The 71,663-nt window shown below is 44.5% G+C and overlaps 2 protein-coding genes across 2 annotated transcripts; one reads left to right on the plus strand and one right to left on the minus strand.

The window, feature by feature from the left end:
* Positions 1 to 23,942: 23,942 nt before the first annotated feature.
* Positions 23,943 to 29,509, minus strand: BHLHE40 (basic helix-loop-helix family member e40). Its single transcript, XM_079122199.1, has 5 exons — positions 29,092 to 29,509; positions 28,862 to 28,931; positions 28,485 to 28,592; positions 27,410 to 27,533; positions 23,943 to 26,030 (listed from the first exon to the last, which is right to left on the minus strand). The coding sequence occupies exons 1-5, from the start codon at positions 29,166 to 29,168 to the stop codon at positions 25,177 to 25,179; spliced, it is 1,233 nt and encodes a 410-aa protein (XP_078978325.1). The 5' UTR covers positions 29,169 to 29,509; the 3' UTR covers positions 23,943 to 25,176.
* Positions 29,510 to 29,957: 448 nt separating this feature from the next.
* On the plus strand, positions 29,958 to 53,730 carry LOC306650314 (uncharacterized protein). Its single transcript, XM_079122216.1, has 2 exons — positions 29,958 to 33,993; positions 53,078 to 53,730. The coding sequence occupies exon 1, from the start codon at positions 30,179 to 30,181 to the stop codon at positions 30,740 to 30,742; it is 564 nt and encodes a 187-aa protein (XP_078978342.1). The 5' UTR covers positions 29,958 to 30,178; the 3' UTR covers positions 30,743 to 33,993; positions 53,078 to 53,730.
* Positions 53,731 to 71,663: the final 17,933 nt, after the last annotated feature.

The following is a 71,663-nucleotide window of genomic DNA, read 5'->3' on the forward strand; positions in this document are numbered from 1 at the left end:
CAGACCTCTGCTTTCCACCTGAGGACTTGGTGTCCAGGAGTGGCCCTCTGGTGCAGGCTCCTGGGACCCAGTGCGAGCTGCTCTTGGCCTCGCCCAGGATTCCCCAGGGTTCTGCCTGTCTTCCCAGACTCCCCAGAGTCAGGAGGCCTCCCTGCTTACAGCCTTCTCTGTCTGCACCCTCTCTTCCTCCAGCAAATGGCATCATCTCTCACTGGCCTTTGTCGTATCAAGTCAGGGTCATTCATTTATTTAGCACCAACTATATACAGTGGGGTTACCAGTACATAGCAGCTAAGTAGATGGATGAATGGATTGATGGGTAGACAGAAGCTTATCTAGCATCCGCAGCATGAAACACCTAATCTCCATGCTCCGGGACCTGCTGATTTCCTGGGGGAGGAAGGAAATCATAAATGATTTGGACTCTTCATCACTTAATGATCATTCTGACAAATCTTTAGAAAAGTCCAGGCACCACGGGAGCGTCTAAGCAGGAGTGTGATCTGATTTGGCCGAGGGGGCTCGTGGAGGATTCAAAGAAGATTTCTTGGAGAAAATGTCTAAACTGGGATCTGAATGTCTGTGGTATTAGCTGGCCGGACAGTGGAGACGGCTGTGCAGAGACCAGATGCAGCATGGCTGGCTCACTCCAGGAAGGGAAGTGAGGCGGTGTAGACTGCAGCTATGCTGCGTAGACCGTGTACTTTGAGGAATACGAAGGGGAAAGGAAGGAGATGGTGGGGACGTAGAGAAGGAGCAGGGAGAATCTTGCAAAGGAGTCTGAAGGCCAAGTCACAGATGCCAGTGCTCACAGGTGTGTGTGGTGACATTACTTTTGTGTCCCTAAAATGACACTGATTGCTTGGGGTGGGTATTGAGAGGATCAGAGCAAGGCCATAGCGGTTCTACTGGATCTGGACTAGTCCACGTAGCACATGTGTGAGAATTAGAGGGGTCCCCATAGGCCCTAAGAATTCTCACTGAGGTAGCACCCTTGTGCAGTGAACGGTTTATACAACCGTGCACAGCAGACTCCGTACTGGGGAATAATCTGAAGGCTGCGGTAACCTTGGTTGAAGACTCTGCCTTCTCTTCTGTAAGCACCTTGAATCTGGGTTCTTGAGTTCTGGATTCTTGTTTGTAGCCCCCATGCCAATAGGTGATACTCCTAGTTTATTGGATGGATGGTTCTTTGGCAACCTTTTTTTTTTTTTTTCTTTAAAGTTTCTGTCTATTTCTTCCACATTCATGTAAGCTTCCTCTTAAAACACTCCTACTGTTAGGCACGGTGGTTCATGCCTGTAATCCCAGCAATTCAGGACTCCGAGACAGGAGGATTGTTAAGTTCAAGGCCAGCCTCAGCAACTAGTGAGGTCCTAAGCAACTTAGAGAGACCCTGTCTCAAAATAAGATATAAAAAGAGCTGGGGATGTGGCTTAGTGTTTAAGAACCCCTGGGTTCAATTCCTGATACCAAAGATAGCCCCCCCCCACAACACACTCCTATTGGGTGCTAGTTAGCACTGTTAAGTACTTTGACTTTTTGATTCTCCAAACATCTTCTCCTCTGTCAATTAATAGAAACTTGGATCTGGACATACAGCTGGGAAAGCAGAAAGTGCCTTCTAAATTCTGGACTGGCAGATGGTGCCTGCAAGTCCTGGAGATGGGGCCCAGGCCAGCCCCCATATCTTCTAGTAGAGATTCTTGTGGCTGAATCTTGCAATTTGAATCCTAGAATATTGGAGCGGAAGAGGACCCTGCGGGGGGGCTCATTTTACAGATGGGGCAATGGAGCCCAGAGAAGAGGTGGAAGTTGCTTCAAGTCACTGAGCCAATCAGAGCCCCAGCAAGACAGAAGCCAGGTCCCCTGTTAGGTTTAGAAGAAGCTGGTAGATATCATCACGAGTAGAAATTACAAGAGAAGTAACTCTCTAGGGCCAGTATCTGACCGTGATGGTTATCAGTGGGGCTCAGAGGATCACAGCCGACATGCACGGGAGAGTCATTGGTCCCTGTTAGAAGAGACGGGAGAGAAAAAAAAAAAAAACTTCCAAGAGGAGCAGGCCAGTCTCTAAACTGGGATCTCTTTGGGCCCAGGGTCATCAAAGGTTTTATAATTTTTTTTTTTTTTTTTCCTTTTGGTACTGGGGATTGAACCCGGGAATATCTTACCACTGAGCCACATCCCCCATCCTTTTTATTTTTTTACTTTTTTTTTTTTTTTACATTTTAATATAATATTTATTTATTTTAATTTATTTTTATTGTAAACAAATGGCATACATGTTGTTTCTGTTTGTACATGGAGTAACAGCATGCCATTTGCGTAATCATACTATTTTTTTTTTTATTTTGAGAAAGGGTCTCACTGAGTTGCTTAGGGTCTCACTAAATTGCCAAGGTTGGCCTCAAATTTGCCATCCTCTTGCCTTGGCCTCCCTAGTCTCTGGGGTTACAGGTGTGCACCACCACCGTACCTGTCCAGTCAGATTTTCGAGATGCTCAGAGGAGTGTCTCCTTGTGGCCTTTGCCCACGTATCACCAGGGCAGTCCTGACTGACAGCAAGCCACCCTGCTGGGTGGCTCTGAAGGCCCCTGGTGAGATCCAGCGGCTTCCCAGGGGCCTCCGCCCCAGGTACCCTTTGAGGGGCCCTACTCCAGTTCTCTGTCAGCACCTGCTTGGGGTTTTCCTGGTTCTGGGTTTAACATCACAGGTCTTCTTCGGAGACAGTGACTCGGGTCCCACCAGCACTGCTCTGAGCTGGAAAATCCCTCAGAGCCCAAGCCGCCTGTGACCCTAGAGACAGGAAGCTGTGACACGGGAGGGAGGCAGGCAGGGCGTGGGGTTTATTCTTGGTGTGTGGTTGGGAAGGGCGGGGCTGGCTGGGGGAGGGGCGGGAAGGGAGAGCGGAGGGATCCACAAAGAAGGAACCTCTGAGAATGTCAGCAGGTCCCCCAAGCCCAGCCCCTGGCAGCCTCTCTTTCCTTGGCTGTAGCCTCGGGGGGCTGCACAGATGCACCTAGGGCCGCAGCAGCCCCTCCCTCAATCAGGATCCCAGCCCGTGCACCTCAGCAGTTCGAGCAATGGCGGTCATCGAAGGGGTAGTCCTCATTAACCACACACCTCTAGAGGCCCGCTTGAGGTCTCTAGTACAGGGCCTGGCATGCAGTGAGCCCTCCGTCAATGGTAGCTCTCTTTGCATTCCTCTCCATCCCTCCCCACTCTGCTAGCAATCCCATTTTGCAGATAAGAAAACTGAGCCTCGGCGAGCAGTGTCAACAGCTATCGACTGGTCCATGGATTCAAGGAGTGTTTGTTCTAGAAAGGCTGAGAGGAGGATGGCAAGTTTCAAGACCCTGTCTCAAAATAAAATAGAAAGAGCTGTTGGCCAGGCTTGGTGGTGCACACCTGTAATCCCAGCAGCTTGGGAGGCTGAGGCAGGAGGATTGGAAGTGCAAGGCCAGCCTCAGCAAGATAGGGAGACCCTGCCTCAAAAATAAATAAATAAATAAATGCAAAGGATTGGGGATGGAGCTATCTGGTAAAGAACCCCTGGGTTCAATCCCCAGTACCAAAAAAATAAAAGGAGCTGGGTATGTAACTCAGGAATAGAGTGCTTGCCTAGCATGCATGAGGCCATGGGTTCCAGTTTGGAGGGAAAAAAATTGTTGAGTCCCCGCCATGCAGCAGCCACTTTAGGTGAGAGCGCCAGAGCCCGGAAGATGGTCCTTTTCTTCCAGCATATGTGCATGTTCCAGGGAAGCAGGTCAAACGGTTAAGCAAATCAATGAGGAAGGAAATTGATTGCAGAGCCGGGTAGGAGGCAGGACGGGGAGGCCATATGGAGTGAGCATGGTGTATTCTGGAAAGGGTGACAGGGAAGGCTTTTTAAGGAGGTAACATTGGCGTAAGTGCAAAGGAGCTTGGGAAAGGTGGTTCCAGGAGGGGCCACAGCAAGAGCAAAGGCCCTGGGGTGGGAGAGAACCTAGTGGGTTTGTAGGAGGCCAGTGGAGCTGTGGTGAGCAGGAGGAGCATGGGAGGTGGGGAGGTAGGGAAACAGGTGGGACGGGAACAAGAGCCGGGGTTCTTAGTCATTGCCAGAGACGGAGCTGACCATTAAGATCCTTCCAGGCCTCAGGGCTGGTGGGGCTCTGCGCCTGCGACCCAGGCCCGCCGGGTGCTGACTGTGAGCTGGCCTGGTACAGGTGTGAGTCCCCGCATCCCTGGCTGCGTCCCTGTCCACGCCCTTCACTCTCAGTGTGTCACAGGACTGGCTGGGCCACTCCCGTTTCCAGCTCAGGAGCCTGTCTGGGCCTGCAGATGCCCACTGAGTGACAGGAACAAACCCCAGGAGGTCTGACAGTCAGCCCTCAGCCCAGGACTCCTCCCGCTCAGCCGCCACAGAGGCCTCTGCTTTCTCCCTCTCCATGTGGTGCCAGGGTCCATCCCACTGGGTTCAAATCCCGCAGCAACCTCTCACAAGCCGAGGGATGTGGGGCAGGTCATTCAGTCGTCTCTCTGGGTCTTCCTTCCCTTACCTGTGAAACGGAATCACGCAGATCTGCTCTCCTGGAGCTCAGGGTGGGCACTGAGCAAGGAGCTGGCCTCGAGAACACAGTTCCCTGCATTACCACATGTCCGTCCTGCGGCCCAGGTGTCCTTATACCAGCATGGGCACTGGCCTGGGCACTTGCAGAAGACCACCCCACCTTTAGAAGGGCCCCACACTGGACTTAGTGCACTATTGTTGCTGTCTTGAATTTTTTTTATTTTTTTTTCTTTTTGCAGTTGTTACTGCCTTGAAATTATTATTATTTTTTCCCTTTGTGCAATGCTGGAGACGGCACTCACACATGCTAGGCATGCTCTCAATCACTGATCTACACGCCCAACCCTTTTAGCTTTTTATTTTGAAACAGGGTCTCATTGAGTTGCCCAGGCTGGCCTCGAACTTGTGATCCTCCTGCCTCAGCCTCCCCTTGACCCGTTCCCATCACTGGGATTACAGGTGTGTACCACTGTGCCCAGCCCCAGCCCTTGAAATTCTTAATGATTTTTAAAGCAAGGGTTCTGAATCTTCCTTTTTCACTGAGTTTCCTTAAGTATGTAACCAGTTCTGATTGTGATATAACCATTCAAATATCCATTTGAATATTTGAGAAATATTTATTGTAGCTGGGCACAGTGGTGCACACCTGTAATCCCACTGACTCAGGAGGCTGAGGCAGGAAGAAGGGAAGCTAGAGGCCAGCCTGAGCAACTTAGCAAGACCTTGTATCAAAATAAAAAATTATAGGGACTGGAGACATATCTCAATGGCAGAGCACTCCTGGTAGAGTACTACAAAAAAGAAAAGAAACGCACACATATTTATTGAGCACCCAACAGAGTCAGACACTATTCAAAGAGATAGGAGTGAATAAAACAGAATTTCCCACCTTCATGGAGTTTATTTTGCCTATTTCCCAGATGAGAAAACAGGTTCAGAGAAGTTCAGTTACCTCCTTTAGGTCACACAGTAGGTGGGGTGTCCAAGTTCCAACTCAGAACTTTTTTACCATGATCCTCCCTGCTTCAGTATGAGGCCAAGTGAAGAAATTACAAATACCATTAAGGGCATTAAATGCCTTAATTCATTTAAAACCCCATTGTAGAGACTAGGAAATGGAGTCTGAGAGAAGTTAGGGTTAGGTTCAGAGCTACCGGGCCAGCTGGAGCTGAGCTGAGAACCTGAGGTGTCTAGCTCGGAGGCTGGTTGCTGCTAGCCGCCCCAGATGTCGCCTTTTGAAGTAATCATTCAGAAAATGGTGACTTTTTATAATGTGTTTCAATTTCCATGGTTTTTATTTTTGCCCTTTTTGGCCTTGTGTCTGGAGCCCCCGTGCACAAACCGTGACCCACATCCATGGGGTGGCATAAAACAACTGAGAAATCAATAAGCAGATGCGTTCAACCCATGTGGCAGCGTGGACTGCCCCCACCCCTCCACAGCCCCCCCAAATCCGACATGACTTATCTATCGCCAGGGCCCGACACCCAGCCTTCTCCGCCTTGCCTTGAGCCAGTGATGAAATCTCTCAGCATGCAGGATGTAGAAAACAGGGTCGCCTCTTCCAGTAAGCAGGCCGGGGCTTGAAGGAGGGGGTGTGGGGGGAGCAGCTCACAGTGATGTTATCAATGAGCACAAGCTTCCCTCTTCCTCCCGGGCTGGTGAGCTCAGAGAAGTCTGCCTCCCGCAGAGGCTGCCCCTGCCTGGAGGGTCCCACCTCCCTGTGTCAGACAGGCCTGGGGCACTGGGTGATTTCCAGGGCTCCAGAAGATACCCCTCCCCAGAACAGCACTTCCTGTTGCCCTGGCTCCTGTCTGGCACCTTCTGCTATTCACTAGGGATTCAGCAAATAGTTACCAAGTGCCTACGGGTGTCAGTGGCTACTCATGGACTGGGATACAGAGGAGAATAAAATGAGCAAGTGCCCTTCTCCTCAGGAAGCTTATATCTGTACTCCCACTTACTTCCAGTGGGAATTATTTTGATCGACGGGCAGATATTGGGAGATTTACCTGGTTGGGCTCTGGATATTTCACATGCTTATCAATATGATTGAACTTTGTCTGGAATACAGTTAATGTTTAAGTGCTTGGGGTGGCGGGTAGAGCTGGGCTTTGTTGTTTCGTTGGACTAGAATCAGAAGTTCTGCTGGCACGGTGGTGCACTCCCATAATCTCAGTGACTCAGGAGGCTGCGGAGGGAGGATTGCTAAATTGGAGGCCAGTCTCAGTAATTTAGAGAGACCCTCTGCAATTTAGCAAGAACCTGTCTCAAAACTGAAAGGACTGAGGATATAGCTCAGTGGTAGAGCACCCTGAGTCCAGTGCCCAATACAAACAAACAAACAAAGTTCCTTTCCACTGATTTCTCCTGATGAGAAACCTCCAGGTCTGGGAGAAGTCAGAACTGAAACATCATCGGTTATTTATACCTCTGTTTGAATGAGTTTATAAGATCCTTTCTGAGGCATTGTGGTCGTAGGAGGCGAAGAACGCAGACAGTAAGGAGAACGCAGGACTTAGGAGAAGAATCCAAAAATGTTCTCATAGCCCTTATGTTGCCTGAATTCATCATATTCTTGGAAATCTTCCAGCAAGGCCAGGGCTTCTGGTTCCATTAGGGTGTGGAAAATGAAAACGGGAGCAGGCTCAGGTCGTCACATGGCTAGTTAAGACTCAGAGCTGCTGGTTTCTACCCTGAGCCCCCAACATCCCCAGTCCCCCACACTTTTTTTTGGTACCAGGGATTGAACTCAGGAGTGCTCTACCACTGAGCTAACACCCCCAGCCCTATTTTGTACTTTATTTAGAACCCAGGTCTCACTGAATTGCTTAGCTCCTCGCAGTTGCCGAGGCTGGCTTTGAACTCGCGATCCTCCTGCCTCAGCCTCCCAAGCCGTTGGGATGACAGGCGGGCACCACCATGTCCAGCTTCAGCCCTTTACATGTTCTATTTTGAGACAAGGTCTGGCCAACTTGCCCAGGCTGGACTTGACCTTGAGTTCCTCCTGCCTCAGACCCCCGAGTCCCTGGGTGCCAGGCTGAGAGCTCCTTCTACCACTCCTCAGGTCAGGGATGACCATCAGGAAGGGCACCTACTGTGCCCAGTGTTTGTGCTGATGTTCACGTTCCCAGACTGCTGGCTGTGCCTCCTCTTCTTGGGGCTTGTCGGAGCACAGCTTCATCTTCCTAGGGACACGAACTAGTGCAGGTCCTTCACGTTCCGCGAGCGGCAGCCTCAGGTTAGGAAGGCATAGAACATTCCCAAGAGAATGCAGGTTTCACCAGGGCAAAAAAATGCATCTGTTTAGCCCACTGCCTGATCCCTGGTTTTCAGGACTGTCCTCTCAACATCAACAAACGGGTGGATTTGGGGTCTGAGCAGACTCAGAACCACCGCCTACCTTAGTGACTTCTTTTTTTTTGGTACCAGGAATTGAACTCAGGGTCGCTCAACCCCTGAGCCACATCCCCAGCCCTTTTTTTGTTTTATTTAGGGACAGGGTCTCACTGAGTTGCTTAGGGCCTCACTAAATTACTGAGGCTGGCTTTGAACTCTTGATCCTCCTGCCCAAACCTCCCAAGTCACTGAAATTATAGGCATGTGCCACCATGCCTGGCCTAGTGGCCTCATTTATAAAAAGCAAAAAATTATCACCCCTCTCTTTTTTTTTTTATTTTGAGTCTGACTACATTGCCCAGGTTGGCCTCAAATTCCTGGGCTCAGGGCTGGGGATGTGGCTTAGTGGTAAAGGGCTTGCCTAGCATGCATAAAGCCCTGGGTTCAGCCATCACTGCCAAAACCAGTAACTGCAAACTCTTGAGCTAGTGGAAGTCCCTTGCCTCAGTGTCCCAAGAGCTGGGACTCTGTGCACCACTGTGCCTGGCTAATCCCAGCTTTTGCATATTTTTTTGATTTCACTGATAGCATAGAAATTCCATGAGGGCAGAGGTTTTTGTCCATTTTGTTTATTCCCTGCTGTATACCTAGCATCTAAAACAAATACTGGTCACATAAAAGATGCTTAATAAATAGGACTGTATGAACAGATGAGAGTAAACCATCCAGGTTTCTGGGACTGTGTTCCTAAATAGGACCCAGCACAGCACTACAATTAAGTGAGGAATTTGAAGTCAGGCCAGGGGTTTGACTCCCAGCTCTGCTGCTTTTTAGCTTGAAGGTCTCTGAGCTTGAAAGTGACCTTGAAAGTCTCTGAGCTTCAGTTTCCCCAGAGCCTAAGAGGAGGAGAATCAGCATCTCCACATCAGTGTCTGGAGGATTAAACGGGGTCATGCATCTGAAGTACTTAGCAGAGTTCCAGGAACAACAGAAATGTTCCTGAGCTTCCTTTAAGTGTGTCTAGCAGGGATGGTGCTTTTTTTAAGGGCCCTTTTTCTCTCAAAGGACTTTTATCCTCAGGACTCCCCCTAAGCCCCAGAGGGTTGTTTCCCTGGAAGATAAGGCTGCATGGAAAAGAAATTCCTACCAAATCTCCCTTGGGCAACTTAGATGCCCCCGGAGCCTGCCAGCACATCCCATCCAGACCTGCACCTGCCCGATCCCCACGCGGATGGATCGACTGCAGGCCAGGAGGCCACTTGCAGCCTTTCAAGTTGCGGGGTGCTTTCTCTTGTCTTGCGGTTGGCCCGGCCTCAAAGCTAACAAGCAGCCGTCTCTGCACCAGGGTGAAGAGGGTGCTCTCCAGATCTGTAGGGCAGATAGCGAGTGAAATCTAGTCCTCCCGCAAAGGCAGCCCACAGATAAAGGGACGGCCCTGGCGGACTCCACCGTCCCCGCCGAGGCCCGTCCACCCTGCCCAGTGGATCTGTTCCAGGTTGGGTCTTGGCCAACTCGCAGGCTGCTGAGCTGGTCCTTCTGGTCCCAGCTCTTTAGGGCCTTTGGACACCAAGAGGACATGCACGATTTTCCCCTTAGAACGTGGTCATTGTGGTGGGAAGATGCTGAGGCTTTGCAAGGAAGGACTCCGGAGGCTGACGTCCTGAGGCCTCTGGTTCCAGAACAGCTGGGGAGAATGAGTAGAGGCTTCTGGTGCCCCAGCTGGAGGCGGAGGTTCTGGGCAGAGGGGGCCGGCCAGGGGCCCTGGGGATGCTCCCAGTTCACGAGAACTCCTTTCTTTTCTTTTTTCTCTCTCTCTTTCTTTCTTTCACTCTTTTCCTTTCCCTTCCTCCCTCCCGTCCTTCCTTCCTCCCTCTCTCTCTCTCTTTCTCTCTTTCTTTCTTTCTGTTCCCTCCCTCCCCGCTCTTCCTCCCTCCCTCCCTCCTTCCTTTCTTCCTTTTCAGTAGTGGAAGGGATTGAATGTGGCAGTTCTCTACCACTCAGCCCTTTTTTTCTTTTTTTTGTGACAGGGTCTCCATAAGTTGCTCAGGCTGACCTTGAACTTGCCACCCTCCTGCCTCAGCTTCCCAGGTCTGTCTCCTGGATCACATACAAACATCACCACACCCACTCATGGAAACACTTATTATGTTCATTTGCGCATAAGGAGATTCCAGACTAATATGTCCAGGTCTTTCCTTTTGCATTCAAAAGTCCTACCTAGCCAGGCACAGGGGCACCTGCCTGTAATCACAGTGGCTCAGGAGGCTGAGGTAGGAGGATCACAATTTCAAGGCCAGGCTCAGCCACTTAGTGAGGCTCTGTCTCAAAATAAAGAGGACTGGGGATGTGTCTCAGTGGTTAAGAGCCCCTGAGTTCAATCCCCAATACCAAAAAAAAAAAAACCTACCTAGTTAAGGCTCATTACATCTCATTTCCTTGGAGAATTTTCTGGAATTTAGGTCTCTCCAGGCTTCTATCTCATATGTTTTCATGCACTCACTTGTACATTCATTTGAAGATAGGCAGTATAACTCAATGGTTAGGAATATACACAGGAGCAGACCAGCTTGAGATCTCTGCCATGGACTATGTGTAGCTCAAGGAAGTCACTACCCTGGGCCCCAACCCTCTCATCTCCAAAATGGCCGAAATTGAACCAGCCTTAAAGGCTGGGTGAGAGTCTGCTCAATGAGCTTTATGGAAAGCCCTCCTAACTGTGATTGGCACATAGTAAGCATCCAGTAAATACAATGGCGCTCATAGTCTCTGTTCATCACCGATTTTAAACCCAGTGCTGTGTGTCTAAGAATTACTGGGCTCACCAAGGTCAAAGATGGCGCCTGGCTTCCTGGACTGTCCACATCAGACTTGGATAATTTCCTTTATTTATCTGTAGGGAAATGTCTCTTGATAAACTCCCGAAAGGAGGACGATTATTCCTTCCTCAGTCAGGGCTGGAACTGTGGGGGGTGACTCCTGCTGTGGGTGCCATCTTAAGTATCAGAGGGCCTGGGAAAGACCCCACTGTGCATGCCCGAAGAGAGCCTCAGTCTCCTCATCTGTATGATGGGCGATGGGTTGGCAGGATTTTGAGAGCAAAACGAACGAGGCCCGGGCATCACTGGAGGCTCAAGTGCCTTGTGCAGTCTCTTCAGAGTGAGAACAGCCTCCCTCAGCTCTGGGGGGAGTTTCCCAGGAGGGCAGGGACGGCTTCTGGGGCCCTGCCGCAGCACACACCAGGGCCAAGTGCAGGGTCTCAGGCAGCTGAGGTTGCAAGGCGAAACCTCTGAGTCGAATCACGGTCACAGGCGACAGAAATTCCTCCTGCCTCGGCCAGAGAAATGCAGGCTGGAGAATCGCCTAAGCCCTGGAAAAGCAGGGGCACCACTGTCTTCCCTAGATCCGCACCTGAAAAAAATCCCAGGGAAGGAGTCCTGATTGGCTCAGCTTGACCCAGTGTCAGCCTCCTGGATCCATCAGGGCGCCGAGTCTAGAAGCTCAGACCTCCCTCCGGGGGTCCCACGCAGGCATCAGGAGCCCTGGGAGGCACGCTGCTCCCTCAGCCCCTGAGACAGCCACACGGTCCTCCTGCCACTTAGCTCTCCTCTTCCTCGAGCCCTGCCCGGTATCCTTTCCCCAGACTGCAAGCTCGGAAAGCGCAGAACTGCCGGATCCCAGCTCCTTCCTCTCTCTTCCCTCCCACCCTGCCCACTGCCCCCCGCCCCCGGGATGGCCCCGTGGGGCACGCGCTCCTCACGTTGTCACTGAATGTCCCAGATTAAGGAAGAGATGGACGCTGAAGGCCCAGAGACAGAAACCAGTTTACCTGTGGTCACACAGTCTGTCCTGTGTCCCCTGCTGGCTTCCCCTCTCTCTCAGGGGTAAATCCTCCAATCCCCACCCTTACAGGGAAGCTCCTGCAGAGCTCGGTCACCTCCTGCTTCCCCTTCCCTGATGTGCATTGGGTGCATCTTCAACAGGGTGATCCTTTTTTTTTTTTAACATTGTTTTTTAGTTCTTGATGGATTTGTATTTTATTTATTTTTATGCAGTGCTGAGAATCGAACCCAGCGCCTCACACGTGCTAGGCGAGCGCTCTGCCACTGAGCCACAGCCTCACCCCACAGGGTATTCTTACTGTCCTTTTTTGCCTGAGGCGCCCACACGATCCACTTCCCTTCATTGGAGATAAAGGAGCTATGGACTCTGCCTTCCAGCCGGCTCTGAGTGTGTCTGGCAGGGGCTCCGTAACCAGGGGCCCCAGGTAGAAGTGGTCCTGACCACACCTGGCCTCGCTTTCTAGAAATCCAAACTCAAGGTCTGGGCAGGCCTGGTTCCCCGCACAGCTGTGAGGCACCGTGTCCCTGCGTCACCCTAGCCGCCGGGCAGTGCTTGGCCTCGGTCATGCAGTAGAAGCGTCACCCCGATCTCTGCCTTTGGTTTCACATGACATCCTCCCTCTGTGCCTGTCTGCCTCAGTCCAGATTTCCCCTTTTTATAAAGCCACCACTCGGATCCGGGTCCACCCTAGTGACCTCATGTTAACTCGATGACCTCTGTAAAGACCCTGTTTCCAGATAAGTTCACCTTCTGAGGTTCTGGGGGAAAGACTTCAATATCATGTTTGGAAGAAGGGAACCCAATGGAACCCACAGCAGACTGTTTTCTCACTCCTTTCTCCACCCCAACCAGACAGCTCCTACAAACCCAGTCCATCTCAGGTAGAACTTTCCAAAACTCCCCAGACCACCCCCGTGGTCTGCTCTGCTTTTGTGCAGTCGTGAATGGCTTGTGCAATCATCACGTTGGCATCCGCATCGCCCTCTGATTGTCAGCCATATGAGGACAGAACATGACCCCTCAGTGCACCCTGGTAGCCCCAAAGCCCAGTGCCTGGCACCTAAAGGGTCACAGTAACTATCTGTGACCTGGGTGAAGGAATCAGGGATGAACCTTTGCTACTCACAAAGATGAAGATGAGGTCAGGGCTTTGACTAATGGTGGTGGCCTTTCCCCTGCCCCTGTTCCAAGGGGAGAATCCATCGGGGCCTGGTGGTGTGGGGAAAGCCTCGGGAAGCCCTGGGAGGCCAGAGGGGAGTTAGATGGTAAGGCGAACGGTTCTGAAACTGGACTCCCGGCAGAGAGCTGGGGGTGGGCAGGTTCACGGAAGGTAACGCAGCACTGGCTTTAAAATTCAAGGGGCCAGCGGAGCATCGTCTTTCAGAAAAGCACCGCTCCTTGGTAAGAGGCCAGCCGTGCCCCGAGTCCCAGGTCTCCAGGTTGCTGTGCCCGCCTGTCCTGTAACAGGTGACAAGGTGCCCTGGACGGTGCCACTCACCTGCCCCCACCATGTGCCCATGAGGCCACGGTTGTGCAGGGTGTTAGGACTTACCCTGTGAGCATGTAGCTCAGTGGGAGGGCGCTTGCCTAGCATGCATGAGGCCCTGGGCTCAATCCCCAGCGCCAAATGTTTAAAAAAAAAAAAAAGACTAAAAGGACTTCCCCTGGGCCTGGGCCTTTACCTTCCCGTATGTGGATGGGGAGAGGGAGGTGGGGACCTTCATCTGGCTGAATGGAAGCATTCAGTCTGTCTCCCACAGGGACCCCGGTCCCCATCCCTGTCCAGGACCCTTGGGAACACCTCGTGAGCAGCAGCAACCCTAAGGGAACACATAGAGTCCTTCTGAAACCCGGCCCAGGATAAGGGCCAAGCTGGAAAAAGTGACTTGGAGGCCAGTCACCATGCTTTCCCCAGTGAAAGGCTGACTCACTGGAGCAGGCCTGGGCTGGCTGGGACTCGAGCCGGTGGCTTGGAACATGTTTGGACAGTGAGTGCCTTGTCTGAAAGGCTGGTCCCTGAGAAGTCACGGGTCAGGGGAGCCAAGGCCACTGCCCTGGGAAACACCCCGCAGCCGCGGGGAGGCCCCACCTCCCCTCTCCTCCCCAGACTGGCAGAAACCTAGCATGACCCAAGCGGGGGACGGTCTCCAGACCCCAGCCCTCCTGTTTGGAGGCATGCTGCCCATGGGGCTCCTGCTCACAGGAAGTGCAATCTGGAAAAAATAAATAAATAACTGTGGAGAAACTCCAGTTAGGTCTCGGCTTTCCCTAGAAGATGATCTCAGTGCTTTTCTTTGAAATATCAAAAAGAAAGTGTTTCCTGGTTCAGGGACACAGGCAGGAGTGGAGGGAGCTTCCCCAGGGCTTGACGCACACACTGGGTCTGTGACGGGTCACTCTGCGGCACTGCCAGTGGAGCAGGGACTGTGTCTCTGACCCTCTGTCCTTTCCGTGCCTCTGTCTGTTTGACACCCAGGCGCTTTCTGCAAGGACTCCTGAGTCATACGTTGGTGTAGATCCTGCCTGTGCCATCTGCTGGCTGTGTGACCTTGGGTGAGTCACCTAGTCTCAGTCTCGATGTCTATAGAGATGCATGGAGCCTGGCACAGGGACAGGAGAGCCCCTGGGGTGTTTCCTTTATCTCCTCCAGCGTCTTCTGGAGGGCAGGTTATGGCAGTCATTCACACTGCCGTGTGAATGAGCTCTTGTAAGTTCCTTTCCTTCACCCTGTCAGCACCTACCAGGTGTGAGCTGCAGTGCTACGGCTTCCTGGGTGGGTCCTCATCACAGATGGACCCAGTTCATCCCCACGATAGTTTCACAGATCACTACTATTCCCATTGGGCTGTTGGGGGAACAGACTCAGGGAGGTGAAGAAACTTTCCCAAGGTCACACAGCAGAGCCTAGATTGATTTGTTCCTTCAGGAAACCTCAGCTGAAGGCCTGCTCTGTTTTAAGGTGCGTACTGGGACCATAGCGATGAATGACTTGGGGGCCCCCCTAAAACTTCTACTGAGGGCTACTAAGTGGATTTGCACCTCTTTTGCTCATCTCTGTCATTGCTGAAGTGACTGTTAAAAGCTTCCATGTGCTTGTGGACAGCGGGAGCCTTCCCCAGACCCTCCAGTCACATCACCTGTCGGAGGGACTGGCCTTGTTCCCAGCTGGCCCTGCCCTGAGCTGAGCAGGCAAAACCAAAAACACATCCTGTTTCCACAAGGCCTCCTGAGACACCACTGGGTGCCGATTTCCAAGAACTCCATTCTCGAAGCTTTTTTGTCCTTCGTAACATGATATATGTTACAGAAACAGCACTTGCTCATTGTGAGAAAAAGAAAATGCAGAAAAGCAGGAAGAATAAGTCCTGAAAAAAATGTTTCAAATTTTGTTATATTTTGTATCCCCCCCCCCTTTTTTTTTTCCTGGGTACTGGAATTGAACCCAGGGGGGGCTGAACCTCTGAGTCACATCTCCAGCTCTTTTTTATATTTAATTTTTAAATTTTAAGACTCTCTTGCTAAGTTGCTTAGGGTCTCGCGAAGTTGCTGAGGCTGGCCTTGAACTTGTTATCCTCCTGCCTCTGCCTCCTGAGTTGCTGGGATCACAGGAATGCACCACCACATCCAGGTCCTCTGTCAATTTTTTTCCTATATAAATGTAATAAAATAATAATAATAATAATAATAATAATAATAATACAATGATAATACTATCAACATTAATCTTAGCTAACTCTGACATGGAAGTTTCTTCCAGACAATGCACTAGCATCTTAGACATTTTAACTCATTTAATCCTCACAACACCTCTGTGAGTTGATTGCCATTGTCATCTTTTTACAAGTGTAGAAACAGAAGCAGAGAGAACCTTGAAGAGTATACCATGTGATACTTTGTTTAAAACTTGTGAATTCCTATCTGTTCTGCTACTGTAACAAAATACCTGAGATTGGGTAATTTATAATGAACAGAAATTTGCTGGGCTCAAGGTCTTGGAGGCAGGGAAACCCAAGAGCATGGGCCTGCATCTGGTGAGGGCCTTGATGCTGTGTCACCCCATGGTAAAGGGCAGAAGGGGAAGAGGGCATGAGAGCAAGAGCAAAGTCAAGGTCAAACTCCATTTTATTTTATTAATTAATGTATTATTATTATTATTATTATTATTATTATTATTATTATTGTACTGGGGATTTAACCCAGGGGTACTCCACCACTGAACTACATCCCCAGCTCTTTTTATTTTTTTTCAGACAGGATCCCATTAAGTTATGGAGGCTGGCCTTGAACTTTCAATCCTCCTGCCTCAGTCTCCCAAGTTGCAGGGAAGTACCACCACACCCAGCTCTCCTTCTCTTCTAACATAATTTTCATGGCTGTCTATCATTCCAGCATTTGTTCATACTATAAATTACTCAACCAATCTCCCTTTGTCCATTTCTCTGAATTTCTTTTTCTTTCCTTTTTTGGGGTACTGGGCATAGAATCCTGGGCCTCATGCATACTAGGCAAGCAGTCTACCTCTGAGCTACACCCAATACACTCTCTCTCTCTCTTTCAAAACTCTGAATGACACAGAGATTTCCACCCTTGTCAATTCGTCTTTGAAACCCTAATTCAAAACGTCCTTAGGATAACTCCTAGAAGTAGAAAAAGTTGGTCTCAAGATGTTCATGTTCTAAAGCTTCTGACATCTCTTGCAAACTGCTTCCAAGACAGGCGACTCTCTGGGGTTGCTGAAGGACTTTGAATGGTGTCCCATGGAGGATGTTTGTGACTCTTGCCAGAATGACAGATGCACATGCCCTGGACCCATTGATACTATCTGGGAGTTCACCCCATAAATAATATTATACACCTGCAAAAACATGCATGAAATTACTCATTGCAGTTCTGCTGGGGAGAGCAAGAAATCAGAATACTCCAAGTGACGGTAACAGGGAACTGGGCAAAATACATTATAATCTTTCTCTGCAGGGAAATCCTGGGCAGTTGTAGAAAAGAATTGAAAACCTTTTTGTGTGTTCACGTGGCGAGCTTTCCCCATGGACGTCAGTCAAATAAGAAGTGCTGAACAGTGTGAATGGCGAGCTATTTCTATGTGAAAAAAGTAGATGAATTTTCATCTACACTTATATTTTATATACATGCTTAAATAAACTTTATAAGAAGTTAGACCATTCTATCTGCCTACTTGTGTGAGTTTGGTGGAGCTGGAAGACCAGGATGATAGATATGAATGGGGCAATGCTTTTTTTTCTTACTTTTTATGTTTTTAAATTTTGAAATCATTTCCTGCTTCTATTCAGTAAATCTGTACTTTTTTTTTTTTTTTTTGTGGTTGGTGGGTTTTTTGTTGTTTTGTTTAGTACTAGGGATTGAACCCAGGAGCCCATTACCACTGAGCTACATCCCCAGCCCTCTTTATTTTTTGTTTTGTCTAAGATCTCACTAAGTTGCTGAGGCTGGCCTCCAACTTTCAATCCTCCTGCTTCAGTCTCCTGGGTCACTGGGATTACAGGTGTGTGCCACTGCACCCAGCCAGTACTGTTAAAAACCTTAAGGTATCAGGCTGGGGTTGTAGCTCAGTACCACAGCACTTGCCTAGCATAGGTGAGGCACTGGGTTTGATCCTCAGCACCACATTAAAAAATAAATAAGTCGGATGGGAAGGACAGTAGACTGAGACAGACATTATTACCCTATATACACATATGAAAAGAATTTTAAAGAAATTTATCAGTGTCAAAAAAAGTTGATAAAAAAATAAATAAAAGTTAGTAGATAAATAAATAGATTTAAATTCTTTAAAAATGTAAAAGGTATGATGGTATCGTGGTAAACTTTTTTTGAATACTTATTTTTATATTCATATACTGAAATGTTTACAAATAAAATTGTATGATTTTCGATTTGCTTCAAGGTGATCAATGAGCAGGAGAAGCAGATGGGAATATATATTACAGATAAAACTGTATTGGGCATGCCTGGTACCGGGGGTGCACACCTGTAATCCTAGCAGCCTGGGAGGGTGACAGGAGGGTCACCAGTTCCAGGTCAGCCTCAGCAACTTAGTAAGGGCTTTGGCAACTCAGTGAGACCCTGCTTCAAAAAAAAAAAAAAAAAACACACATCAAGAGCTGGGGACGTGACTCAGTGGGTAAGCACCCGTGGGTTCAATCTCTCTACCAAAGAAAGTAATTTATCAAGTGAAATTTACATACAATGAATCATTTTAAAGTGAAAAAAATCCAGTATCATTTAACACATTAGCAGTGCTGTGCAATCACTACCTATTGAATTCCCAAAACATTTCTATTGCTCCCTTGACACCCATTAAGAAGTCTCTCTCCATTTTCCTCTCCCCCAACCCCCGGCAACCACTAATCTGCATTTTGTCTCTAGGGATTTATACTACACGTTTTCTATAAAGGAAAGCACATACTATGTGACATTTTGTGTCTGGCTAGTTTCATGTAGCATGATGTTTTTGAGGTTCTCCCATATTGGAGCATATGCCAGGATTTTATTTCTTTTTACATGACTGTATAATACTCCACTGCACACATAGACCACCATTTGTGTATTTGTTCCCCTGGTGATGGACATTTGGGTTTCCATCTTCTGACTCTGGTGACTCTGTTACTGCGAACTTAGGTGTATATTTATCCGAGTCCCTGTTTTCCATTCTTTTGGGTCAGATACCTAGCAATGGAATTGTAGTGTAACACCATAATTCTATTTTTAACTTTCTGAGGAACTGCCAAAGTGTTTCCCACCACAGCACTGCACCATCGTACATTCCCACTGGCAAAAGACAAAGGTTCCGATTTCTCCACATCTTCAATGACACTTGTTATTTTCTGTTTTTTGTTTTTTTTTTTTTTTTTCTAAATTATTGTTATTATCATAGCCATCTTCGTGGGTGTGAAGTGATGCGGCACTGTGGTTTTGATTTGCATTTCCCTGATGACTCATGGTGTTGAGCATCTTTTCATGTACTTGTTGGCTATTTGTGTGTCTTTGGAGAAATGTCTGTTCACGTCCTTTGCCCATTTTTATTTTGTTTTATTTTACTTTTTTGTACTGGGGACTGAACTCAGGGGTGCTACACCACTCTCATTTTTTAAATTTTGAGACAGGGTCTCACTGAGTCGCTTAGGGCCTCACTAAGTTTCTGAGGCTGGCCTTGAACTTATGATCCCCCTGTCTCATCCTCCTTTCTCAGCCTCCCAAGTTGCGAGTATTACAGGTGTGCACCACCACACCCAGTCTTTGCCCATTTTTAAATGGGGCGATTTTTCTTTCATTGTTTCTGTCCACTTTTGTCTCTGTTTTAAATTCTCCATAGTAGCAAACAGGCAAAAATCTGAGATGTTTTATTTAAAACCTTTTAAGAAACACATGCTTTTCTTTCTTTCCTTTTTCTGGAATGAGAATGGCTTGCTTGCCTTTTTCCCCACGTGAGTTCCCCTGAGAGCTGTGCATAATCCCCACCTCCACATCCCTATCCATCATTCAGTTTTAAAATATTGCTGTTCTAACAAACAAATAAGCACATATTTCTTTGGTTTTGCCCCTTGAAAGATGAGAGGGAGCAGGGTGGGTCGTGGGGGAAGCAGATTCTGTCTGCCCATTCCCCTGAACACAGTCCAAGGCGGACCCTCTCAACCAAGCAGCTTTGCCATGAGGATGCCCTCAGATCCCACCTCCATGACTGGGCTGAGATTCTTCCAGGAAGGGAGGGCCCATCTATAACAGAAGGAACCTTCTGGGCCCAAGTCCAGCCACATCACAAGACTGGATGGCCCAGCCTGGACACCCACATGTCATGGGCTCCCATAGCCAACCACTTTGCTGGCTCATGTTCTGCTGTGGTAGTCGGGGCCAGACAGATGGCTTGGGATAAACAGGGGGTGGAGACGGGTGGGGGTTAGGGGGTGACTTTGAGTGGCCACCCTGTCAGCCTCCCTCTGGGTCCTAGGGAAGGAGAAGAGCAAGGGAAGGGGCCATAAATTGGTAAATTCCAAACTTGTTAGTGGTATTTTTTGCAGCAGTACAACTCTTTTCTTTTTGGTACTGGGGATTGAACCCAGGGGCGTTTAACCACACTGAGCCACGTCCCCACCCAGCCCTTTTTTAATATTTAGAGATGGGGTCTCACTGAGTTGCTTAGGGCCTCGCTAAGGTGTTGAGGCTGGCTTTGAACTTTCTATCCTCCTGCCTCAGCCTCCGGAGCCCCCTGGGATAACAGGCATGTGTGACTGCATTCAGCAACAGTAGGACTCTTGTTCAAACAAACCACTACAAATTATAAGGCAGAGACCTTCTACTAAGAACAGCAAGAAGCTCAGAGCCAGCCTCCCTCCCTCCCTGCCACTCGGAAGACACCCCAGGGAATTCTGGGCCTCAGGAGAACAGCATAGTCTACGTGCAAAACCACGTGGGAACGCAGCACATTCTGTCTCCTCTCCGAGTCCCTCTGGGGGCTCCAGGGACCTGTGAGAAACCTGGCAGCATGCCCAGTTCTAACCTGAGATACTGGCCCCATTCCACAGAGCCAGACAAGGGCCTCTTGCTTACCTCTCACCAGCCAAGCACTGGGCCCGCAGGCCGAGGGGCAGAGATGGGCCAGGGTGTGAGTGAGCTGAAGGAACCTGAGAGGCACAGCAGCTCAGTGGCCTGGTCCCTGAGCCTGCAAGTCTCCCTCTCCCTTATAGCCAGAGAGCCTGGAACTCAATCTCAGCCTCTCTGCCTCCTTCCAGCAGAACTGCCTTGCCCCAGGTGGTTCATCTGTGGCTGCAGGCTGGATCTGCCTGCCCACCTCCTTCCCAGCCTTAGAGAGATGGGAGAAAAGGAAAGTCCCTTTCTCCCACCCCAGAACGCTCCAGTGCGCGCTTGTCTCCACTCCAGATTCTGTTTCTCAGCAGAGACACCCTGCACACAGCCCCCGTCTGCCCCGCTTCCCCGCTTGGTTAGTTTCTTCAGAGGATAGGCCCATTTATGGGATGGTGTGGCCGGTGGGTGGGAAAGGAAGCACATTAAGAGTTGGGCAATAAAACTTTACTCTGACCTTGATTACCTCATGGTCACACTGGACATGAGATGACCTCCTCCACTGGGCTCTTTTGAGGATTAAATGAGATAATGCCCAACCTCACAGGAGCTCAGTGTAGAAGCAGACCCACACCAGAGCACGGGTACAGTTTCCTCCCTGACACGATGTGTCACCTCGGCTGAGGTATTTCCCCTCTCTGAACTCCAGTGTTCTCATCTGTGAAAGGGGCATATTTTAAAAAATCTTCTTAAAATTAAAACGAGGAAGGCATGTTCGTATCAACCCCTCACTATTGCTGTAACAAATAGAGATAATTCACAGAAAGTGCTCGATAAAGCCCTTGGCATCAGGCAAGTACTCAAAATAGGACAGTAATAGTTGCAGTCATCATTGCTCTTGCTATTTTTATTGTTAATGTAGCGAGGACGGCCATGTGGTTTTGCTGTTCGGCACAGAGACTCTGCAGCCCAGTTGTTTAGGTTTCGTTTCCCATTCACCACGGAAGCTGTGTGACTTTGAGAGAGTACTGCCCTCTCTGTGCTTAATCTCATGAACTATATAATGGGCATACAAATGATGCCTACCTCACAGAACTGCTATGATAATTAAGTCGTTGTGTGTTGAGTACTTCGAAGAGCGTTTGCCAAACAGTAAGCGCTACAAACATGTTTGTTGTTAGTTTGTTATCACTAGTAGTAATATAACTATTTGTATTATTACGATTATTAACAATTACGTGCAGTGCAAACCCGCGTCTTGGACAGGATTAAGAGATTCACAACCCAGCAGATCCACCACCCTCCTAATGGTTTAGCCATTCCAAAATTTCTCTGTGACCTTGGGCAAGTTACCTCCCCTCTCTGAACTTGCTTTTTATTTATCTACAAATATCAATCATAATAGTGCCCAAAATAGTACTGGGAGGTTGTTAGGCTGCATTAAAGAGGGATGACCCGGGAGAATCTTCTAGCTCCTAGTTAATCAGGCCCTTGTCCCAGAGCTCTGCCTACCTCCAGCTCCCTCCCACCGGGGCTCGCGTTCCCTCCTGCAGGGTACAGGGGGGCTGCCGCTGTGCCCGCTGCCAGGCCCTATTTCTGGGGGCCGAGCGATCCCCGGGCCTTGCCAAGCTTCCCCGGGGATCAGGTTTCTGCTGACGCCGTGCCAGGCACGTCTGCTTCCAGGAACCGGCAGCCGCATTTAGCCGCGGGCCGCACATGAAAGGGCTGCAGTCGGAAACGTGACGTTGTGTCAACAGGCGAGGCAGGTCAGCGCTGGGTGAGACCATCCCGGCAGGCCCGGCGGATCACGCCCTGTCTGAGGGCGGCCAGATCCCAGGCCTCCACTGCCCTGGCTCCTGCCACCTCTGCCTGGCCCCGGAGCCAGGGCTTCACCCCCTCATGCTCACACACCCCCTTTGAAACAGAAGTCCTCTTTGTGCCCAGCGGGCAGAAGGATGGGGTGCAAGCCTCCCTCCCCTGCACCTCCCTGGGAGCGCACTTGGATCCCGCTGAAACTGGACCAGAAGCAACGTCAAGGGCAAACTGGAAGCAGAAAAGGAGACAGAGAGACAGTTGCAAAGTTAGGGGGTTTCAGAAGGGCAGACGCCAGCAAGGGGATTCTGGGTGGGCAGTGTGTAGAAGCTTCAAAAAAAAAAAAAAAAAAAAAAAAAATTTTTTTTTTTTTTTTTTTTTAAATTTCAGGTTGCTCCACTTTCTGCTGTCCCTACAGTTATTCCTTGAATCACTGGCTAGGAAAGTGGGTGGGGCATGCAAGAAGGGTTTGGGCTGGATTTCAAACCCCGGAGTTCCATCTCTGGATAAATTTGACCAATTTGGGGCTTTCATTTAAAAAAAAAAAAAAAAAAATGTCTAGCTAGAAAGATCTGGCATTTCAAGGAAGCATTATTCAGGGACTTGCAGTAGGGAGACCTGTGAGTTGCAGTCCCCCGAGGAGCTGGGAGAGGGCGGGACTTAGAGAATCTGCCATCTGCCTGCTCTAGGACACGTGAGAAAGCCTCAGAGTCCTTATTTTATCTTGTCCAAAACAGGCGTGGGGAGGGTGGTGATAGACCACCAGGCTGGACTTGTTCTCGGTGGTTCCTTCTGCACCACGTGGCGCAGGGACAGTTGTAAGGAAATGTGTACCCTGCCTGCTGGCCCTTCAGGAGCCAGAGAAGGTGCTGTTTGAAGCAGGCAATTCTAAGGGGCTGGTGCTGACTGGAAGGGAAGGTCCTGGAGGCGGCTCCCCTGCAGGGCTCCAGACAAACGGATGGTTCTGGAAGGCACCTCTGAGAGCCACAGCCTCTGACAGAAGTACTGCAGAGCCAGGTGAGGGGAAAGCAAAAAATACTCCACCGGGTCATTTCCCACTTCTTTTCCTATGGAATTTTTTTCTTTCATAAGAGCACTTGACGAAGGAACACCAACGTTCATTCAGGCAAACATACCCAAGGAGAGGAAGTCCAGGAAGGATGTCGAAAGTCATTACGGAATGTCACTCTGGCATCAGTAGGACAGGACCTGGCAAATTCATTAGATCTCGCTAGGTCTGAAAGAATTAACTCGCCTTGGCATCAAATATTATTGCCTAACATCATCTGTTAAGCCTTTTCTCAGTGTGCCTACCCTGATGCTCTGGTCCACCACTACATGACTAGGTTTTCTGTCAAGTTCTAAAGATCATGACGAAAGCAGATGGGGGAGGGGAAAGAGTATTTTTTTCTTAATTCTGGGAAGAAGGATATGATGATTCCAAATCCCTGCCAAGGGTTAGTTTAAAAAAAAGAAAGAAAAAGAAAGAAGCCTAAACCAATATTTTCCTACCAAATTGACTAAGCCTAATGAAATTACATCAAGATTAATTGATCATTGCCTTCAGTCAAGAGGACAGTCAACTGCGTGACACAACCAAGTCCTTTCAAAGAATTCAGGAGGCCCACTTTCTCTTCCACAGGAAAAGGATTATTTTATTAAGTATTTTAAAACAACTACTTAACATTTACTCATAGGTAAAAATATTTACAATTTCACACCTTCAGAAAGGCTCCAAAATATAAACACTGTACCTCTCCCTCGAGAAAAAAAAAATTATTCTTCTCTTCAAAAACAGGAATACATTCATTTTTCTCACTTTGTAGATCAAGTAATTATACAAATAAACATCTGAAACATTTTCCTCTTTAATATATTTATATAATATATATTTATAACAGCTTTACAAATAAAGGCAACGACTTTATACCAAAATAAAAACAGGAAAAAAAAAACAAAAACAAAAACCATGATGGGCAATCAAGCATAGTGCATTTTGAAAAGCTGGTGCAGGACTCTCTGGACAAGTCAAGAAAACAAGGACTCCGAATCAAAAATAAAACTTCTGTGAAGGAGACAGAATCCTTTTTAGCAATAAGGACACCCCATATGCTGTTGGGCAAGAGGAATTAGCTTACAGAAAAGGATCCTGCGGCACCCAGGCTTGGTTAGGCCTTTTGGAAGCTAAGCTTGGTTAACAGGGTAGAGTCTAAAACCGAGTCTAGCTCTGCTTTAAAGGTAGCAACTGGTTATTTAGCTTTGTGCACTTTGGGGCGCTTGCGGGTACGGGCATCTCTGAGACCTCATTTGGTTCCCTGGACAGCATGTCTGAACCGTGAGAGCTTGAAGCAGGTGCCAGAGCCTCGGGGCAGTCATTCCCCCGCGGCTCCGCGTGTACAAAGGGGCCGTTTTCAGTTCCTTAGTAAGCGAATCACTGTGTAAGCCTGAGTAGGGCAACTACATTCTCTTTATTCATCGGAGGAGGCAGGGCTGGGGAGCAGACCTGCGGAAATGTCCCCAAACCACTACCCTACCGGGTTGTGCCAGTGTCTGCTACCTCACCAGTTTAGCAGAAAGCTCGGTCTGACTGCTCTCTCCTCCTAGTCTGGTGAGTCACCTCCACAATAAAGGGAGAAGGGTGGGGTCCTAACAGCTGGCTAGGAGCTGTACTCTGGAAAACCCTCTTTTGAAAGTACCTTTTTCTCAAAGCCACAGACCGGACTCCCAAACTCCCAAACTGCACAGTGACTCACAGAACAAGACTTTGAAGCTTTTGAAAATTCAGCTGAGCTGTGTCAAAGGGGGCTATTCTCTGGGTAGGGAAAAGCCCAGCTGGCTGCTATCATTCCCCCTATGGCATCTTCTCTACGCCAAAATAAACTTGAAAGGTCCTACACCAACTCGCGGGCATTCGCGCCTACTTGCACGCATGCGCGCGCGCACCCCCGGAATTCCTCTGCATGCCTCCGATCATCTCTGTGTGCACCACGGAACAACCTCGCTGCACTCACAACAACGTTGGTTTGTGTTTTTGGAAGTAGGAAAGAAGGAAAGCGAAGCGGCAGGATCCCCTAAAGAGTTTAGTCTTTGGTTTCTAAGTTTAAAGGGGGGATCTGCTTCAGAGCCTGGAGCAAGGCAGAGGAGTCGAGGGAGGGATGGGCGGACAAGGGAGAAGGGAGTCTCTGCGGCATAAGCAAGGGCGTGGAGATCTTGTCTGGGTTCATGAAGCTCGTGAGCGCGGCGGCGGAGGCGTTGAGGCCCGGGTACAGCACTGGCACTGAGGTCGGGTACCAACACTTCTCCAGCATCGGCAGGTAGGCAGTTGCTGACGGTGGGATCAGATAGAAAGGCAGGCAAAAGGGAGGCTGGTGCGGGTGAGGGCCCAGGAAGGGGTTGCTGATCAGGTCACTGCTGGTGAAGTGGCCTCCGTCCTCTGACAGCTGCATTCGGCTCTTCTTGGTGGGGGGTTCTTCGGATTCCTGCTTAATGGTGCTGACCCGGTCTCCCACGGCGAACCTGCGTCCATGGTCGCTTTTAAAGTAGGGTTGCTCACTGCGCAAGTCGCCCTTCTCTGATTCTCCCCCGTAGCCACTGTCTGTGTCCGTGTCACTGCCGCTCTGCTCCCCACTGGAGGGAGCGAATGTCCGCTGGATGACCGGTACACAGTTTTTCCCAGGGCCTTCCAAGCCTTTGACCAGGGAGCTGGGTTTCTCCTTGAAGTCCATCCCTTTGGGAGCGGGATCTGATGGTTTTCGGGAAGTACCACCCTGAAGCAGCTCAGAGGCCACGCGGTGGAGGTGAGTGACGAGCTGCGAAGACTTCAGGTCCCGAGCGTTTTCATGCTTGGCTAGGTACTGGAGCACTTCCCGGGCACATGTCTGGAAACCTGAGCAGAACATCTCTTGACCTGCTTCCACGTTTCTCCCCAGCTCACCTGAAGAGACAAAGACCCAAAGGAACGTGTTTCAGAGCACTCTGTGATGCACCTGGGGCTGTTTTGTTAAAAAAAACACGCATTTTTCCTCATTTGCATTTCTAACTCCAAATGTAATATGCTCCTGGAAAAAATTTACACTGTAAAGTTTAAGAAACAAAATCAACATCTATACCCTACCATTCCAAGATTTGGGGGAGGGGTGCTGGAGATTGAACCCGACCCCTCACACTTGCTAAGCTCCTACTTTACCACTGAGCTACACCCTCAGCCCCCACATATGACTTTTAATGACTGCATAATAGAAATGGACCCTTGTTAGTAAAGATGGACTATTTCTGCTCTTGCTGAATTTGTAGATTACTCCTGAGGTTTTTTTTGTGTGTGACACTGTAACAAACATTCCAGTATGTTTATAAACCCAAGAATCGAATGATAGGAAATCAGCCTCACTGGGGCAAGATGAACAAGGTCAGACAGTCATAAAAGAAATGAAGCATGAAATATCATAGAAAGTAAATTTATTTTCAATGATTTATAAAAGGTACATCCCCACTGTAAACTTTAAGTTATTTCTAGGTCTTTCCCATGTATTCTATCCACGCCTCCCCCACCCCCCAAATTAGGTCTGATCATCTTCCTTCCTATTTTTAGTGAGGAAGTTGGCAGAAACACTAGCTAGGTTTTGTGATTCTCATCACACTGGCCACAGAAAGAAACACAGAGAAGAATGGATGTTGGCGTGGGTAGAGGAATTTTCCCATCTGTACAGTATTATTTGGAAGGAGTGAGACTAGCAGGTCAGAAGGTATCTCTGATTCTCTGGAAGTCAGTAGAAACAAATGATGAAACTTCAGTGGTTTCGTTAGATTGTGCAATTCACCAAGATACCTAGTGGCGATTCAGGGAACCACAAGAAATGCAGGAAAAACTCCTGCTGTCATCCTGCCAGGATTGCACCCCACACAGAAAGAAGGAAAGAGCAAGTGATAAGGAAGCAAAGAAACAGGAAAATGCTGGGGCATACCCCGTGATCTAGTCTTCAACGAGAGAGGGCTAAGACCAACTGTAAAACACCCACAATGCAAATTATAGGTGTCTTGGCATTTTAAATGGGAGTAGGGAAATCTCCCAGAACCCAGAGACTCTGAAGCCAAAATGCCACAGCAACATTTTATCATTTGACTAATACGTATTCATGCCAGGTGGCACCCAGCAGCATTCCAAATGGAAAGTCTGACCTTTTTGGAAAGATAAAACAACTCTCCCTCAGTGAATGTGCACAAGCAATTGGCTACAGGAATGTTTGCCACATCCCATGTAGAGCCCAGGGGCTCTCTATCTGTGCAGAACTCTGAAGAGATGCTAATCAGACTCACCGGCTTGTAAACCACTCTGCAGAGCAATGATTTTCTGCTGCTGCTGATCAATCAGGTTTGTTAGTGCTTTCACATGCTTCAAGGTAAGTTCCAGAACTACTGCTTTTTCCAAGTGACCCAAAGTCTGGAATAAAAAGAGCTTTAGTCAGCACTGAGGTCACAGAAGTCCCACCTCTGGGACACTTATTAGCAATGAGAAACATCTGTAAAAGGGGAAACAGAATAGAATAGCCTTTCTTGGTTGGCTAAATTTTGTTTTAATTTTGCAGATCACATTTCTAAATAAATATACATCTATGTACCTACATATGATTAAAGAATAAAAAATACGTGTCATCTATCTTTGGAAACTGTAGCTACCTAAGGAGAAAGCTTTGACAGATAAAATTCTGCAGCAGCCGCTGCTGACCTTAACTCCGGGGAATCTGGAGATAACATTTCTCTGCAGTAGTGTCAACCCACGGAGGGACTTCTACTCTGTCTGGCAGCTAAGAGGCTTTCCCGAGTTTTTTTTTTTTTTTTTTTTTTTTTCCTGACGTCCTTTCAGAACTTCCAGCTCATCCAGGCTTTTTTTCCTCCTCTCCAAATGCTTCCCCCACCCTTCTCTAACTAAAGGCTGCTAAGCTAGAAACCTTTGGACTACTGTCAAGAAAGGGCAGGATAAAAAAAGAAATCCACACACCAAAAGCAGGTCCTCCTAATTAAAAAAAAAAAAAAAAAAAAAAGGAGGTGGGGAAGTGGGTAAATAAAATCAGCACGTTTGCTTGATTTGTTCCTCTAAGTCAGGAAATCTAGAGATTTTGAAAATAACCAGAAGGGAAAGTCTTTGACTTCCAAAAGGGAGGCCGGCTGCTATTGGAGCCAACTTGGAGAGGTCCAAGAGGTTCTCGCCTCATTTGCATGGGGCTAGAAAACCTCAGGACTGGGGGTACGCTTACACCGAGTCACCTGCCAGCTCTGATCCGACCATCTAGTCTAGTCTGCAATTCCGAGCGACGCCTGCAGGCGGCGGCTGACCCCCGCCCGCCCTCTGGGCAGAAGAGCTGCGTTGGAGAGAGGCCAGCTTCTCACTTACTGTAAGTTTGAGATGTTCGGGTAGGAGATCCTTCAGCTGGGCGATGCACTCATTAATCCGGTCACGTCTCTTTTTCTCGATGAGCCGGTGCGGCAATTTGTAGGTCTCCTGCAAAGCGCACGGGAAGGCGGTGGGTGCCTGGGCAAGGGGATGCGAAACCTCCCTTCCTCCCCGCCCCGCCGCAGTGAGAAAAGTCCGGTTAGGCAGCAGAGTCGCACCCAGAACCACCTTCTGCCCTTTCTTTTCCAAGTCACTTAGTAATGGCACCGAACCCACAGCTTGCATCCCCCCCGCCAACCTTAAAGCGAGAAAACTTTTCTTGGAAACTTAGCGGGCACCTAAGGGGCTAGGTGCGGGGTCCCCAAGGGTGCGCTTACCTTGCTGTCCTCGCTCCGCTTTACTCCCCGCCTCGACTTGTACACTTGATAGATGTGGGCAAAATCCATTCTGCAGGGAGAGAGCCAAGAAGGGTCGTGACTTTGCGTGCGCACTGGCTGCAGGCGCCCTATGGGGCATAGAGTCCCCGGAGGCGCCCGCAGCAGCTGAGAGCGGTTCAGGACACAGGGCTGGAGTGGAGGGTTGAAGGGGCCCGAGAGTGCCAACTTACCCTGGTAGGTCTCCGTGCTGTACTGGAGCTTTGGGCAGACAGGCAGGGGGTGGTTGCGCGCTGGGGATCCGCTCCATGGCGCGGCGATCCGGGGCCACTGCGCGCTCCTGTCTGCACTTCGTGGAGCGTCGGGCTGAAGACTGTCCCGAAGGGGGCTTAGAGGGGCTCTCCGCAGAGGTTCCTCTGAGCCTGAGTTCCCTGAAATGCGCAGGGCTGCTGCGAGCTGCGGCTTTGAGGTGTTGCTTCAGTTGGGGGCGTGCATGGTCGGGTGTCCTCGCGGCCTCTGGTTCCCGGCTCTGCGCACAGACTGGCGGTGTGTGCTCCCTGCGCTGTCTGCACCGTGCGAGCCAAGTGAATGAGAAGTGGGGCGGGCAGGGAGGCGGGAGGGAACGGGGGGGGGGAGCAGTTAGGGCGGAGTGTGGGGGGGACGAGCCGAGGAGTAATGGAGAGGCTGCGGGCTGGGTTAAATGGGAGCGAGTGGGTGGGTTGGAGCTACGTGTTCTACCCTGTGACTCCAAGCACGTCTGGCCGCTGCCGGGGAGGGAAGGAGCGACCTGCCCGCCCTCCCCCGGCTTCATCACATGAGTCTCACGTGTTGGACAACGCTCTGGCGGCTGCGAGGGAGCCCCCACCCCCAGCCCCGGCCCCCAGGTGTCTGCGGCTGCGGCCTCCTTTCCCCGAAGAGGGGGTGGCAGCACAGCCTGGGTCCTGCCCAGCTGGGTGGGGGGCGCGGAAGCTGGAAGGAACCGGGGAGCTGGGGGAGGGGGAGAGTTGGTAACGTGGGCGAACCTGCCCCAGGGAAATGAAGTAAGTTCCCGTCTCCTGGGAGGGAACGGGGGAGGACGGATCCGCCCGCGTCTGACTCAAGCCGGGAGAGGAATATCCCCTCGCTCGCTCCAGCCCAACCCTCTTCCTCCTCCCCCGCCCAGCCGGCTCGGAGGAACCCGCGCGCAGCGGAGGGAGTCGCCCGGCCCCTCTGCCATCCCCAGAGGCTGGGGTTTCTTTCCGTCCCGGCTTCCCTGCCCCCACGGCTCGGCCCCGTGTCCAGGAATTGCCCGCCTTGGGGAGGGACCGAGGGGCGGGGCGGATGTCACCCCATGGGAAGCGGGCTGGCGGCCAAGCGCAGGGGCAGCCGAGGCCGCCGCCGAGCACGCCGCGCGCACCTGACCACCGAGGGTGTGAGCCGGCCCCTTGCTCCCCGGGAGCTGCGCTCCTGGGCACAGCCTGCGGGCGGGTGGGCACCCACTTGTGCGCCCCCCCAGGTGCCCCTCTGCCCCCACCCACCCTGGCCAGTCAAGCACAGAAAGATACCGGGCGCGGTGCCCAGCCTTCCCTCCCTCCTCTGCCCCCTCCGAAGCAGAGGCGTCCGGGTCGCCTCCCCTCCGGCTGCAGCGTTACACAACCGCGGCGGCGGCGCCTGCCCTGCAGCAGCGCGGGGCGTGACGCTTCACGTGGCCCGGTCTTGGGCCGCAGCGCCGCGGACTGGGAGCCCCACCGTGCTGGCCCCGAGCTAAGACCCCCGCGAGGTGTCCTGCCAGCCGGGGTCGTTCATCCCTCCGCTGCCACGAACTTCGGTGGCGCTGTTTTTCGGTCTGTTGCAGGAGCGAAGAGAAAAACAAGCAAGAAGAAAACTCTCCGCCTCGCACAGTGAAATCCTCGCATTCATTCAGTCGACACATTTATTGGGTCGCTCACCCCGTGTTAGGCATTGTGCCCGGTGCTAGAGACACCGTGGTGGATCAAACACCGGTCTTGTCCTTGAACTTGCAGGAACCCTGGGAAGGATAGATGGACCACGAAGAGAAGAGAAGGCAGCCTTGGGAAAATACACAGGGGCCCCTGGCTAACAGAAGAAAGACGAGAAGGTGTTTTTCATTGTTGTTTTGCTTTTAATTGACATTTACCAAGGCGCTTAGGTAGCAGGGGGAGAAGTTACCTCCGAGCCCGGGGGCAAAAAGACCTCCTCTAGAGGCCCAGGTCTCTACCGGCTCAGTTAGGCCGCTGGAGGCCCCCACCTACTTCCCCCGGAAAAGTCCGGTCTCTGTGACCTTCTAACTGCGCCTGGAGCAGAGAAAACAGCTGAAACTCCAATCCCGCGGTGTGAGCAGAGCTGATACAGTCAGAGGAGGGAGCCAGTGGAAATTCATGACTAAAATAAGGCCTGGCTGGGGATTTCACTGACCTCTGCGCTCCCCTGCCCTGCGAGTTCGGGGAGTTGAGAGATGACTGTAAACCTTTCCCACTGCGCCTCGGGTCAGTCACCCCGTTGCTGAGTGACCTGTCTGTGGGAAGCATTGGGAAAAAAATGGGGTCACTGCTGGGACTGGGTGAGGACTGACATCTGGCGCACTCTGCGAGGGGTGGGGTGTCAGTCTCAATTGACAGTGCCCTTGACAACCTGGAGAATTGGGATTCACAGGTTGACCAAACTGGGGGTGTATTTCCTTTAGACCGCTTTGGAGAGTCCCACTTCCTGTTTATGTTTCACGAGCGTCAAACCCATTAGCAAGATGTGCCTCAATTTCTAACTGCTAACTGGGGTGATCTCACTTCGGGGCTTAGAGATCCCTCCCTCCCTAGAACCGATTTTTGCGGGCTTGTTATCAGTCATCTCTCTGGAGGGAACAAATGCACCCCATCTTCCTCCAGGAGGGCAGAGGTACTAGAGGCAGGGAGGAGACTGGAGTCCGCTTAGGGTATGTACTTCAGCTTAGGGTAACCTGCTCCATTGTACGACTTTAAAAAGGGTGAAGAGTTGTCATGACTGCGTCAAAACCCACAGTTCGCTAGGGAAATAAGCTTTGGAAGAGGAAGAAATTTTTGTCCCCCTCTGTCGTCACCCCCATACCAGGAGTGAACTCCAACATTTCTGCTTGGGTGACTCATGGCAATATCATTTTTGAGTCTTTGAATTTATCAATATGTTTTGCTCTTACTTGTTCTGCACTTGATAATAAAACATGCATTTCCTTCTTTTTATTCATTCTAAATATACCCTCAAGTTTTAAGAACTATCCCCATCCTACCATGTCCTGATTTCTTCTTATTTTAAAATCTGTTCTCTCTATGGTTTGCTGCTGTTTTGAAAAATTAAACAAAATAATTCCTTCCCAGCATGTATCTTTCCATCCTGAAGAATCTCACTATTTCAGTCTATAATCTTTTATAGATACTTGAGTGTTTGCCATGTTGCTAGTTTTTAGTTTGCATGCCTACTAAAATCTTTGTGTATGAAATTTATTCATTCCTCACCACCACTTTATGAGGCTGGTACTAGTATTAGCTCAATTCACTTCACACTGTATTTATTGAGAACCACTATGTTTCAGGCACTGAACTAGGTCTGAGGGGTATGTAACTCATACCCTTTGGGAAATTGAGACTCAGGGAGGTTAAATAGTCTGCCCCAGTTTGCATGGTCTGGGATAAGACCTCATGTTTGTTGGACTCCAAAATTTGTGATATTAATCACTACACTTCTGGCTGCCTGGTAGGGCTATATGGGTTGTGCACTGCTCAACTCCAGGGGGAGCCATTCACATTGCAGTCTGTGTGAGAGACCCTCTGGAGTGGTGTAATATAGCACTGAGCACCTGCACTTGGTTATCCTGCCATTTTGTAGCCCTCTCCTCTGTTTTATTTCTTCCACGTAAGGAGAGAACATAATTTTGTATAAGGGAAAGATGAAATATTTCTCTTTTTTCCCAATGGGGATCAGCATGTTGGTGGCCTGCTCTGGTGTACTGGGGAGAGTTTATACTGTTGCTGTCTGCAGTAATTCCTGGGCCTTTCCTGCATAGGTCAGAGTCCACAGTCCCTCCACAGTATCTACACCTTGCTCACTCAGATTTTACTCACTTTTTTGCCAGTTTATGGAGCCTCAGATTTTCTTTTTATGACAGATCATAGTAAGAAATACATTTTATTATGATGTGTGTGTGTGTGTGTGTGTGTGTGTGTGTGTGTGTGTGTGTGTATGAACTTGCCTTAAGTATATTTACGTGTAGGGCAGCCAAGCCTTGGTTGGGCTATAGCAATAAGCTACCATACCCTCTTACCTGCAGCCCTAAATAACCATTGCTCACTTAAAAAAATTTTTTTTTAAACCCACTTAGAAAAAAATCAGTTCAATGCATTCCAGACAAAAAGCTCACAAAACAGTACTTCCCCTTGGCATATGCATTCAGATATTTTCCTAGTCTAATCTATTTTATTAAAAGAAAAATATTCTGGTCTTGATTTACAAAGTTGATTTCACAACCATCCAATCCAATAGATCCTGACTGGCAACTTGAAAATCTGCTCTACAGTAGGGATTGTGTTCTCATTTTACCTTGCCCCCACAAGAAAGAGATGAGTAGTGTCTGCACATTTGAACATCTTCCAAACCACTCAGAAAAATGTTAAGTGAACCCTGGGTGGATTCAAGGATGTTGCTATCTCTGTCCAGGAAAGCATCTGTAAATTCCTACCCTTTGGTCTATAAATAGAATCAACCTCCTAGTTCTTTGCTCTTTAAACCAAACAAACTCTGCCTGTATTTTATTGAGAGATGAAAGTCTGGTAAAATACAAGATCTTACATGTTGGGTTCATGAGTTTTGGTCAATGTGTACATCTTCACAGATACTTACTGTTGTGGTGTGGATCTTATGTGGTCTCATGCTAAAGACTTGGTCATCAGCCCCTGGTGCTACTGGGTGGTGGTGGTGGTACCTTTAAGAGGCAGGGCCTAGCAAAAGGAAGTTAGGTCATTGGGGGCGTGTCCTCGATAGACATATTACTTAAGAACCCTCCTCTTCTGCTCAACTGGGAGGTGAGCTGCTGCTCTCTTTCAGGCTGCCCACCATGTTTTGTCCAAAGCAAGAAGCCCTCCAACTATGGCCTGGAACCTCTGACGCCAGTAACCCAAAATAAATCTTTCCTCCTCATTTATTACAGTACCAGGAACATCCTATCCCTGAGTTCCATGTCCAGCCCTTCTTATTTTAATATTTTGAGACAGAGCTCACTAAATTGCCTAGGCTGGCCTTGAACTCGCGAGCCTCCTGCCTGAGCTTCACAGGTTGGAGTCCTCCACCCTAGCACCTGGCTGAATGTTTTATTTATTTATTTATTTATTTACTCAGGGTCACTTAACCACTGAGCCACATCCCCAGCCCTTTATATATTTTATTTAAAGATGAGGGTCTTGCTAAATTGCTGAGGCTGGCTTTGAACTCACGATCCTCCTGCCTCAGCCTCCCAAGCCGCTGGGATTACAGGCATGAGCCACCTCGCCTGCAGGGCTGAATGTACTCTTTTGAGCAAAATTTCTGTTGCTTTGCATGTTTTTGAGATTCTGTTACATCTTTGTATATCTTCAAAGTTCATCTTTTTAAAAAATTATTGAGCATATTTCATTGTATCCATTTCACACAATTGTTTTTCTAGTCTCTAGTGAATGGATATTTGGGGGTTTTTTTGTTTTGTTTTGTTTTCCAGTTTGGGACTGTTAGGAATGAGGCTGCTATTCACATTCCTATAGGAGTCTTTGCGAATATGTTTTCTTGCTAACTATCAAATGTGGAGTTCATGGGTCATAGGTTAAATATATGTTTAACTTTATTACAATTTGCCAAACAGATCTCCAAAGGAGTGTTACCTTTTTCCAATACCAACAGCAATATGCCAAGTTTCCAGTTGCTCCACATTCTCCCCACTGTTTAGACAAATTTTCATATTTTATTTTGGGCATCCTAATGGATATGAAATGATATTGTATTATGGTTTTAGTTTGCATTTCCCTGCAGATTAATGAAGATGAGCACCTTTTTAGGTGCTTAATGGTTCTTAATATATCTTTTCTTGTGAAGTATTTTGTCCAAATCTTTTGCTTGGTTTTTAAATTGGGTTATTTACCTTTTAAAATGTTGTATCTAGAAATATAATTCGATTATCTATATTGACCTCATATCCTGCAACTTGATACTTTATTGTTGATTTGTAAGTGTTCCTTATATACAAGTTCTTGGTCAGAAACTTGATTTTATAATTGATATCTCTTACAAATAGAATTTTTAATTTTTATAAAGTCCAGTTTGTCCATTTGTCAATATTTTCTTTTACAGTTTGTGTATATATGTAGGGATAAGCTGGAGGCATAAAAATATTCTATTATTTTTTCTGTGAGCTTTATAGAGATGATTTTTTTTTTTTTTTTGTACCAGGGATTGAAACCAGGGGTGCTTCACTGCTGAGCCACATCCCAATCCTTCTTATTTTTTTTTTTTTTTATTATTTTGAGCAGAGTCTCATAAATTGCTAGGGGTTTCCCTAAGTTGCTGAGGTTGGTCTTGAACTTGCAGTCCTCCTGACTCAGCCTCCCAAATCTACAGGCATGTGCCACCGTGCCCAGCTATAGATATAATTCTTATTTTTAGATCTGTGATCTATCTTGAAATGATTTTTGTGTGGGGAGTCAAAAAGAGCAGTATTTAAAGAGACTTTCCCTTCCCATTTGGATTGACTTTACTAAGTTGAAAATTCACAGTATGCGTGTGGTTCTACTTACCTACTTTCTATTTTGTTCCCTGGGTGTACTAATGCCACACTTTCTTGATTACTGGGGCTTTATAGAAGTCTTGAAATTGACTAGTGCAAATCCCTCAGTTTTTTCCTTTTTAAAGTCAGTTTGGTTATTTTAGGTTCCTTGCATTACTGTATACATTTTAAATTCAGCTTCTTTCTTTCTTTAACTATTCTTGCTAATATTTTAATAGGATTCGTGTAACCACTACCATAATCAGAAGGCAGAATCTTTCTTTCACAACAAGATTTCCTCCTGTCCTCCCTTTATAGGTCATTTTCATCCCTAACCCTTGGCAACCACAAATCTGTTCTCCATCTCTGTAATTGTATCATTTAAAGAATGTTATATAAATGGAATCACATAGTTTATAACCATTTGAGATTTACATTTTTTTTTCACCTAACATAAGTCTTTTGAGATTTAGCTGGTAATTGTGTTTCTTTTTCATCATTGATTTGTATTTCATGTTTTTTACCTTTATTTTATTAATTTGTTTTTATGCAGTGCTGAGGATTGAACCCAGTCCCTCACACGTGGTAGGCAAGTGCTCTGCCACTGAGCCACCACCCCAGCCCCGATTTACTATTCCATTTTATGGATTTACCACAGTTTGTTTAACCATTCATCCACTGAAGGACATTCAAGCTGTTCCAGTTTGGGGGCTATTAGCAATAAACCTCTGTGAACGTTTGTGTACATGTTTTCCTGTGGACATCAGGTTTTTGTTGGTTTTCTTTCTCTCTGACATAAATGCTCGGGGTATAAGTAATTACTAGGTCATGCAGCACCTTTTTTTTAGTTTTTTAGGAAACTGACAAACTCTGCTTGAATAACTTCCATTTTTCATGACCCGTTGCAATGTGTGACAAATCTTGTTTCTCTGAATCCCTGCCATCATTTGGTACTATCGTTACTTTTCATGTTAGTTGTTTTTCAAATAGGTATGTTTAGTACCACGTTTCCTTTTTGTTATTGATTTCTAATTTGTTAGTATTATTGCAGAAGATATACTCTAAGAGTTTAATTCTTTGACATTATTAAAACTTCTCCTCTCCCTCCACCCCGTCAGGTGCTGGGGATGGGACCCAGGGTCTCACGCATGCTAAGCACATGCTGTACTACTGATCTATACCCCTATCCATTAAAACAGCTTTCAATGCCCACCATATAATCTATCTTGATGAATGTTCCAAGTGAGTTTTAAATGAATACATATTCTACAGTCGTTGGTATATTGTTTTATAAAATTAATCTGGCCAAGTTGATGGACAGCATTGCTAAAATATAATGTAGCTCTACTATTTTTGTCTATTTATCTCATCAGTTACAGAGAGAAGAGTGTCAAAGTCTCTCCAGCCAATGGTAGATCTGTCCATGTCTGTCAGCTTTTGATTTATACATTAAACAAATAATTTTTGTAGTTGTACATGGACAGCATGCCTTTATTTTATTTGTGTATTTTTATGCAGTGCTAAGAATTGAATCCAGTGCCTCACACAGAGTGCTAGGCAAGCACTCTGTCACTGAGCTACAGCCCCAGCTCCTGATTTATACATTTTGAAGCTCTATTCTTAGTTGCATATACATTTATGATTTATACACATTCTTGATGGTTTTTCTTTTATCATTAATACTTTCTCCTTTTTTATCTTCAGTAATGTAATTATTCCGAAGCCTACTTTGATAACTACACCTGCTTTTTTATATTTAATGTTTGTGTAGTTTGCTTTTTTCTATCTACCCATTTCAATCTGTGTCTTTAGGATTGAAATTCTTTAATTAGAATTTTTTTTTAGTTCTAGATGGACACAATACCTTTATTTTATTTATTTCTTTTTATGTGGTGCTGAGGATTGAATCCAGTGCCTCACATGTATTAGGGAAGTACTCCACCACTGAGCTACAACCCCAGCCCCTATAATTGAATTTTATATTCAGAAATAACATATTGTTGAATTTTGCATTGATTTTGAGCTGAAAATCTCTCTCTCTCTCTCTATCTCAGTACTGGGGATTAAACCCAGGGGTGCTGAGATATATCCCTGGTTCTTTTAATTTTTTTATTTTGAGACAGAGCCTTACTAAGTTACCCAGGCTGGTCTTGAATTTGCAGTCTCCTGCCTCAGCTCCCAGGTTGCTGGAATTACCACAGGACCTGAATATAATCTCTACTTTTTTTTTTTTGACCTGGGGATTGAACCCAGGGTCACTTAACCATTGAGTCACATCCCCATCCCCTTTTTATATTTTATTTAGAGACAGGGTCTCCCTGAGTTGCTTAGGGCCTTGCTGAGTTGCTGAGGCTGGCTTTGAACTTGTGATCCTCCTGCCTCAGCCTCCCCAACTGCTGGGATTATGGGTGTGTGCCACCGAGCCTGGCTTAATCTCTACTTTTTAATTAAAGGGTTTAATGTATTTATGTTTGCTTTAAATTTGGGCTTAACGATCTCATATTGGTATTTGTTTTCTTCCTTATCTTACTTATTCTTTGTTTCTGCTCCTACCTTGCTGTCTCACTTTGGGTGTATTGTATTTTTTTAAATCATCCTATTCTCTCTCTCTCTCTCTCTCTCTCTCTCTCTCTCTCTCTCTCTCTCTCTCTCTCTCTCTCTCTCTCACACACACACACACACACACACACACACCCAGTATATTTTTTAATGACCATTTACCTTACTGTGTTGTAGAACACTAGAACTTACTCCTCCTGTATAACTGTATTTTCATTCTCATTATCCCCCCTCCCTCTATTCTCTCTGGCTCCTACCATTCCTAGCCTCTAGTGACCACTATTCCACCCCATAGTTCTATGAAATCAGTGTTTTAGCCTCCACACAAGTGAGATCTTGCAGTACTTGTCTTTCTGTGCCTAGCTTATTTCACTTAGCATAATGTTCTCCAGTTCCATCCATGTTGCCACAAATGACAGGATTATAATCTTTCTTAGAGCTTAATGGTTATGCATAGTAGTTGGGTTCATTCTGACAAGGATTAGTCCTTTATGGCTGAATTATAGCACCATTTACAATATCCAAGATACAAAATCAACTAAGGTGTCCATCAGCAGATGAATGGAAAAAGAAAATGTGGTTTATATATGCAGTGGAATAGTATTCACCCATAAAAAAGAATGAAATCCTGTCATTCACTTTTAGCTGTTTTGAGTGGGATTAATGCTTTGCCTTCAGCAGAGCCTGGAACCTTGGCACTGGTGAGATTCTTGAAATCTGTGTAGACTTCAAAATTGAACTGACAGGTTTCAAGACTGTGGGAGATCTCACCATGCTCATAGGCCAGCTGATAGACTATTGCTTTTTGCCCTTTGTCCCTGCTTTCTGCATCTCTGAAGAGCCCCCTCAGCCCCTACTCCCCCAGCTTTGGCTGCTTTCTGAACTCTGAAAGCCCCAGATGCCTCAGGGAGTCTTCCTGAGCCTTCTTTCCTGCCCCCAGCGTTGGTGAACAGCTCCTGCATGAGCAGGCCATAGTGGGCCTCACTTAGGCTGAGACTCGTTGGTCCACAGGCGGCCTGGGAGTTTAACCTTTCAGCTAAGTCCTCACCTGATGATCACAAACTCTTTCTGCCATCACAAAATGACCCAGAGTGTCTCCTCTCCTGCAAAGAGCTTGCTGCTCTCTTGAGTTCAATTCATTTAGGTTTGACCCTGCAAAAGCAATTATTTTGAGCTTACCTGCCTTATTTTGGTTGTTAGAGAACAACAGTCCCTTGGAAACCTATCCACCTTTCTCATAGGTAGACATTCCCTAGAAGGGTGGATGATAGCCTCTTCGGGATGAAAAGGTATGCAGGAATCAGAAAGAAAAGACCAGTTACATGGGAGCTGATAATTTAAAATCCAAGAACAGGGATTTTTTGTGTGTGTCTATCTGTCAGTGTGTGTGGTACAGGGGATTGAACCCAGGGACGCTTAACCACTGAGCCACATCCCCAGCCCTTTTTTATATTTTATCTAGAGACAGGATCTTGCTAAGTTGGTTAGGGCTTCACTAAGTTGGTGAGGCTGGCTTTGAACTCATCCTCCTGCCTCAGACTCCCGAGCTGCTGGGATTACAGGTGTGTGCCACCATGCCCAGCCAGCATAGGGATTTTAAAAAGGAAAAAAAGATTTCGCATTGTAGTGCACAGGTGCTAACCACACACACACACACACACACACACACACACACACACACACACACACACACACCCCAAGACAACGCGGCTTTTATTTTTACAGAATGGATTGTGTGCTACAATGTGCTGCTTTCTTTGGACAATGTCTCACTCCCTACTCTGTCTCTCAGGACAGCGATTCTCATATTTTCTCTGCATACCGATTACTTGGGCATCCTGTTAAAATTCAGGTTCTTTCTCAGTAGAACTAGGTTTGGGCTGAAGCTTCTGCATTTCTAACGAGCTCTGAGATAATGCTAATGACATGTGACTGACCAGAAAGGTCCCAGAGCATGCATGCCTTCACTTTTAGGTGGATCATAGCCATGGAACTCAATCCTTTGTGCTAAGGGGAGTTTACATGTCAAGGAGACAAGAGGAAAGATCTTCACCAGATTAACGAAAGAGAAACAGCAATGCAGAACTGGAGGTAGCTAGAATATGGCTTATAGTCACACAAAGGGTTTAGTGTTGAAGAAATCTAGGAGGGGTGGGCCTATCAGACTTCCTTCTTTTATTTATCATTTATTTCTTGGTAGCGGGGATGTTGAACCGAGGGTTGCTTAACCACTGAGCCACATCCGCAGCCCTTTTTTAAAAAATCTTTTATTTTGAGATAGGGTCTGGCAGAGTTGCTGAGGCTGGCTTTGAACTCATAATCCTCCTGCCTCAGCCTCCAAGCTGCTGGGATGATAGGTGTGCGCCACCACCCTGGGTTTATCTCAGACTGCCTTCTCTGGGGGTGGGGTTTAAATTTATTTTGAGGTGAGAGCTTGTTAGCACAAAAAGATGGGGCAGGATACAGACCTCAGGAATCATCTCAGCTATTTATTCAGGAACAAAGTTTGACACCGGAACAGGGGATGCAGGGATGAAATGGCGCCCGTGGGCCCACTTTCCTGGTGGAAAATGAGTCACTGAACAAAGAAAGGGCCTGGGTTTATGTAGGTTATTTTGAGGGGTGGTCTAGTGAGCATCAGTTTCCTTGGGCACTCAGGAATTGGAGCTTTTTGGGCTGGGGGTCTGTGGGCAGTGTCTGGAGAGGATTTCCTTTGGAGAAGATGAATGCCTCCTAGAGACTCTTACTTCAGGGGTGATAAAACCCCTGCTCCCCATCCGCAGCCACACCTGGAAAACATTTGTCTTGGGAGGTGAAGGCCACCAGTCAACTTATTTTGGGGGTTTCTCATTGTCCATATCTATTAGAGCTGGTGCTGTGCAGTTTGTGGCCATAGGGAACCAGGCCTTTGACATCCTTCCCTCTGTAGGGAGGGAAGGATGGCAAAAGGACAGAGAGGGCTGGGTGGCATTAGGGAGCCACAGTCTGGCTACCTAAGTGGACTCTGGTACCACTGACAGCTAATGAACACCCTTGGAGAGGTTACAAACGAACGCTCCAATCCCACCCGTTTTCCTTCTACCAACCATGTTTACTTGCTTTTCATCAGAAGAGACTTAGCGATTGGGACTGTATAGCTCTGATATTAGCTACTGGTCTCACATTATCTACAGACCAAATGAATGAATCCACAGAAGAGAGAATAAATTTTCCTTCATTGCACTTGGTTGGCACAGACCACCTCATCCTGTGTTAGGAAGAACACGTGGAGAAATCTAGAAGAGGATAAAGATTCTATTGCATGCATCTTTACCACATAGAGAAACAGAGAGCAGGATAGGCTAATGTTTTGGCCACATCTAATTAAAGAAAATTTAAGGGTTGCCTTCATTTAGTTACTCAGTTCCTGAGTGTTTTCTATCTACCAAACACATGCTCTATGACCAGACTTTCAAGATCATACTCTTGTAGAAATAGCAATTTTATTACTCTGAAGCTATAAGTAACCTGAAGTAAGCTATTATGATATCACATGCTTTTTTCCTCTTAGGGCAACTGTTTAATGAGTAAAAGATTATTCAAAAGCATCATTCCTTGCCTACAAACAAGGGCATTTTAACTAGAAAATAATTTGTTCTCTTAAGCACTGAAACCAAGTTTATTCAGTCATTGTCAACAGTGTTAGTTTCTATTGTTATCATTGTACCAGGGACTGAACCCAGGCGTGCTCAAACACTGAGCCACATCCCCAGCCCTTTTTATATTTTATTTTGAGACAGGGTCTCACTAAGTTGCTCAGGGTCTTGCTAAGTTGCTGAGGCTGGCCCTGAACTTGTGATCCTCCTGCCTCAGCCTCCCAAGTTGGGATTACAGGCATGTGCCACCACACCTGGCAATGGTGTTAGTATTCCCGATCAGTCCCCCGCTTCTTACTTAAAGCTGTAGTTTGCTCATCTGTAATACAGGGTGGCATTAGTATCTTCTCAGACAGTCATCATGAAGGCAGAATTTAATTTTTCATTTAGAATACTGTTCAGTATACTTGGCATATTGACTCAATTTATGTTTGTGACTACTATTTTTTTATTAGTAGAATGCTACTCATTGCTTAGCATATCTGAGCATTTAGTCACATAGATATAGTTTAGACATTAGTAGCATCACTAGACTTTTCTCTGCAAGATGAACTTGGGTTCTAAGACTGGGTTAGTCTGTATGCAAATTGTTGATTGCTCTTTGGGACCATCATCAAGGAAACAATTTAGGAGTCCTGACTTTTTGCCCCCAAAAAGGTAAAATTGACTCCCCCACATTCTTTAAATTTATGCTTTATAGTCATACATAATGATGGAATTTGTTGTTACATATTTGTACATACACACAATATAGCAACATAATTTGGTCAGTATCACTTGTCGGCATTTCACCCCCATCTAAAATTGATCTTTCCCAGTTTTATGAGGTTGCCCAGAATAATCTAGTAGATGTTTTTAAATTAAACAAGGAAATTTTAAGTTTTAGTTTGGGCCTATATAAAAAGATATAATTCTGAGGACTATGAAATCCTCAGTGTATGTAAGAATTATGACTAGACTGAAAACAAACCGATTAAATCCATTTTTTTTTTTTTTTTTTTGAGTTCCAGGGATTGAACCAAGGGACACTGAACCACATCCCACCCCTTGTTCCTTTTTTTAGAAATTTTTTTTATTTTGAGACAGGGTCTTACTAAGTTACTGACACTGGCCTCAAATTTGCAGTCCTCCTGCCTCAGCCTCTCAAGCTGCTTTGATTACAGCGTGCACCATCGTGCCCAACTTAAACCCATTCTTAAAGTAGTATCCCTCAAAGTCTAAGAGGATAATGTATACAATTTTAGAATTAGCCTGTATAAAAATTGTTCCACAAAGGCTCCTGCAGTTCTTAGGAGGTGTGCAGAACTGACTTGGTCTAGACAGTGGTAAAACTTCTGAACAATTCAAACAATTGGCCAATGGTTTGTTTGTTTGTTTGTTTTTTTAAAGAAAGCTATTTGACAGATAAGCTGAGTTAATGAAGACGTCTGATCTGGTGGCCAGCTGTGCACATGGACTTTGCCTGGATGTATCTTTAGGTACCATTTAGTAGTAATAGGGATATATGATAAGGGTAGAAAGAAAAATAGACAAGCTGTGTTTAATTAAGCTCCGTATCACAATGACCCAACAGAGTATGAAACTTTGACCAATGGGCATTAAAAAAATAATCTAGGACCACTCATTCTCATTACAAAACGCCTTTAACGCTTTCTCTTTTTTCTCTCATTCTGCCTGCTTCTTTCCCTCTTTCACTCCTGTGGTGTTGGAAGTGGAACCTGGGACCTTGCACATGGAAGGCAAGCACTTTACCACTGAGCCACACCCTCGCCCTGTAGTTACATACGGGCACCTTCTCCTGTCCTTAGCTGGCAGAGGGATCGCTGGTGTGTCTCTTCCTATAAAGACGCCAATCCCTTTGTGCCTTTGTGACTTCATCTAAACCTAATCACCTGCCAAACCCCCCCCCCCCAAAAAAAAAAAAAAAACACCACCTCTGGGGGTTAGGGCTTTGGCAGTGGAATTGGAGGTGGAGAGGGTACGACTCAGCCCATCACGAATACCCTCCTGTACTTAGCCCTGTATTTGGTATTGGAGATCAAACAGGACCTCCATTCTCCTGGTTGGGGGAAGGTAGACAATAAATTAATAGACAAATAAAGAAAATGCCTTCATTTCTGGACACGATGGAAGTGAGCAAGGTTCTGAGACAGACGAAAACGGGACAAGAGGCGAGGAGAACACAGGCCCTTCTGATGACGGAACACTGAGCCTGAGACCCAAGGACCGAGAAGGAGCCAACCAGGAAGACTAGCCAGGAGAAGGGGATTGCAGGTAGAAGGAGTAGCCAGGGCAAAAGCCCTGAGGTAGGAAGGGGCTTGGCCTGTTTTAGGACCAGCTATAAGACCAGTGTGATTTGAGAGTCACAATTATAGGATGATTGACACAGGTTGAGACTGTTAGTGGCACCCAAAGGCTGAATTATCTGCAGATTTTTTTTTTTAATTTTAATTTTTTTTCCCACTACTGGAGGTTGACCCCAAAGGCACTCTCGCTACACCCCAGATCTTTTTATTTTGAAATGGGTCTCACTGCATTGCCCATGTTGGCCTCACATGTGATCCTCCTGCCTCAGCCTCCCGTATAGCTGGGATTACAGGTGTGGGCCACCACGCCTGGCTGGAATTTTCTTAGTGGCCAGTTAACACTTGGGTGGTGTTTGACAATGGTTACAGTTAAGCTCAATTAGCTGGGCGAGGTGGCGCACACCTGTAATCCTAGCAACTTGGGCGGCAAAGCAGGAAGATTGCAAGTTTGAGACCAGCTTCAGCAGCTTTGTGAGATTTTCAGCAACTTATCAAAACTCTGACTCAAAATAAAAAATAAAAAGGGATGGATTTGTAGCTCAGTGATAGAGTGCCCCTGGGTTCAATCCCCAGGACCAAAAATAAAACAAGAAAACAAGTTAAACTTAATCACCTTTAACTCTGCATGGGGTTTGTTGATAATTCAACAGTTCTCCTTGCATATAGGAATGCCCTTGGAAAAATCACCTGTGATAATTTAGGATTAACTCAGGGCAAATACTGTTACCTGCATCGAAAAAGTGACACCAAATCCATTCACTACTTGAAGCAGGTTTTCATTCTTGTTGTTAACAACAAATTCCTAGGCCATCAGACACCACCCTGACCTCAGCGGGGGGAGACCAGCCATGTGCAGTGGTGTGAGCAATTGAAAACAAGCTGTTGGCCCGGAGACCCAACCCTGCAGGATGGGATGCAGAATGGTGCTCTAGCAGAGAGACAGAGCCACCCACGTGGGGATGAAAACGCACGCTGCTTGCCTCCTGCCTGACCAGGCCAACCCAAGCCCAGCACAGAGGCGCTTTTGTCCTGGCCCAAGGGCCCGAGGAGCCTTCGTACACACCCCGAGGTCATGCTAGCAACATCCTTGAAAGGTAGAAAAATCTGCTTCACGGAGCTTTTGGCAAATTCAGTACCTCCTGTGCCATCCCCAAGTGTTGAGGGACAGACAGCATCCGAGGTTCCCCTCACCCAGAGTGGGGCCCTGAGTCCACCGTGCCCCTGGGTGTTGCAGTGAAAAGTTCCTGGGAAACAAGCTCCACTGGAATACAGGAGCAGCGTGTGGAATTGACAGTCATCACCTTCCTGCTGAGTTGGGAGGTTAAGGTTCAGTGACTTTTAAGGACTTGGTACACTGTACGGGTCCCCATGGAGTCAGCCAGTTGATTATGGAAACGAGTGAGTGTGTTACAAAGCTAGTCAGACCGTAGAGTCTCCAAGGAAAGGATGTATTGTTTCTTGCAAAGGTCTCATCCAAGGAAACGCAAAGGCTGCAAAAGAGAAGGGATACTTGAAAAATATATGAGGAGCCAGAAGAATCCAGCTTTTGACAGGACAGGGCGGGCCTGGTGTCCACGTACACCAGCCAGTCAGACAGGATGCTGAGAAAGAGAAAAGGTCCTTTCAGCTCTTAGACCTGGAGTGTGAAATTCCCGGTGCCAGTTCTCAGGAAACCAATGATCGCCCAGGGAGTATGTAGATATTTAGTGAATACAGCAACTACCATTTTAATTCTGGAAATGAGAAATGGGCTCTCCTGGCTTTTTATTCAGTATTTCATGAGCTGGGTGATGATATAGAATTATTTTCATATCTTGCTAATAACAGAGTCTAATTAGATGAACTGCCAAACAAGTGAAGCTTTATTTATTTTCTGTCTTTATTTTTTATTATTTTCCCACATTTTTATTGGTGCATGATAGTTGTACAGAATGGTGGGATTCATCGTTACATCTTTGTACGTGCACCAATATAACAGCATCACTCGGCCAATATCAGTCGAAGCTTTGTTTGTTATGTCCTAGTACAGCATGCCACCTGAATGGGCCTGGTTATCATGCCACTGTAGTATTTAAAAGCCATATACTTTTACTGTATTTATTTAGTTTGTGTTTACCCCGAAGTATTTTTACTTCAAGAAAAAAGGAGGGGGCAAGTTCAGAGTGGAGGAGACATTGAACTCCAGAGCATATTAAGCGCCCCTTAATAATGCCTCCCTGAATCCTTCAAAATGGTTCTTTTCATGGATTTATAGGAACCAGAAGAGGGTGAGGGAAAGAAAGTGAGTTTGCAGAGCGTACTTGCTTTCTCGAACAAACAGTTTGTTCTTTTTGCCCCACCCAGCTTTAGTCATTAGCTCTAAGATCAAACAGGACTTTACATTGGGAGGGACATTAATGAGGAGACTGTACAAATGGAAAATAGCCCCGACCTAAGTAGCACTTCCGGCTCAGAAGAGGGACTCTGGAGAGAGGTCAGGGCCTCCCTGATTCCTGCCTGTTGTTTCTTTGACTCTTCTGGCTACTCTTCTGTTCATTCATTCATTTGTTCTTTCTTCATTCATTCAACCTCCAGGTCCAGACACTGGCCTAGTTGCTAGGGAATCGTGACTTTCTCAGGCTCTCCCTGGTTTTCAAGAATAAAGGGAAATGAGCAATGAGCAGCTCCTTCTGGTGTGGGAGAAAGGCAAGTTCCACTTGGATTTGTTCTTCTTGAACTGGTTTAATGGGCAGCCCCACCTGCTTAGAACACCAGCTAAGTCCCATAGCTCTTGGTCAGACCTTCCGGGATGGCTCTGCCTCAGGGGCCGGGCCAGAAAGGGACATGAGTCCAAAACCACTGTAAAATGAGAAGAGGATCTAGAAACCAGCATGATGGTGCATACCTGTCATCCCAGTGGCTCAGGAGGCTGAGGCAGGATTGAAAGTTCAAAGCCAGCCTCTGCAACTTAGCAAGGCCCTAAGCAATTTAGCAAGGCCCTGTTTCTAAATAAAAATATAAAAAGGTCTGGGATTTGGTTTAAGTACTCCTGGGTTCAAACTCTGGTGCCCCCCCCCCAAAAAAAAAAATTAGAAATATAGCTAAATATTGCAAATGAATGGCCACAGAACACTTCCCAAATTGTGTGTTTGGAACATTAGTTTCATTGGTGGTATTAGGTGTTCATTCTGGTGAGGTCCTGGGGGCAGGCAAGTGAGGTACTTAAGGTACAATTTTTGTGTGTGAGTGGTACTGGAGATTGAACCCAGGGGTCTTTTACCACTGAGCTATACCCCAGCCTGTTTTATTCATTTATTTATTTGAGAGAGGTTCTCAATAAGTTTCCTAAGCTGGCTTCAAATTTGCCATCCTCCTTCCTTGGCCTCCTAAGAAGCTGGGATTACAGATGTGTGCCATCACACCTGGCTATTAGGGTCCAGTTTTTTTTCTTTTTGGTAGTGGGTTTTGAAACCCTGGTCACCCCTGAGCTACCTCGCAGGTCCTTGTTTTATTTTCTGTTTTGAGACAATGCCTTGTTAAGTTACTGGGACTCTCTAAATGCTGAGACTGGTCTCAAACTTGCAATCCTCCTTTCTCAGCCTTTCCAGTGGCTGTGGTTACAGATGTTTACCACCATGCTCAGCTATTAGAGTACAAATGTTACTCGGTCTCAAGATTTTACAAGTGTTTTGCAAGTGGATGTTTTCTTACATTTGAGGCCCTGAATGTCTCATTTCCCATATTCTAGATCTGGCCCTGCAAATCTTTTCTCTGTTCCCTCCAACCCTGCCCTAAAGCATCTACTGTCAAATAAATTTGGAAAATATTGTTTACCATATATGGTAGATTCCTTATTGCCCCACCTGCATCTTCTGGTTTATACATCATGCATATTGAGTCTAGTAAAGACTGAGAATTCCTGAACTAAAGAAATTCTATAATCCTATTTAACCCTGCATATCCCACATGTATTAGATTGTCAAATTGTTTTTTTTCTTTTTAAGAAATACTTATTAATGTCTCCTGAGATATTCAGGGATGCTGGATGGGAAATACCCCAGAATATTTATCTATGGACTATACTCATTTTGAAAAGTTTACTTAGCTGAGTAATAGTGGGTTAACAAGCTGTGAGCTACTGTGACAGAATACCTGAGTGAATCAATTTAATAGAAGGAGAGGTTTATTTTGGCTCATAGTTTCACAGGTTTCAGTCCATGACCTGTTGCCTCTGGAAAGGCAGCACACCATGGCAGGAGTGTGTGGCAGAGGAAGGTATTCACTGCATGGTGGCTAGAAATGAAAAGAGAGAAGAGGTGCCACAGTCCCAATATCCCCTTCAGGACATGTCCCCAAATGACCCAACTTCCTTCCACTAGGCCCCACTTTCTAAAGGTTCTACCATGTCCAATAGCACAACAGGCCGGTGACCCGGCCTTTAACAGGGACCTTTGGTGGGTATTTCAGATGCACATGATAGCCAATAGCTATTTTCTTTTTTGGGTAAAAGATTCATTTGCAAATGGCACTAACCTCTTGGCATCTGAACAAGGAAAGGATTTGGATTTGGGTGTTGTTCATGCCCGTTATCTTCTCACTTATCGGTTCATTGATTCAGCCAACCCTGAGTAAGCACTTACTGTATGCTCAGAGTGCAGAGACAAGTGCCATGGGGTCACCCTGAGGGGCTCAGGAGGAGCAGGGACTTGCACAACTCAGCCCAAATGCAATTGGAAAACTACTGCAGATGAGGAATGCAGCTCTCAAACTCCCCTTTGATCATCCCTTCAAACCAAATTAGTTGCACCTTACGGAGAAGAGTTAGATGTGATATTTTAAAATCCTTCCTATAATATCTGGCAGGGACTATGCACATACTAGATGCTCAATGAATATTTGTCAAATAAAAATGGCATTTGAGGGGAAATCTTGACGTATATTTGGTTATAATACCTATTAAGAATCACTTGGTGAAAAATCCCTAGGAGAACATTTGCCCACCATGCATGCGGCCCTGGGTTTGAACCCCAGGACTGGATGGGGGGAACCCCAGAGATTGTACTAACCCCTCTAAGTTTGTTTCCTCATCTGTGGAATAAGAATAACAGTCCGACTTTCACAGGGTTCTTGGAGGGTTAAATAAGTCCGACTTTCACAGGGTTCTTGGAGGGTTAAATAAGGATGCACCTAAAGCAGTCATTACGGCCTCTGGCACGTAACAGGTGGCCAATGAACGATCGTTACAATGACTGCAATACACTGTGCTTTTTATCCACAAGGTTACTATAAACGGCACACTCTGATTTGACAAAAAGGTCACGTAGAGCTTTATTCAGCTCCATCAAATGTTCTCTTGCTGGCTGAGACACAGTTCTGAAAGGCTGGGTGAACACATGGGCTTTTACAGGCGAGCGGGTAAAGACCTTGCAGGATTAGTGGAATTGCCTCCTCCTCCTTCTAATCTCAACACACCCTGTGAAATCCACCCGAGCCACGTTCACCTCCGTACCTCTGCCTGCCCCTGCACTGCTTCCTGAACCAGAAGAGGCATGCAAATTTCCTGGGTGACTTGTTAAGCACACCGAACCTCTTGCAAAAATCTCTGGGACTGGACCCGGGGAGCTGCGTTTTTGACTTTGGGGACACTTTAGGCAACCAGTGTGATACTGGAAAGCCCTCTGCTATGGCACTTGGCTTGAGGTCTTAGAGTTGACCTTCCATGTTTATGGAAAGAATGAATGAATGAAGAAGGCAGGACCTTGAGCTAATAAGACATTTGGCAGAGGGCCGCATGCAGGCACACAGCTACGCCATGACCTACCAAATAGAGTGCAGTCTGTGGCACGAGACGGTGCCATCATTTAGACCAGGGCCAGAAGATCCCCCTGAAGCAGCTGATACCAACGGGCTGTGAAGCGAAGCCGGCTGCTTCTGCCTGTGGTCGCCAGGCTGAACAGCCCGGCTCCTCACTGTAATGATTCGGACTCTTGGTTGCTGGTTACAGACAGCTCCAGGTTTGCATCATTCTGCCCAGAGGATCCCAGGGGAAAGTAAGAGCATCCATAAATAAGTCACATACCTCCTGGCATCCATAAATAAAACAGCAGATAGGCACTTGATTGGCCAAGCTTAGGCCTCATGCCCTTCTGTGGGCTGAGCACGTGACCAGGGAGCTGGGGAACATTGTTTGCCTGACTTGGGTTACTGGTCCATCCTTTGGCCAGGAGGCAGGATCTCATGATTGGCAACTACAACAGAAGCCCTTGGAGTGAGAGGAGGTGGCTACTTCAGGTATGGTTATTATTGCCAGAGGAGTGGGTCTGCTCCAGCCCTGCCCCTGACCTGCTCTAACCAACCTGTGCAACCTGCCAGCCCCAAAGGCATGCATCCTGCGTCCAAGAGCAGAGCTTCTTCAGCCTCCTCGTTAAAGGACCTTTCATCTTGAAATTGCTTTGAAGATAATAAGTTTTTATTTCCTGGGAGTTGAGGGTCATAGCTCAAAGTAGTCATAATCAGTCTAAACAACTACTTCTCCCTCCCTCACCTTTTTCCTCTTCTTTTCTGTCAGTATTGGGGATTCTACCAGGAGCCTTCTACCTCTGAGCTACACCCCCAGCCCTTTTAACTTTTTTAATTAAAAATCATAAATTTACATAGGGCAATGTTGCTTGATTCATTCTGTTATTTTTTTCCCCTTCCCCCCACCCCTCCCACCTCTCCTTTTAATTTTTGAGACCAGGTCTCACAAAGTCACTGAGGCTGGCTTAAACTTTCGATCCTCCTGCCTCAGCCTCCTGAGTTGCTGGGATTTGCTGGAATTACAGGTATGTACCACGACATCCAGTCTAAACTTCTTTTGGAAGTCTCTTGTTTCAAATGAAAAACATTCTGTGAATTCTGTAGTATTCATTTAATTTTAATAATGCTTTTCTCTCTATGTTTATTTTTTTTTAAATTTCAAGCCTATGGAAAAGTTGAAAATAAAATTGTACCAGCAATACTCATTACCCTCAGAGTCAACAGTTAACATTTTACCATATTTACTTTCTTTCTTCCAAATATATATGAATGTATGTAATATATAAATATTTATATATATGAATATATATGAACCATCACACAAAACATACATATTTACTTTTATATATGTGTACTTTATGTATATGTTTATATATACATATATATGAAGAAACATAAAACACATACATATTTGCTTTTATTTTCTAAACCAGTTAAGAGTTAATTGTAGGCCTGAGGATAATTCACATCTTAATTTTCCAGCATGTATTTTCCTTTTTATTTTTTTTCCTGTGATACTGGGAATTAAACCCAGGGCTTCATGCGTACCAGGCAAGTGCTCTACCACTGAGCCACATCCCAAGTCCTTTTTATTTTATTTTTGAGGTAGGGTCTTGCTAGATTGCTCAGGCTAACCTTGAACTGGTAATCTTCCAGCCTCAGCCTCCCCATTTTCTGGGATTACAAGCATGTGCTACCATGTCCTGCCTCCACAAGGACATTCTCCTACACACCCATAACATTATTAATGAACCCAAGGTGTTCAACACTAATGTATTATCATTCTGTGACATATAGTCCCTACTCAGATTTTTCCACATGTCAGTAAGGTCTTTGATGGCGTGTGTGTTTTCTCCTGCTCTGATATCCGTAGGTTGCATTTTGTTGTCTTATTTCTTCAGTTTCCTCTCTTGGTCTTTCATACCATTGATATTTTTGGAGCCCAAGTTCCAGTCGTTTTGCCAAATGTGCCTTTATTTGGAACTCAGCGATTCTTTCCTTGTGATTAGAATCAACATCTTTGGCTGGAATGCTCCGTACTCCTCAGCGCTTCCCTTGGGGGCACAGGATATCAGTGTGTGTGATCATTTGGTGATGTTAGTTTTGATTGCTTGCTTAGAACTGCACTTGCTAAGCCCACCACTAACCCAGTACATTTTCCCTGTATAATTAATAAGAAATTTGCATGAGATCTTGTGACAATCCTGTTGGCCCAAACCTTCTGCCCAATGGTGATTTTTGCTTGAATAAATTATTACTGTGGGTGTTGTAAAATGGTGATTTTCTATCATTTATTCTGTATTTGGTATTCTATTTTAAAAAGCTTTCCCCAACATTAGCATTTATTTTTAATTTTAGTTACAATTAGCCATAATAAACCTACCACATTGTAATCTATTCCTGTCTTTATTCATTTTGGTGTTCAAATTGACCAAAATGCAGCCAAAGGCCCTTGCAGGCTGGCATCCCTGTCCTTTGAGATAGCTATGTTGGTTCTTGCAGGTGTCCTTACTGTCTGGAGGAGAATGTTCCAGACTCATCCTGGTATTATCTTCACTCTGACCCTGGAATTACTCATTTCTTCAAGGAGCCTTGATTCTTTTTCATAGACAATGGCATCTGGAGACCAGGTGCTCTGTGTTGGAAGCTCAATCCCTAAAGCCACATGTTGATGGTATTTGGAGGTAGGGTCTTTGGGAGGTAATTAGGATTAGATGAGGTCAGGAGGGTGGGGCCCCCATGAAGTCATTAGTGGCTTTATAAGTAGAGGAAGAGAAACCTGAGCTAGCACACTTGATCTGACTCACTATGGGATGCCCTCTGCCATTTGTGATGCAGCCAGAAGGCCCTCCACATAACCAACACCATGCTCTTACACTTCTCAGTCTCCAGAACCAGGAGCTGAATAACCCCCTTTTCTTTATAAATTATGCGGTCTCAAATATTTTGTCATAGCAACAGAAACACCAATGTACAGGTAGTGGATATGCCCATTACTGTTGAGTGATGCTGCTCCCAAGCTTATTCAGTAGACAAGATTAGGGAATGTATGTATGTACACACACACACAGACATATCTACAGCTACTTCTATATTAAAAACCACGAATTTGTATTAATAGCTACCGTTCTAATCCAACACCTCAGGATTTGTTCTATTTTTCTCTCTTTCCATATTTGCAATTCAGTTCTTCAACAGTGAGAAGCTATCTGGAAGAGAATCAGTTTTGAAGACTGTACCTTCAGGGATCATTCGTTACCAGAAAGATTTCTCTGAATGCGTGGAACACAGAGTCTGAGGAGGAGTGCAGTTCCTTCTCCAGGGTGAAGCCTGCTCTTGGTGTTGCTTTGCTGCAGCTGGCATTTGCCATTGATGATTGTTCTTCTCTTCCTTTTGGGGACATAAGAAGAGGAGGGCACTGTCTGAGTGGTCTCTGTGGGAAAAGAAAAAAAGAAAAGAATTAATTTTGCAAGCATTGCATTATGTCCACAGAATGGAATTCTACTCAGTAATAAAAATGAAGGAGCTAATGCCCAACACACGACATAGGTGAACCCTAGAAAATTGTTGAGCCAAAGAATTGGACACACAAAATAATCAGCTATGTATCACCAACAGTCCCTTTATGCAAGTCCAAGGACAAGCCAAACTAATCTGTGATATTAGAACTCAGAGAGTGTACTTCTGGAGCAAGTGAAAGAACTGCAGGAAAAGAGCACATGGAATTTCTTGGAGTGGTGGAAATGTTCTGGATCTCGTCTCCATAGTGGCTACATGGGGGTATTTGATTGTCAAAATTCATTGAATTGAACACTTAAGATCTGTACATTTATTGTGTAAAAACTATAGCTTAATAAAAAGAAACATAAAAATATACAAAAGACTTAAAAGTTACTAAGCTTCACTCATAATAAGAGAAAGCAAATTAAAACTTCACTAAGCTACCAGTGCAGCAATTAAATGGGAAAAAATAATCAAAAGCCTGACAACAGGTACTATGGGTCAGACATGCTTATTTGCTGGTGGGAATGCAGGAGAGAACAGTCCCAGTGGAGAGGAATTTGATACCATCTAAAAATAGCCACTTCTACCCTTTGTGCCCCCAACCTCACTTCTGGGAATTTATTCTGAATATATAGTCTTATGCTGGATTTCCATGCACACTTAGGTCTATTTCCGGACTTCCTATTCTTTCTGACTAGTCTTGTCTATTTATGTTTCAGCACTACACAGTTTTAATTATAGATCCTTTAAAATGTTTTAATGTTTATTAAGACTAATTTTCTCTCTTTGCCTTTCTTCCTTTACTTTTTCTGCCTATTGTTATGTGCCTTATATTTTGAAATTCTGTTCATATGAAGTTTAGAATCAACCTTTCTAGCTGTAGAAACATAAGTGTGTCTTATGTGTGTGTTGCAGTAAATTTATAATTTAGGGATAAGTGAAATCTTTTTGATGGTCATACTTTTCAAAAATGGTGTCTTTCCATCAAGTCTCCCTTACTTTTTTTTTTTTTTTTTTTTTAGGAAAATCTAAAGATTTTCTCATGTAGTCTGCACATTTTTTGTTAGTACCTAACTATTTCGTCTTTATTGTTGTTGCTGTTGTAAATGTAGTTTTTGCTTTTATTGACGCTTCTGTACATGCTTTGTACAAGGCTGTTGATTTCTACTATTTTTATCCTGCTATATTATTGAATTATTGCTTCAGTTTTGACATTTAACCTCATGGGTTTCGTATGCAGAGTCTCAGCATCCATAAGGATAGTTAGTTTTACTTACTCTTTTCTTATGCCTCAAATCACTTCCACTTGACTAATTGCTTTGGCTGATATGTCCAATACAGGGTTAAGTAGAAGGAGAGGTAGTTGGCATCCTTACCATATAGTCATCTAGGCTGGTTCTATAGTTTGGCTATTGTGAATTGTGCTACTATAAACATAGGTGTGCATTTATCAGTATAGTACAATGACTTTAATTCTTTTTTTTTATGTATATATTTTTTAGTTGTGGATTGACACAATACCTTTATTTTATTTATTTATTTTTATGTGGGGCTGAGGATCAAACCCAGTGCCTCACATGTGCTAGGCAAGTGCTCTACCACTGGGCCACAACCCCAGCCCCCGATGACTTTACTTCTTTAGGATAAATACCAAGGAGTGGTATAGCTGGATCATGTGGTGTTTCCAGGCCTAGTCTTTTGGGGAAACTTCATACTGATTTCCATAATAGTTGTACTAATTTATAGTTCCACCAACGGTATAAAAATGTTCCTTTCTTTCATCCTCTTCAGCATTTATTAATATTTGTATTCTTGGTGACTGCCATTCTGATTGGTGTGAGATGAAATCTCAGTGTGGGTTTTATCTGCATTTCCCGGATTACTAATGATTTTGGACATTTTCATATATTTGTTTCACCAGTAAAATTTTATTAGAACTCAGGTATTCCCATTCATGTATATAGTAATTACGGTTGCTTTCTTACAGTTGTTAAGTTGAATGGTCATGAAAGGGAACGTATGGCCCACAAAGCTTAAATATTTACCACTTGACCTATTTATTTGTTTATTTATTTATTTATTTTTGCAGTTCTGGGGATTGAACCTATGGTCTCCCACATTTTAGGCAAGCCCCAGCTCCTTTTTTAAAAATTCTGTCTTTGAGATAGGGTCTTGCTAAGTTGTCCAGGCCAGCTTTGAACTTGCAATCCTCCTGCCTTAGCCTCCTGAGTCACTAGAATTACACGTGTGTGCCACTGACTCCTTTTGGAAATTCTGCCCAATGCCTTTGTTAGAGGTCCTCAGAATTCTCTCTTAGATTTCAGTTAACATTTAGCTGATCTGTCTTGATCCTACTAAATGCCAGGCACTGTTCTAGGTCCATAGGCTACAGTAGTGAACAAAACAGACAAAATCATCCCTGCCCATGGAGAAGAGTATAAATGTACACATAACAACATAAGATTAGTAGAAAAGCTAGAAGCTCATAAATGCTTTAGAAAATAAAATAGAGTAGGAGGAAGCATGGGGGAGAGGAACCGTTTAAAGAAATGAGCTCAGAATAGGGCCTTTTGAGATGGCGATATCTGAGTTGAGCCTTAAAAAAGATAAGGCATCTGACATACAGACATCGAGAGGAACAGCTTCTCAGGCAGAGAGAATGGCAGTTTCAAGAGCAGAAGATAAGGCGCACACAAGGCTGGTGGGCCAGGAGGGCGGATGTCCTGTAGTGGGGTGGAGTCGGGGTGGAGTGAGCAGCAGCACTGAGGGCTCCGGATGGCCTTGCAAGACCAGGTGGGAGGCCCTGGGAGCGAGTCAGACCAAGAGGGCAGCAGTGGAAAGGAAGAGGAGTGAGCATCTCTGCCCAGTCCTAGGACCTCACGCTGCAGTCACCATTCCTGCGAGATCTCTCTTCTGAGTTTCAGATGTGCATCTAAACCCCTCATAGTCCTCTCCTCCTTCTGTGTGCCACCGGCACTTCAGGCTCTTCTCTGTTCCTGGAACACGTGTTCTCCTCCTGCGTTGCCTTTATGCCACTACCAAAGCCATGCAGCCACGTCTTCCTATTAAGATGTTCTCTCAAAAAGGCCACTGTCAACACATATGTTAGTGGACACTCTGTGTCCCATAAACACTTTGGTTTCCCTTAACACACCATTATGGTTTCATTTATTAGGTTTTCTGCTTTTAATGGCAGCTTAATGCCCACATGGCATAAGGTAGGTTTCAGTTGGGGCAGGATGATGAAATGCTACCTTAGAACACAGTTCAGGGCAGGGTGCCATATCAGTGGGGCACTGAAATCCCTGAAAATAGAGAAGGGAATTATACACTGAATTCCTTTCATTTTGTAGTTTTGTCCAACAGGGGTATTGCCATTGGGCCATATAATTTTGAAATGGTCACTTTTGTTAAAAATGAAAAATTATCATTTAGCTGTATATAAAAATTAAGACTATATATAGTACAGAATTTTTTTTTTTTTTTTTTTTTTTGGTACTAGGGATTGAACCCAGGGGTGCTTAATGACCAACCTACATCCCCAGCCCTTTTCATTTTTTATTTGAGACAGGGTCTTGCTAAGTTATTGAGGCTGGTCTTGAATTTATGATCCTCCTACCTTAGACTCCTGAGCCCCTGGGATTACAAGTGTGTGCCAGTATGCCCAGCTTCCAAGAAATTTTTTTGTCTACTCCCCATTATAACTTTGGAATTTAGCATTCATATTTTTTTTAACTTGTAGCAAAGGAGCTAGTTAGCTCTGGAAACTACTTAGTCAGAAGTATGTATGATTTTTTTTCCCCATGATCTTTGGTTTTTCATAATTTGTGTGCAAAGGAACTTAAGAAATGTCTTAGTCTTTTGTATATAACTCCTCCAAGTGTTTAAAACTAATAATAATAAATATAAGGGAAATAAGTTTTCCTAGATTATATTTTTACTTTATACTTCTGTGTGGGAAAGAGTCTTATAAAAATCATTAATGTGAAACTAACTAGGCCAATGAGAGCTATTATTTTTTATTACAATATTAACTTCAAAATAAATGTTTAGATGCAAGGTTAACATAGTTAAAAATGCAATTAAGTCTGATTCCTTGACACTTGAAAGCTCTTTATATATTTATCATTTATTCAATAAATATTTATCAAAGGCTTGCTCTGTACCACACAGTATGCTTGTGCTCAAGATGAGCATAAACAAACACAAGAAGTTTGCCACCATGGAGCTTAGTATTAGTGGGGAAGGCAGACAATAAATATGTAAAAAATAATTACTGCTTGTAATAAGTGCTAGGAAGGAAATAAACACAGCAGCAGAGACAGAGACAAGCAGACTTCAGGAGGCTGCTTGCAGGAGGGTCTCTCTGAGAAGATGACTGTGGACTGAGGTCTGCAGGCTGAGAGCATCAGCCATGAGAACTGGAAAATGACCCCCAGCAGAGGGACCAGCAGGAGCAAGGACTGAGAATCAGGAATGCTCAAGAACAGAAAGGAGGCTGCAGCGGAGCCTTCAAAACCCAGAGGCACAAGTCAGGCTGGAGAGAGGAGTGGAAGCCAGACTGTGCAGGATTCTGCAGGCCTCCTTCGGTGGCAAATTTGGATTTATTCTGAGTGTGATAGAAGGAATGAATGCCATGACCTGATACTGTCCTGTTTTTTTTGTTTTTTGTTTTTTTTTTTTAAGTTGTAGGAAAACAGATACACATTTTACCATTTTAGCCCTTTGTAACTGAATGATTCAGTGACATTTGGTACATATCATGGTGCAATGTTCCATCCACAGATCTTTCTACCGAACTTTTTCATCTTCTGTCCTTATTAAACAATCACTTCCCATTCTCCCCTTGCCCCTTCCTTTGTAACCAGTATTCTACTTTCTGTCTCTGTAAATTTCCATGTTCTAGAAATCTCTTGTAAGTAGAATCATTCAACAACTATTCTTTTGTCTGGCTTATTTCATGTAGCTTCCTGTTTTTAATATTTCATGTTGTAGCATACATCAGAATTTCATTCCTTTTAAGGCTAAAATAATATCCCATGGTATGTACATGGTACATTTTGTTTATTTTTCATCCATTGATGGGTACTGTCCTCTGGTTTTTAGTGGAGGATTATTATCTCAGTACTTTTTATGGGAAGAAATAACAATGTAAAAAACAGTTGTTCATTAAGGGTGCATCTTGTTGGATTTATACTCAAAATAACAATTGTTTAACATGATACCAGACTATTTTAATCTCACTTAGAGGTTTATAATTCAGGACTGCCGTGAGATAGCTCCATAGTTACAAGACCCAAAATCCCTGTTGGCTTTCTCCTCCATCATCAGCACAAGGCATTCATATTCAAGTTCATCTCATGGTCACATTATAACTACAACCATCTGTGCACTCAACAGCTCGCACAACTGTCTGTGTACTTACTCCAGGCCGCCGGAGGCAGAAAGATGGGAAAACAAAATGGCGCCCCTCCAACCAAGTGATGGCCTGTGAAGAGCTCTCCTGCAAGCTCACTGGCCACCCTTTCCTGCACTAGGGACCAAGCCTCAACGCAGGAGTCTTTGGAGGACAGATATCCAAACCACAGGAAATTTAATAGCTTAATGTTTTTATTTAATCTACCATCCTTATTGCAGCTTTGTCCATGGACTCAATTATGTCCGGAGTATTTTTCTTTTTCCTCCTTGGGTAGAATATCTGGTCTAGAATCCAGTATTGCTTTAGTTGTTAGATCTTTTCAGACTTGCATCTGAACCAGTTTCTCAACCTTTCTTTGTCTTTTAGGACATTGACATTCTGGGGCTGAGAATGTAGCTCAGTGGTAGAACTCTTGCCTAACATGCATAAGGCCCTTGGTTCTGCCCCTAGAACTCCAAAAAAAAAGTATCTGGAGTCTTGCTGTGTACCTTGCCATATCGAACACTATCCCAAGATCTTCTAAAAAGGAAAGTGAAAAGAAATTCTTGATTTCCTCAGAAGTAACAGAAGTGTTCCTAGTGTTTTAGGATTTTGTCTACTCATGGTAGTTGAATTTTAACCTTAGGACAGCTCAATGTAAAGGACAACTTCTTTTCAGCAGGAAGCAGCGTGTGAAAGTGAGCTACCTTGCCATTGAATTGGCCCATGAGCTAGAGCTATTTCTTTGTCCCATCGATTATGTTTGCAGTATACTTTTAAATGATATAACTCAGAGGTGTCGGATTTAGAGCAGAAAAATAAGAATTCTTAAGCAGTTGCAGTTGTTTTTCTCTTCTTTGCTTTCTTCATTCTTTTGCTTTTCTTTTTCCTTTTGGGTGCTGGGAATTGAACTTGGCCTCCCACGTGATAGTCAAGCAGTGTACCGCCAAGCTCTTTTTTCTTTTCTTTTTTTTTTTAATTTATAAAATTAAAGAGAACTCAGGTAATTTCTGGAATTTCATGAGTGGGTGGAGTTTAAAAATAAAAACTGCAGAAGAAATTAGGAGGAGAATCTCCAATCAAATGTCCTTTCCTCTTGTTAAAAATAAGTAACACTATTTTTTCATGTTTTTTTCACCCACTTAAGAAGCATAAGATGGATTTTCTTCCTCTTTTTTTTTTCTTTATTTTTGTGCTAAGGTATGATTTACATAGAGCAAAGCCCCAAAATCTGAAATGTAAAACTAGTTGAATTTTTAAATTTTGCATTTACATTATATACCTGTGTAACTGCCAGCTGGTTCAAAATATAAGAAATTTCCTGCATCTAGATGTTTTCCTCAAATTAATTTCCTACCAGTTGATTTTCCTCTGAAATGCAACTACTCTTCGGGTTATTATTATTAAAAGTTAATTTTGTTCGTTCAGTAAAATACATCTTTTTAAACTTTTATGTTGAAGCTTGCAGAAAGGTTGTAAGAATGGTGTGAAGAGCATCTTCCCACCTTTCACCTAGATTGCACTGTGGCGAACATGTCTTGCCTTTGTCTTTCCCCGTTTCCTTTCCCTCTTGCTCCCTATCCCCCCTTTCTCCTTCTCCTTTCTTTTCTGTCTTTCTCCTGCCACACGTGACTTTTTGCTGAAGCATTGGAGAGAAAGCTGCCTACATCATGCTCCTTTACACTAAATAAATCAACCTGTATTTCCTAAGAATAGGTTGTTCTTTTATATAACCAAACAGAGTTATCAACCGTGTTAGTCAGCTTTGCATTGCTGTGACCAAAATACCTGTGAAGAACAACTTAGAGTCTCGCAGTTTGTGTGGTTTCAGTCTGAGGTTGGCCGCCTCCATTACTCTGGGCCCGAGGTGAGGCTGAACATCATGGCAGGAGGGTGCAATGGAGGAAAGCCACTCAACTCATGGCAGCCGGGAGGCAGAAGGAGAGAGAGAGGAAGGGGCTGGGGGCAAGAAACACCCAGGGTATGCCTCCAGTGACCTACTTCCTCAGCCACGCCCCACTGCCTACAGTTGCTATCAACTCCCAGTGTCCATAACTGTCAGTAGAGTAACCCACTAATGAGGTCAGAGCCCTGGTGATCCAGTCACTGCCCCAAAGTCCCGCCTCTGAACACTGCTGCATTGGGGACCAAGCCTCAACGCAGGAGTCTTTGGAGGACAGATATCCAAACCACAGGAAATTTAATAGCTTAATGTTTTTATTTAATCTACCATCCTTATTGCAGCTTTGTCCATGGACTCAATTATGTTCGGAGTATTTTTCTTTTTCCTCCTTGGGTAGAATATCTGGTCTAGAATCCAGTATTGCTTTAGTTGTTAGATCTTTTCAGACTTGCATCTGAACCAGTTTCTCAACCTTTCTTTGTCTTTTAGGACATTGACATTCTGGGGCTGAGAATGTAGCTCAGTGGTAGAACTCTTGCCTAACATGCATAAGGCCCTTGGTTCTGCCCCTAGAACTCCAAAAAAAAATTTTTTTTTTTGAAGAATACATACTCTCCTCTCTTTTCAATATAGAGCATTCCTTTTTGATGAGATTCAGAGCATGCAATTCAGCTATCAGACCACATAAGCAATGCATCCTCCATTGCAAAATAATGTGCAGTGGCCCATAATGTCCATCTGCCCCTCATTGAAGTTAATTTAGATCACCTGGTCAAGCTTTGTCGAATTTTTCCACTAAATACTTCTACTTTTTTCCTTTATAATGAATCAGCAACTGTGGGCGGTTCATACAAATGAAACTCATCCCTTGTGTGGTCACCTTTCCATGACGATGACATAAGACCTGAGTAGTCCACTCACAAGAAGTAAAGGTTTATTTTGCAGAGGTTTCAGTCCATGGTTGTTTGGCCCTGTTGCTCTGAGGCTGTGACAAGGCAGTGCATCATGGCAGGAGCATGTGACAGAGGTGGCCTGTTCACTTCATGGTAGACAGAAAGTAAAGACCTTGGAGGGGCCAAGGTCCCAATATGCCTTTCAAGGGCACGTCCCCAGTGACTTTCCTTCCTAATTTTCTTCTATGGGCCTCACCTCCTAAAGGTTTGCCAACCCCCAATGGTACCACAAACCCGTTACCAAGCTTTTAATACGTGGGCCTTTGGGAGACACTTATTCAAACTATAACACCATGTAGATTTAATATCCATTGAAATTCTTAATGTCATCTGTGTCATATTAATTTATAATTGCAAAAATTTTGATTTTCCAATTCTTGTACTCTTTTTCTTTTTTCTTTTTTCTTTTTTTTTTTTTTCAGTACTGGAAATTGAACCCAGGGATGTGCTACCACTGAACTACATCCCCAGCCCTTTTTTACTTTTTATTTTGAGACAGGATCTTGTGAAGTTGCCCAAGATGGCCTTGGACTTACGATCCTCCTGCCTCAGCCTCCAGAGTTGCTGGGATTACGAGCGTGCCCCCTGCACCCAGCTCTTACACTCCATTTTTCACATCATCTCAGGATGACATCAGATTTTAAAACCTCCCTGAAAGACCAAGCCTATGTCCAATTCCTAATTTCTCTTAACCTGGCTCTTTATTCTGCTTGCTGCAAAGTATTTGAAGGTACCTTTCTGCTACCTGCATCTCTTCCTTGGTTACTTTCACTCTAAAGACCAGCATTAGAAATCACATGGGATAAACTAGAAGCGATGGGGAAACTATGATATTGATGTTATGAACTGGAAGCTGACCTTCTTGAGTTACTATGGGAAGTTGCTTTAGTTAAGAATCATTTTCTTTCCTTCTTTCTTTCTTTCTTTCTTTTTTTTTTTTTTTTTTTACAGAAGAGGTTTTTTTTTTTTTTCTTTTTACATTTATTAGTTTATTTTTATGTAGAGCTGAGGGTCAAACCCAGTGCCTCACACACGCTAGGCAAGCTCTCTACCACTAAGCTAGACACCAAGTCCCTTTGAGAATCATTTTCTGTTCCTTAAAATTTTGTATCCCCAGGCTGGGATACAGTTCAGTGGTAGATGCTTAACTAGTATGCATGAGACCCTGGGTTCAGTCACCAGTCGTACCAACAAACAGGCAAATTTTCCTAGTACCTGGCATGGTGGCACATGCCTATAATTGCAGTGACTTGGGAGGCTGAGGCTGGAGAATCACCAGTTGGAGGCCAGCCTCAGAAACTCGTCCCAAGTTGATAGAACCCAGAGATCCATGACTGATGAGCACACATGCAATGTGGTGTCTCCATGAAGTGCTGGAAGAGAGTACTGACACATACCACATCCCAGATGAACCTCAGGAATATTATGCTGAGAGAAGCCAGAGACAAGTGAGTACATGCTGTATGATCCCATTCACAGGAGACATCCAGAAGAAGCCTATTTGTAAGCACAGAAAGTAGATTTGTGCTTGCCTGGGGCAGGGTTGGGATCGAGATTAACTGTAAATGGGAATGAGGAATCTTATTGTAGAGATGAAGCTATTCTTAAACTGATTTGTGATGATGGTTGTACCACTCAATAAAGTCACTAAAACATATTGAGTTATACAGTTGAAGTTAGTGCGATTTATTCTAGGTAAAGTATACTTTAGTAAAACTGTGGACTCAGTCACGTGGTCAATATCCAGATCAGCAGTCTGGGTAAAGTGCTGTACTTACTGTTTTCTAGAAGATGAGATGTGTTTAGCTGGAGCAGTGTTAAAAACATTGGCACCACAAAATAAATGAATGAAATATATAATTTAGAACTGGAGGGAAAATCTATAATATTGCTGACATATCTTGTGTGATCCATGACAATTATATTTCAAAAGGCTCTCAATTTATTTTAAAGGGAATGAAAGTCTCTAAAACCATTTTTAAAGTATGATGATTATTATATTAAGTTTTCCTACTAATTGTGCATTTATTTCCTTCAGTTTCCCCAAGTAGGACTTAGGAGCTGAAATAATCTCTCTTCCCTTAATTGTTATATGTTGTTGTTTTTTTTGTTTTGGTTTTTTGTTTCATTTTTGTACTGGGGATTGAACCTAGAGATGCTTTACCACTGAGCACTACGTTCTCGGACCTTTTTAGTTTTTATTTTGAGACAGGGTCTCACTAAGTTGCTTAGGGCCTTGCTAAGTTGCTGAGGCTGGCTTTGAACTTGTGATCCTCCTGCCTCAGCCTCCTGAGTTGCTGGGATTATAGGCCTGCACTATCATGCCTGGCTGTCATACTTTTTAAAGGTCCTCTGAGTAGGCAGGTAAAATACACTTTTACCATCCATTAATTCTCAGATCTGAAATTTATCATCTTTTGTCACTAAAACTGAAAACCCGGCAATTTTTAGTTTTATCTTAAAATATTTTTTCACAAACTCACAAAATTCAAAATGAACAAGCACTTGTAGTAGAATATTTCCCTCAGCCATCTTGTTCCCTTTTCTGTGCCCTAGTGTTTTTTTTTTTCTTAAATTGTTTTAGTTGCAGTAAAATTTGTAGAATGTAGAATTCGCCATTTTATTTTGTGTTCTATTTTTTGCAGTGCTAGGAATTGAACCCAGGGTCTTCTGCATGACAGGCAAGTGTTCTACCACTGAGCTACGTACCCACACCCATTTCAACCATAGAATTCAAAATATAAGGAAAAAACCCTGAAAAATAAAGTCTATAATTTATTTTTTCTTTTAGTAAGTTCACAGTGTTTTACAGTCTTCATCTCTAACTAATTCTGGAATATTTCTATCATCCCCAAAATGAAACTCTGTACCTTCCAACTTCCTCTCTCCTACCGCTTGGCAACCACGACTTTACTTTTTCTCTCTATGGATTTGTCTATTCTGGACATTTGGCCTAGAGGTTTTTTTTTTTTTTTTTTTTTTCTTTTAAATACATGTATTTTTTAGTTGCCAATGGACTTTATTTATTTGTACATGATGCTAAGAATCAAACCCAGTGCCTCACACATGCCAGGCAAGTACTCTACCACTGAGCCACAACCCCAGCCCTGCTGGTCTAGTGTTTTCAAGGCTCATCCATCTTACAGTGCAGATCATCCCTTTGTATCAAAATAGCATTCTAGTGGGTCCATGTGCCGCTTATTCTTATCTATTCATTCATTGATTGACATCTGTGCTGTTTGTTTCTTCTCTTGTGCTATTGTGAATAATGCTTCTGTGAATGTCTGTGTACAGGTTTTTATGGGCATATGATTTCAGTTCTTTTGAGTGTATTCCTGGGAGTGGAATTGCTGGATCATGTGATAACTCTATGCTCAACTTTTCTAGAAACGACCAAAGTTTTCTCTGTAGTGGCTGCCCCATCTTAAATTAGCGGCGTATGAGAGTTCTGATTTCACCACATCCTTACCTGCACCTGCTACTTTCTGGTTTTGTTTTTGTGTTTTTATACCATTCCTACCAGATGTGAAGTAGTTTCTCTTTGTGATTTTTACTTATATTTTCATAATGACTAATGATTCTAGGCACATTTTCATGTACTTATTGGGCATTTGTACATCTGTGGACAAAAGTTTTTCCAGTTCTTTTCCCATTTTTTGAATTGTATTTGTTTATTGTCAGGTTAGAAGAGTCATTGTATATCCTGGATATTACACCCATATGGAACATATGTTGTGTAATTATTTTCTCCGATTTCATCAGTTTTCACATTCAGACAGTGTCCTTTGGTGCCCAAAAGTTTTTAGGCTTTGATGAAGTCCAGTTCTATCCATTTTTTCTTTTGTTAATTGTGTTTATGGTGTCGTGTTGAAGAAATATCACCTAACATAAAATCACACAAACATTTATAGATGTGTTTTCTCCTAGCTGTCAACATAGTTCATAACTATAGTAGTTTTATAGTATTTGAAACCCTTACATTTAGGTCCTTGATCCACATGTACAATTTTTGTACATGGTATGAGTTGGGGGATCAATGTTCATTCGTTTTGCATGTAGATGCCCAATTGTCCCAGCACCATTTGTTGAAAAAGCTATCAGTTTCTCCCTGCTGTATTGTCTGAGCACCCTTGCCAAAAAATCAATTGACCATAGACGTGTTGGTTTCCTTCTCATCTCTCAATGCCATTTCATTGATCTATATGTCTCTCCTTTGCTGGTATTACACTGTCTGGATTATCATCATTCTGAAATAAGTTTTAGAATTGGCAGTTGTGAATACTCCAAATTTATTCTTCTCTTTCAAGTTTTCTTTTGGCTTTTTTTTTTATTTATTTTATTTTATTTTTTTATTGTAAACAAATGGTATACATGTTGTTTCTCTGTTTGTCCATGGTGTAAAGGCATACCATTTGTGTAATCATAAATTTACATAGAGTAATGTTGTTTGATTCATTGTTATTTTTTTCCCTTCCCCCCACCCCTCCTACCCTTCTTTACCCTCTATACAGTACTTCCTTCTTCCATACTTGCCCCACTCCCTAACCCTAACTCTAACCCTTCCCTCCCCCCCATTATGTGTCATCCTCCACTTATTAGCAATATCATTCGTCCTTTGGCTTTTTGAGATTGGCTTATCTCACTTAGCATGATATTCTCCAATTTCATCCATTTGCCTGCAAATGCCATAATTTTATCATTCTTTATGGCTGAGTAATATTCCATTGTATATATATACCACAGTTTCTTTATCCACTCATCAATTGAAGGGCATCTAGGTTGGTTCCACAGTCTGGCTATTGTGAATTGAGCAGCTATGAACATTGATGTGGCTGTATCTCTGTAGTATGCTGATTTTAAGTCCTTTGGGTATAGGCCAAGGAGTGGGATAGCTGGGTCAAATGGCGGGTCCATTCCAAGTTTTCTGAGGAATCTCCACACTGCTTTCCAGAGTGGCTGCACTAATTTGCAGCCCCACCAGCAATGTATGAGTGTACCTTTCTCCCCACATCCTCGCCAACACCTGTTGTTGCTCGTATTCTTGATAATCGCCATTCTAATTGGGGTGAGATGGAATCTTAGGGTGGTTTTGATTTGCATTTCTCTTATTACTAGAGATGTTGAACATTTTTCCATATGTTTGTTGATTGCTTGTAGATCTTCTTCTGTGAAGTGTCTATTCATTTCCTTAGCCCATTTGTCGACTGGATTGTTTGAATTCTTGGAGTAGAGTTTTTTGAGTTCTTTATAGATTCTGGAGATTAGTGCTCTATCTGAAGTATGATTGGCAAAGATATTCTTCCACTCTGTAGGCTCTTTCTTCGCATTGCTGATAGTTTCCTTTGCTGAGAGAAAGCTTTTTAGTTTGAATCTATCCCAGTGGTTGATTCTAGCTTTTATTTCTTGTGCTATTTCTTTTGGCTTTTATTTGGAGTGTCTTTCATTTCCATATGAATTTTAAGCTCAGGTTGTTGTTTGGGCAAATTGGAAAAAAGGCAAAAGACAATTGGAATTTTGAATCTGTAGATCAATTTGGGGAACATCGCCATCTTAACAATACTAAGCCTTTCAGTCTATGAATACGGAAGTCTTTTCATTTACTTAGTCTTTAGTTTCTTTAAATGACTTTTTAAAATAGTTTTCAATGTACAAGTCTTGCATGTCCTTGATTATATGCATTCCTATTTTATTTTTAATGGCATAACAAATGGAATTGTCTTCTTAATTCATTTTTGTTCATCATTAGCATATAATAATACATACAAAAATACAAATAATTTTTAATCTTGATCTTGCATTCTGTAACTTTGCTGAATTTATTAGTTCTAATAGGTTTTGTTTGTGGATTATTTAAGGATTTCTATATTTTATATCATGAACAAATATATGTAGTTTCACTTTTTTTCTTTCCTAATTTTTCACATTGTGTGTTCTTCTAGAGAGGGTTTATTTACATGTAAATGTTAACATAAATGTTAGCCAATCTACACTGGTCTGCACCTTGCTTTAAAAAAATTTTTCTTTTAGTTGTTGATGGACCTTTATTTTATTTATTTATATGTGGTGCTCAGAATGGAACCCAGTGCCTCACACATGCCAAGCAAGGACTGAGCCACAACCCCAGCCCTGCACCTTGCTTTTTAATCTAAAAATATATCTTGGTGATCTTTAGATTGGTACTTAATTTCCTCACTTAAAAAATAAAATTGCTTAATTTTTTGTTGTATGATGTACCATTATTAATTTAATCAATCTTCTGTTGAAGGATAACCTGGTTATCATTAGTATTGTCATCTGAATTACAAATCAACAAACATTTATTTACTTCCTAATATTTATTTAACACTACTATTGTGTAGGCACAGTGAGAATTATTAAAGAAAATAAGGCCTATCTTTCATTTGCTTCCTTTTCCTGCTTTTATTTATGGAAATTCTGCAGCCAAGTATGGTTAGTATACTTTTTTTCAACTTTCCAAATTTCAAACACAAAAAAGAATTGAGAGACTTGTATAAGGAAAATCAAATAACAATTACTTAGATTCAACAATATTTAATATTTTGCCATCTTTATCTGTCATGATATGTATATTTGCTTTGTTTGCTGAACTGCATGAAAGTAAGTCACAAATTTCTCAAGATTTCATCCCCCCAAATAAGGATATTCTCCTCTATAACTTCAATACCATTATCACATAGACATTAAACAAATTCTTCCTAAATAGCATCACTTGTCTTATCCATATTAAAATTTTCCTGTTTGTCCCCTAAAATGTCTTTTATAGCTATTTAAAACTAGGATTCCATCAAGGTCCACACATGGCATTTAGATGGTTACCTCTGATAAGTGTCTTTTACCTACTAAAACAGTTGCCATATATTTCTTAATGATACTGACTTTTTGGGTTCTTTTTTTTTTTTTTTCCAGTGGAGGGGATTGAACCCAGGACCTGGCATGTGCTAGGCAAACACTCTACCACTGAGCCACATCCCGAACCCTGATGCTGAATTTTTTTTTTTTTTTTTTTTTTTTTGGTAGTGGGGATCGAATTCAGGGGCACTTGACCACTGAACCACATCCCCAGCCCTGTTTTGTATTTCATTTAGAGACAGGGTTTCACTGAATTGCTTAGCACCTCGCTTTTGCTGAGGCTGACTTTGAACTCGGGATCTCCGGCCTCAGCCTCCCCAGCTGTTGGGATTACAGGTGAGTGCCACCATGCCCAGCCTGATGCTGACTTTTTTAAAGAGACTAAGCTACTTGACTCTTAGAATGCCCCATATTCTGGATTTTTCTGATGGTTTCCTCATGGTATTATTTACCTTACTGTTTTATTCCAGTATTTTCTGCAAATTTGGAGGTTAATTCTGACTTTTTAGATCAGATCCATATTAAATATTTTTGAAAAATTACTTAGTAACTGAAGATATATACTTACCACATTCTGACAAGAGGCATAATGGTACCAGCTTATTCCTCTATTAATGATACCGTTTATCTCTTTTTTTTCCTCAGTACTAGAGATTAAACCCACAGGTGCTCTACAACTGAGACATACCCCCTATACTTTTTATTTTTTTTTTATTTTGAGACAGTGTCTCACTAAGTTGCTGAGGATGGCCTCTAATTTGTGATCCTCTTAGCCTCCCAGATAGCTGGGATTATAGGTGTGTACCACTGCCCTGGGCTATCTCTTTATTCCAATGGTGTCCACCAGAACTCTTTGTTGAAGAAGTACATTTTCCCCTTTTAAGCTGTGAAATAGCCATGACATATGTTTTTACCATGAGCATATGTCAAAGATGTAGATTGAGATGAGGGGAATTCATTGACTTATTTTTTTCCTTATATATCTCAACTCCAGTTAGTGGTTCAGGTAATTTTTAGATACAAATAGAAATTTGGAATCCAGAATGCAGTGGATCGTGGTATTCTATAACTTAAAGTGGTAGGGTGTGATTGACACATCACTACAGGGTCACTGGAAAAGTTTGCATTACGGCTCAAGATGAGGGACTGAGGTTTCATTTGCCAATCTACCACTAATGCATCAGTCACCTTAACTCATGGAACTTCTCTGGGTGCTAATCTACTCCTCTAAGGCTTGAGATGATCTTTATAGTTCCCTGCATCTTCAATATCAGCTGTAGAAAGCTCTGAGGGACTTGGTTACATAAAATAGGCCTCTGAAGAATTCAGACCCCTAACACAAAGATTGATCTGCTAAAAATTTCTGTTCATCTCTTGGTTTTGCTGTAATCTTAGAACGTGATGCTCTCAACACATGTTATACTTCAATAAATAGTTTTTTAAAAACCACATATGCAAAAATGCATTTGGTTCAGGCAAATGGCTTCAGAGGACCATATGGATCTAGTGGTTTCATGGGAACGGCTTCATCTTTTATAAAAGGATAATTTGTTTATTCTGCTTTGGAGGATTTTCCTCACCTGTGCCCTGGTGATCATTATGGTCCCTTCCTTTGTAAAGTAATATTAGTCAACCTAAATCAGGGCATAAGAGCTTTTCAAATATGATCCCTTTCAAGGGTGACAATCTGACCTAAGCCTTTGTCCATTTAAAAAAAAATAGTTTTAGTTGTATATGGACACAATACCTTTATTTTATTTATTTGATTTTTATGTGGTACTGAGGATGGAACCCAGTGCCTCACACATGTGTGGCAAGTGTTTTGCCACTGAACCACACAACCCCAGCCTGCTTTGTACATTTTTAACAACACAATCATCTTGCAAGCCTATCAAAGAAGTCTGGTTTTTGTTATCAAAAATTTAACCTTGCATACCTCTGGCTGTGTATTAAGGTTAAAACAAAGTACTTAAGTGGGAATTGACAGATCTCCATAAATGGGGGCAATAAAGGCTGGGGATGTAGCTTAGTGGTGAAGAGCTTAGCATGGTGGAGGCCCTTGGTTCCTTCCCCAGCACCCCCCATAAAAGCAGGGTCAATAATGAGTCTTTATACTTATTAATGAGCAGAGTTCACATGTACCTGCAATGAATGCCCTGGAAGGATACAAACAGAATGCACTTATCTGCCTGAAATGAAGCTCATCTTGCACAAAATAAGATTTTAGTTCCATTTTGCAAAAGGTAAAGTGACTGGACCCGATGGGAACTTGCATTCCTCCTGAATACTGCTGTGGTTCACAAAACTCTTCGATGCCTGATGTTGAAATGGGAGTGCTTTGCTTCCGGGTGCCCTTGGGAGCAAAAAGTCATCATGCAGAGCATGCAAGTTCACAGTGGCAGAGAAAGACCAGGGACCTCAGATTTTCTTCTTCAGAGTCACAGTTTTACAAAGTCAAACGAAAATCAAAATGAATTTCTTTGAGCCCAGAGCCTCAAAGACTGTCTTCACTTAGTTCCATGGAAATTCTTACAAACCCAAAGGAGACATCATCCAGGGCTAAAGTTTATCCCATAAAAACAATCTTTTCTTTAAGGATGCTTCTGGAACCATCAGCACTTATCTCTCAAATGGTTCAGAAAATGACTCAATCGTCTGTAATTTATCTTTCCAAGTGTTCATTCTAAGCCAACTCCAGGAGCTCCACTTTCAAACTGAAGAGATACAAGCAGGATTGTGACTTCTGTCACAACAATAAAGGCAATAATTGGTGACCAAGTTTCATCTAATTCCAGGTTTTCTAATGATATTATGATGTTACAGTGGTTTGACTTCTAAAAATGATGTGAATAAACACATTTTAAAATATGCAACTGTTTTTATGATCTCATTTCATATCTGTCATTTCAGGTTACTTAAGACGTCCTTCAGTGCATATTGAATATTATTCCTTTTATTTGATTATGTTTAGATGCATCTGCTTCTGTTAAAACCTGCACTAAGTTAGGTTCTTGAATTATAACAGTGAATTTCTTAAAGTTCACATTTGTGGCAACAGAATTATTTTGATACTTACTAATTCATTTCTTTTACTATTCCCTAGGCAGTCTGGACTGTGAAACACGCTCAGTGGGACTGTATAAAG

The sequence above is a fragment of the Sciurus vulgaris genome (genome assembly GCF_902686455.1).
Source record: "Sciurus vulgaris genome assembly, chromosome: 19".
Lineage (NCBI taxonomy): Eukaryota > Metazoa > Chordata > Mammalia > Rodentia > Sciuridae > Sciurus > Sciurus vulgaris.

Excerpts from the sequence above, each read along its gene's own strand:
- BHLHE40 (XM_079122199.1), bottom strand. The coding sequence starts at position 29,168 with ATGGAGCGGATCCCCAGCGCGCAACCACCCCCTGCCTGTCTGCCCAAA. Across the intron at positions 28,932-29,091 it reads CAGCACGGAGACCTACCAGG|AATGGATTTTGCCCACATCT; the intron begins GTAAGTTGGCAC and ends CTCTCCCTGCAG. Across the intron at positions 27,534-28,484 it reads CCGAACATCTCAAACTTACA|ACTTTGGGTCACTTGGAAAA; the intron begins GTAAGTGAGAAG and ends TTTTTATTCCAG.
- LOC306650314 (XM_079122216.1), top strand. The coding sequence starts at position 30,179 with ATGTCACCCCATGGGAAGCGGGCTGGCGGCCAAGCGCAGGGGCAGCCG.